The 66334-nt window shown below is 35.3% G+C and overlaps 3 protein-coding genes and 2 pseudogenes across 3 annotated transcripts; 2 read left to right on the top strand and 3 right to left on the bottom strand.

Annotated features, from left to right (window-relative positions):
• Positions 1–14096: 14096 nt before the first annotated feature.
• On the bottom strand, positions 14097–14877 carry LOC120142702 (kunitz trypsin inhibitor 5-like). Its single transcript, XM_039157217.1, has one exon. It carries the CDS (start codon positions 14857–14859, stop codon positions 14260–14262), a length of 600 nt encoding a protein of 199 aa, XP_039013148.1. The 5' UTR covers positions 14860–14877; the 3' UTR covers positions 14097–14259.
• A 3747-nt stretch (positions 14878–18624) lies between these two features.
• LOC120142914 lies at positions 18625–33930 on the top strand (annotated as a pseudogene).
• A 2754-nt stretch (positions 33931–36684) lies between these two features.
• Positions 36685–37489, bottom strand: LOC120142686 (kunitz trypsin inhibitor 5-like). Its single transcript, XM_039157208.1, has one exon. It carries the CDS (start codon positions 37463–37465, stop codon positions 36848–36850), a length of 618 nt encoding a protein of 205 aa, XP_039013139.1. The 5' UTR covers positions 37466–37489; the 3' UTR covers positions 36685–36847.
• Positions 37490–53953: 16464 nt separating this feature from the next.
• LOC120142768 lies at positions 53954–54578 on the bottom strand (annotated as a pseudogene).
• A 4122-nt stretch (positions 54579–58700) lies between these two features.
• LOC120142678 (protein SCO1 homolog 1, mitochondrial-like) lies at positions 58701–61338 on the top strand. The gene is made up of 7 exons (XM_039157202.1): positions 58701–58901; positions 58978–59169; positions 59246–59336; positions 59746–59958; positions 60152–60241; positions 60352–60484; positions 61123–61338. Exons 1-7 carry the CDS (start codon positions 58749–58751, stop codon positions 61229–61231), a joined length of 981 nt encoding a protein of 326 aa, XP_039013133.1. The 5' UTR covers positions 58701–58748; the 3' UTR covers positions 61232–61338.
• Positions 61339–66334: the final 4996 nt, after the last annotated feature.

Raw genomic sequence — 66334 nt, 5'->3', positions numbered from 1 at the left:
AAAAAATTACCTTTTAAGAAAGGGATATATAATCTAGGAGAAATTAAACAAACGAGTTTGAAACTTTAAGGTGAGAAAGACTGGGATTTCACAACGAGACGCAACGCTTTGTTCATACGAAAGATCTTCTCCCTTATTGGTGCTCTCTCTCTCTCCTCAGAGAATGACAGAAGAGAAGGGAAAATATCGGTGGGTTTTTGAGAGTTTGAAGTGCTAGTGAGAGAGATGGGCAATTTGCCAAAACACTGTGAGAGGATCCTTGGGCTGAGTACTTGGTTTAGATACGACTGAGAGGGGCGTTTTATAGTATAGATATGGTGGTTCCCGGGCCGGCCATCATGTTCACAGTGTTAACGTGTTGTTGACGATGATATTTGGCATTGATACGTAATTTACTCGTTTCGTTTCCAGTTCATTTATTGGAACGTTTGTTTGACTCTTACTTTTATAGAAACAATCGCATTGAACGTAATTTTTTATTAATATAAGACAATATCTTTAATGCTTACATTTCTGTTATTTTTAATACTTAAACTCGGGAAAAAAATTTATCATCAAAATTATTTAATTCTTTAAAAAAATAGTTATATTAATAGAATAATAAATTGATTGATTTTTTTCAATTAAATTAAAAGTAAATTATCAAATAAAGAGAAAAGGAGTGGTTGGTTAGTGTGAAGTCTCTTTCCGTTCGTACGTAGGACGGGGAGCTCTTCATGGGTCCATTTCTTATGGACGGAAACCACGAGTTTCTTCTGGTTGGTGTCCAAAAATGCACACAAACGTGCCAGTGCTACCATCATTTTCCGCTTGCTAAAATTGTGGGTAAAATGAAAAAAAATATTATTATAAATGAAAATAAAGTGAAATATTTTTTTATTAAATTAAAATATTATAGAGTAGTATTGTGTTTAAATATTTTTAATTATTAATAATGAACGTTTAATCACTCCTACTGTAAACATTCGTGTTCGAACTTAAACTAACATTATTCATTTAACCGATGAAGTAATTTAGTTTGTATAAAATGAAATGATATTAATTCTAAATTATTTAATAATTTAGATTAGAATATGATTTATATTAAGTTAGCCAAAAACTTCTTGTATCGTTATTATTTAAAGAATGCAAGGTTTATTTTGGTGTTATTATATTAAAATATCACATTAATTTTTTTTTTAAAACCTCTAACCAAATTAGTTAAAAAAATATCTCCAAATTCACATAGGATGTCCTCGCGTTATGAAATAAGCGGTTTAACGACGGAAAGTTAAGAATCAGAGACAGAGTAAGGGGTTTTTATCTGAAGAATCCGTTTTCCATCTGAGAAGTAAACATTAAGCCAGCAGAACAGAACTGAAATTTCAATTTGAAGAAAAGAGGTACGTTATTGAAACTCTAATTTGCAAATTATTCAATTAAGTTTTTGGGATTTAGTGATTATGTTTTTTTAGTAAACCAAACAAAATGTAATTTTATAGGCTGTAGGGTAAAAAAATTAGGTTGTACATGATAACCGACTGTACTGAACCGTTATTGATATAAACGGTCATGAGAAGCATTTACGTTACATTTACATAACAATTTATAACAAAAAGTGTTGTTGAAATTTGTTTTGTATTGTAATAATTGAATGTAAAGGAAAAAGAAGAAGAAGATGGAATCAGTAGATAAATGAGAGGAAAATAACCTCAGTGACCAAAAATGCCTTATAATATACGATTTTAACTAACTTTTTTTGGATTTGCCAAAATGACCAACTAAATCGCAACGCGATTTCCGGTATCGCAAATCAGTTTCCAGATTCGCAACGCGAACTTCGACTTTCGCAATGCGAACTTCGACTATCGCAATGCGACTTGGACTATCGCAATGCGAATAGTAAGTCGCAATGCGATAGTCGACTATCGCAATGCGAACTTGGACTATCGCAACGCGAACTTCGACTATCGCAATGCGAACTTGGACTATCGCAATGCTATCTTTAAAGAATGCCGCCGCCCGTCTCGTCTCGGGTCGTGGTCGTGGTAATACGTGTCTTCGACACGTTCGCGCGAATACTATCTTTTTAGAGAAAATTCTTAAGAAACAAATGCAATACCACCAGTCGTTGCGATTTTGGACTATCGCAACGAATTTGGAATAAATCGCAACGCGAATTTGGACTATCGCAATGCGAATATGTAAATCGCAATGCGATAGTCGAAGTTCGCGTTGCGATAGTCGAAGTTCGCATTTCGCAATGCGATAGTCCAAGTTTGCATTACGATAGTCCAAGTTCGCATTGCGATAGTAGACTATCGCATTGCGATTTACATATTCGCATTGCGATAGTCCAAGTTCGCATTGCGATCGAAGTTTGCATTGCGATAGTCGAAGTTCGCGTTGCGAATCTGGAAACTGATTTGCGATACCGGAGATCGCGTTGCGAATTATCGATCACATTGCGATTTAGTTGGTCATTTTGGCAAATCCAAAAAAAGTTGGTTAAAATCGTATATTATAAAGCATTTTTGGTCAATGAGGTTATTTTCTCTAAAATGAATGAAATGAGAGGTTTTGACATGGCAATTGTGCCTTGAGTAGAAATAACCCTCAAACCATTAGTTAAAAAAATATCTCTAAACTATTCACGTAGGATGTCTTCGCGTTATGCAAAAGCGAGGTCAATCTCGCGTTTTACAAAAAGCGGATTTTAAGAAAATAATCAGATAAAATGAAATGGAATGGAGTCGGGAAAAAACAAGACATTACCTTATAATCATGTTTATTTATTTATGTTTTAACGAGGGAAATAAAATTTTAAACAATATATGTATAAACCTTTAGTATAATGAAAAAATATCCGATAAAACATGTTACGTATAAAATTGTAGGTTGTGCCTTCTTTTGTTTACCAACATGTTTAAACAACTCAAACGGTTTTTAACATTTTATAAAATAATTTAGCTTCATGCTCCCAAAAACAAGAACCATAACAAGTGTAGAGATTGTCCCTATTGGTTTTTTGGCAAAATCCCACATTGGTTGTATAAGGAGGGGAATTTTTGTTATAAATAGAGCCCTCCTCCCCCTTAGTTTAGTATCCACCAATAAGCCTTATTCACTTAATGGCTATATGTTCTCTTCTCTCTTGTAATATTTCCTCTATAGTGAAATATATTTTAGTAGTGTTTGAGGAGGTAGACATAATTTGGCCAACTCGTTAAATTTTGGTGTTCTCTTTATGTCTATTTATAGCTATTGTGGTATAGTTGTTGTTAATTATTGTCCTATTAAATTACTTGTCTTGGTAGTTATGTCAAGGAAAGGGATTTTAAGAGGGACCATTGTGACCCTCCTCTTTCCTGAGAATCTAGCTTGGGGTGATTTTTAATACAATCATTTTCACTCTAGTCACCTAGATAATAGTTTTCAAGGTGATTTTGCCATTATTGGTGGAATTAACCCGAATTCCACAATAGTCCCTTGGTTGCCAACTTGTTCGACTGAGTTACGAGGAAATACTTATCACAGTTGCATCTGATTAGTTTTTGACCTCAAATCTCGATATTGTTGCGACACCATGACATTAACCCCACAAACCTTTGAATCTCTGAATACATACCTTCTAATAATATTTTCTTTTAATTGACGGGAATGAAAGCTTTCAACACTCTAGTCTCTTACTTCTTCAATCCCAAAACATGCTTGAAACATGCCATACATATAAGGCTTTAATATTGTCATTATCGGATGCTTCCTTCAACCAATGCAGATCAGACCCCGAGTTCTTCCCACTAAAATAAGCATACATGCCTCTTCTGTATAAGGCTTCAGGATTATAGCTTCATATCTTCTTTGAAAACTTTCTCAGCTGTAGTCCATGGAATTATACTAATATTTTATCGAAACGTTACGATAAACATACTCCTCCTTCTTCGAAGCTTCATGAAAAGCCTTACAATTCAACTGAATATTACAGAAATCAACGATAGAATTAGACAAAACATGCACAACAATTTCCATTAACACTTCCACTGGAATCGATTCCACAATAGAACATAATTTTTCCCATTATTTTGAAAGAGATAAATACTTCATTACAAACCTTAAACCTAAGCACAAATTTATAATAGTCGTGTAACGAACCCTTTAAGTAAACTAATTTCATTGGGACCTCGCATTTTTATTACCATTAATTCAGCCTGAAAAGAAACGTCTTGTAACGTTTTTTCAGCTTTTCACCACAAATGAAATCCAAGTTGACGCTTCGATTCACCCAACATTTCCCCACATGTATCAAACGGTTTAATTCCCGGACATCCCACGACTAATTAATTTTTATTTATTTTTCATATTTTAAATGGTTTCAAATGTCTATAGAAAATTATAGATATATTCTATCAAAGTATCAATATTACCGTCTTCTTTCTTATGTCGAACGATATTAAATAAAACTATTATGATATTTAGCTTTTTTATTATCAATTATAATATGTAAATATTGATCGATATTACTATATACAAGTTTGATGGTTGTGGGTAACTCCATGGCTCCATCGGCTAAAACTTCATAATAGTTTAGGCGCAAGCGCTTTTATTTTTTAAAATGATCATATTTTATATTGCAACATGCTTTCTTTGGGGGCCATGACATTTTGGGCACAATCGATTCTATTAATACACAAGTTGACATTACAGGTCGCAACCTATTTCCTTTGGAACCCTGATATTCTGGGACTCAACCGTATCTATTTACCAAATAATACTTTGTGCTCTTAACCTATTTGATTGTCATAGGTAATTCTAAGGCTTCATCGGCTAACAATTTCATAATACTTTAGGCGCAATCGCTTTTATTTTTTTTATAATGGCAATATTCCAGATTGCAACATGCTTCTAGAACTTAATTTATTTAAATCTATCACGTTTTTTGAAAACATGTTCTGTTACCCCGGCTGACAAATACTCTGGTTCCGAGTTAAAATATTATAGGTCGCGTTTTTAACCTATAACCCTTTCTACCGATTAGTCGTTAATTAACCTTATTTTAGGCGCCACACACCATAGGCCCCCAGATCCCTAAATATTTTCGAATCAACCTTTTTTTACTTTTTTCTCAACTATATTTTTTTCTTAATTCATTTAAAATCACAAAAAAATCCTTTAAAAGTGTTGATGATTCAAACTAAATGATATTTCTTTAAAATAAAACAAAGTTTAATGTACTAATTTATGAATAAAAATAATAGATTTGGAAGAATTTATTATAAAACAGTTTAATCTGATTTGATTTTAATTTAATTAAAATGCTTGCAATTATTAAATACTAATTTTTTTTAGAGAAATAATTTATTTCAAAATAATTGAGTTAAGCGTTGTACCCATGTTTGACTGTTGACGACCAACAAGCTCAAATGTTTTTCAAAGCGAGAATAATTAGGTAGAGCACTATATACCTTTCTAGTTGACCTTTCTTCATTAAACCCTTCAAATTAAAACTCCATCAAAATTTAGGCAACCGACCAAGTCGGCAGGAATGAGTTAAACATGACATTGACCATGCGGCCATGCCCAGCACGGTTTTTTTTTACCAAAAATTGAACTGAACCGAAATAAATAGGTTTTCAATATTTAAACCGAAATCGAATAGTTAAAAAACTGAAAAAATCGAAATCGATTTTTTCGGTTCGGTTCGGTTTTTTTAACGGTTCGAGTTTTTCGGTTCGGTTCGGTTTATCGGTTTTTCAATAAAAAATCACTTGAAACTATAATTTTTTTTTACAAAAATTGCCTATTCGGTTCAATATGGAATAAATGGGTTCCATATGGAAAACCCGAACCGAACTGAATCAAAAAAATAAAGCTTTTAAACCGAACCGAAAACCGAACCGTTTAAAGCTAAACCGAACCGAACCGTTTTACTCGGTTCGTGTCGATTTTTCGGTTTTCTCGGTTTCGTTGCTCAACCTTACCCAGCACGAGTAGGAAGTCAATTAATTTACCATTGATTACTTGGTAAGATTAAATTAAATTTAGAATATGAGGTTTAATATTAAAAAAATAAATTATATAAAACTAACAACTAGTTGACATAGCGGAATGAGACACTAGATTCTTTAAGTAAGATTAAGGGGTCGATTCATGGTGATTGCGAATGTAGTAAATTGGGTTGGAAGGATTGTTGTTGCTTCTGTAGTACTCGATCTGGATTAGTCGATCAATAAATCGGATACCGGTGGTTATACCAAAAAAGTATACTACATAAAAATAAATCTTACACCATATGTACGTCAAATAATAATTCTATATACAAATAAATTTAGGATGAGCATTTCACTCGGATCTGATATGTTCTGACTGACTTAATCTGACCTGATCGAGTTTTTTATTGTTGAAAATGTAAGTTTGGGTCGGATTGAATCCTTTTAAAAAGTCTGTTCAGATTGAGTTAGGTTCAAGTGAAAAATTTAATTCGATCCGATAGAATACTATAATAATAATCTCTTTTATATGGATAATCAAAATAATATCTCTTTTTTGTATTATTTTATTCGATTAGATCCGTATTTTGCCTAATAAAACTATATATGTATATGTCGGATTGGATGCGGAATTTGATTTAAAAAATTTAGTAAAAATTAGATTAAAGCAACATGGATAGTTGATTGTTTCAAAGTAAGACTTTTACAATCCTTATACTTGATCAACACCAATCACATGCATTGACCGGAAAAGAAAATCTATGACTTTCAACCAAGAATTTCTTTTACTAGAATGAATCATATTTAAGAATTGTTCGTCCAGCTCAGTTGTTAAAGCGCAAGGCTCTTAACCTTGTGGTCGTGGGATCAAGTCTCACGGGGGCAATTCATAATTCTGACTGCCGGATGTTTCCCACGGAAGCTGCTCTCAACCTAGCGTTGGGGCAGCCTACTTTCATACCTCCTCTTATCTCTATTACATATGAAAATAGGGTCAGCCAATTTTTTTTAATCATATTTAAGCAGTGAAATGTTGACTTATGTTCATTTACATCAGATACAAAACAACTCTCCACTATTATCTGTTGAAGCTTCAACTCAGAATTTTCCAAGCTGATCATATGACTTGTAGACGGTTTCAGCCGTTGTTTGGTAATGGCCCGATCAAAGATCATTCGAGTTTTAGGTCTCGTAAGCTCGAAAGTGATACACTAACATGGAGCAAGAAGAAATAATCTCAAAAGATATAATTGAATTCCCCCGTTTGTGTCACATTATATCCGCAACCACTTCTGATTTTCCATTGCCTTGGCAAGTTTATCTGCTAACGGTGCGACCGCTTTGCAGCTCTTCGGTGCGCCTGCTGCTCGGAAATTATGAAGACATTTTATTCATTCAACAAATGACAGCTTCATTTCATGGGAATCCTTTATTACCTCCAGCTTTTCCCATTCTGCCAGTTTATTTCTTGCATGTGCTGCTGCGGATGAGGCATCCTTCAATATCAGATAATGGAGTCTGCTCGGAAAGCTATCACCGTAAACAAGACGAATCGGTAAAAGCAAAAGGTGTCGAGATTGATTACCCCGGTTTTTCTATATTTTGCAATGATTTCTTGAGCTGTACGAACTCGGGGAATCGTCTGGTGCACCGGGCAATCTTCTCTGCCTGTTACTTTTCCTGCAAGTAGAGTTAATATTCAGCAATTTCATATTAGAATCTCAGGAATAAAGAAAAGCTGAGTTAGAAAGTCAGGTTTACCTCCTTTTGTTTTAACAGCTTCATGCCACGACAAGCTAGTCACAGGTGGAGTTTCATCTATTTCGATGTCATCCGGTGCCAAACGGAGAGATTTTTTGTCAGAGAAAATCCAATAATTAAGAAAGTGTGTTCGATGTAACAGTGGACCGAACCTATGTCAAGTTCAATATCTTCCTGCTTAATAATAGTCTGGCTTGTGTCTATGAATGGAGCCTATAAAATTTTTCTCCCTATATGAGTAAAATCAGAATCGGCTAGTATTGAAAATATGGACCGTAAAATCACACCGTTAGCACTGATTGAGAATAATAAATTTAAAGAAAAAAATTCAAAATCCTTAACTGTGTCGTGGTAGAGCTACTGCCTTAAAAACGAATTCGCCCAGATACGTGTAATCGCTCCAATAGGCGGATCGTCACCCGAAACCAGAGTGGACTACCGATGGTATTGCTCCTTAGATCGCCTGAAATCTCTTAGTAGCTGTGAGAGCTTTTGAGATAATTGTTTGAGAGTGAATTGGGTGAGTTGAGAAGCTTGAATAGCCTCTCTATTATAGGCTTCACGTAAGGGGCAACATGATCCAATGTGCATCAAATTTATTTCTGATTTAATTATTGGATTTAAACTTTGTCGTAACAGCTGAATTAAACAAATGAACTTGGCCTCAAAACAATCCAGCTGAATTAAACAAATGAACTTGGCCTCAAAACAATCCAAAATTCATAGTTAATTTCCAGCCGTTTGTAACTCTTGATAATATTACTGTACTCTGTAACAGGCATAATAATCAGCTGTTAATTCCCTTTGAACAGAGATGTAAAGCAGTCCAGATACATCCAACGTTACACAAGTTTAAATTTAAGAAATTAGTTTAAATTTCAGAAATCAAAACGACGTCTAATTAATCTCAACTGTTACACTCTGAAATTTAAATCAAACACGACCTATAAATATCAGACTAAAAATTCTTTCCCAATTTTATTTGTTCTTTCAAAGAAAAATGCCTTACAAATTTCTCTAAAAAGATAGAATTCACACATACGTGTTAAAGACACATATTGTCACTTGCCACGAACCTCGTCCATAAACACAAGCCGAGCCAAGCCGGACAATGACAACACATAAGAAAACCTCTTGTCCTCTATCACTCAACAAGAAGTGCAGAATGTAATCGTTAAATACCCAATACCAATGGATTTCCCACTCAATGGGGATAAGCATTACCAACAAAGATGTATTCACTTTTCCTCCTTTAAAAACTTAACTACCACCAAAAGTCCCCGGTGCGATCCCCTGCGTTAATACGGTAAAACGATAAGCAGTTTTGTTTGTCAGAAACATAACCTAGAAAAATATTCCAGTGACCTATTCTTCTTCTGATTTGAAGAGATATGAATGGCAGAGCACCGGAAGCCGCTGCAAGCACCCGATCATGTAGACAAGGCAGAGATTCCAGGATCCTAGAAACAACACAAGTTCTCTGAATGATTTCTTTTCATTAAATTTGAAACTTTCTCAACAGCATTGGTTTATTAGATGATGGTGTAGTACCTGAAATCATTTGAATCAGCCAAGAGAGAGATGAAGGCCACTTCGCATCCGCTCATCTATTTATACTGAACATCAGGCATATCTTCCATCTTTCTTGAAAGTGGTGGTCCAACAGCAAGGTTTCGTATGATTCATCATATGAAATGTTTTATCTTTCCCCTATAGAAATGAAATCTCATTAGCATACAAATGGAGGCACAAACTGTTAGACAAAATGCTTAATCCGAGGCATAAAATAATAATAATAATAAAGAATATTATTATATAATCGAATGAAGCAAAATAAATAAAGAATTAAAGTAAAGAAATGAAATTGTTTACTCGTATCTTGACATGAAATCGGATGAGCGGAGTTAGATAGATAGAAGAAGAATTTTGTTGAGGCATGTATGAATAGTTTCATTAAGACATATTCGTTCTCTCCTCGGTGCTTTGAGTAACGTTGAACGTCGGTCTCCCAAGATACAACAACAAACGATCACAACAGTAAGCACAACCGTTGTGATCAATCGAACACATCTTATCTTTCTCTTACACCAGACATAATGAACTTTGGAAGGAATTTCTAAGAGTTTTCCTATTCCAATGTTGAGAATTGTTTCTAAGATTGATCATTAACTAACCTATTTATAGAGGAGAGGAAATTAATCAAAAGGTTATGACCTTTTGATGAAGAGATTTGTTGAAAAGCTAATAGGTATAATTGAATGGATGCAACTTTATATCAAATAATAAGTCTATTCACCAATTGACATAACTTATTATTAAAAGGGATCAATTTTATTCAATTATTATTAATTTTTCCAACAATACCCCACATGAATGAAATTGATGATTTCAAATACTTACTTGATGTGGTGATAGATTCTACATTCGATATTTGCATAGGATAGGTATACATCCCCTTTGAACTTTCCCTTGTAAAAATAGTTTACCTTACTGGCTGTCCAGAAGATGTGATATCCTTGAGTTGTCTTGTCGTTTGTGTAAGCGATGACATACCTCACACAAATATCTCCCTGACAAGAATTTGATTCTCATGTTCATATAGCCGTGGACATCTCCTGGTTCTACAAGAGCTTAGAGAACTATGCCCCAATAATCTCCTTGAAGCGGCTCCACTTCACTCTCACATAAGTGACTTATGTTGTTCGGCTCACCGAAATACATAGTGGTCATTAAAAGCATTGCTTAACCTTTTCTACATTTTAGTCATTGTTTTTATCATATGAATGGACTTGGGGATAAGAACCCCCCATAGTAACCTCACAAGGTCTATGCAAGTAGGTTGTTCCATTGAACTTAGATCTTGAGATCTTTAGTCAATTAAGTTGGGTTTTCCTTCACATAGCGCCTTAAATATTAATGAGCATTAGTCACATTCCTTTCGATGTTTTATTAACTTGATCTTGATTCAACCCTTTGGTTAACGGATTTGAAATGTTATCTTTTGATCTTACAAAATCAATAGAGATAACTCCAATTGAGACCAGTTGTCTAATGATATTATGTCACGACACATGTGTCTCAACTTACCATTATACATTACATTACGTGCTTTACCAAATGTTACTTGTCACAATATATGCATATTTTGGGCACACACTTTAACCATTCAGGAATATGCTTCAAAATTATTTGTAGTCATTTCCTTTGAAAGATATCTCTACACTTTCAAGTAGTTGTAAGAAGGTTTTCTACCTTTCCCTAATTCATATGGTGTCTTATCCGTTTTCTTGTGGGACACCTTAAATAAAGGTAATTAACTGATAAGACATCTCCCTCCCCACATGTCCTGTGACAATTCAAAATATCTCATGACGTTCATCATGTCATGTTCGATTCTTCTGCTTTGTATTCATGACTCAATAACATCCATAATTCTTTAGTTGTCTTATGGATATTATACACTAAAGTGTATTCAAGATGTATTTTGAAGCTTTAACAATATTAAATGCGATAATAAAGTTTACAACACCCTCTCTAATATTATGAGGATCATAATGCATATATTTGAACATATTCAACACGATCAAATATAACATCCATCATTGTCATGTTTTGAAATTCTATCCATAGAATTTAACATGCTTCACAATATGAATCATGGTCATCGATATTGTTAAATTTTATTTGATGTCATAGTAGGAATCAACATTTCATATCATGAATAGATTCTTTTGCCATCCAATTTTATAACAACAAAATTTAATTAGAATTTAAAATTCTAAAGCTGTAACAATGTTGTTGCTTTCAAATGATTTCTGTTAAGCACATGAGGCAGTATCTGTAGATAGAAAACTTGGACTTATGGTTGTTAGTCTCGAAATGGTGGCTCTTTAGTAGTTATTGTCGTTAGTATTGCGTAGTCATTTTTTTTAGAGTTTTGTTGGGGTTTTTAGGTGATTGCTTTCGGTTTTCGAGATCAACTTATTTTTGTTAGATTGGATAAGGGGGCCTGGATCAATTGTTGTTCGTTTTGGAGCTGTTGGATGTACAGATTGGAGTTTTGATCGATCTTCTTGTGGCTTGTTAGCTCCCTTGATTTCCATGTTCTTGGTTGAAGTTAGAGGTTGTTCTATTATTAAGCTGTTATTGTTGAGTTGTGCTTTTGGCGCCTTTTTGTAGGAGGTTTGTGTTGTTTTTACATCATATGGTTAGTCGTGTCTTTGTAGTCTCTTGTATATCTGGCAGTGTCTTGCTTCCTCAGGAGCTAGTTTCTAGCTTCCTGCTCTTTACACCTCATGGTTCACTCTTTTTCCTCCAAATAGGTTTAGGGAGATTTTTTAATGAGGTTCATGGGGTGGTGTACCTTGTATCTTTATCAATACAAAGTACCCATTTTTCAAAAAAAAAAAACAGTAAACCGAATAGATTCTTTTGGATGGTAGAATTAAAATCCAGAAACTAATGGAGGACCCCACATTGTTTTGATTTGCCAATTGTCCTTTGAAGGGGCTTACTTTTCTTGATTCCTTGGTATGGTTGTTGCAATTAATGGAGTGAACAATGGGTTATCGAACTTGAATTGCAGACTGACTAGGAAATCCCTTGACTAGAAAACATTTGCACAGATCCCTTCCTGATTGAGTGGTCTTCAGGCTCATCAGAGCGGGATCACAATAGATCACACTTTTCCTCATGGTTAATTTGCATTTGATCAAATCCCAAAGTGGAAACTCATATCAATTGAAGCAACCTCCTTCCTTTATGTGATCAAACTCCGAGAAGGGCATCAATATCAAACATTTATTTCCTCAAGTAAATTCCTATAACACCAACAAATAAACAGATTAATGAATTTTTAATATGGCTTAAACTCCAATAGATATGCAACTTTCTCCAAAATTAAGATGGCATTATAAAACAAGTCATGAGCACATTACCATAGTTTGGAAATCTGCGCCATTGTACATTCGATCTCCAATACGCGAATTTCACTTTAGAATCAAGGTGAGTTTTTGGAGTCAACAAGAAGACTCGTTTGCATTCGAAACGACAAATTGCTTGAGAAATTTCACTTTGATGTGGTTCCTCCTAATGACATGCAATTCGTTTTTTTTGGAACATACAAATTGATTCGAACTCACAAATAATATCCGACATTTGTTACTTCGTTCGTTAAATTCAAAGAATCTTGTTTCGAATAAAAAAATATGTCTTAAGATTGTTAGACAAAATGATTAATCCGAGACATAAAATAATAATAATAATTAACAAATATTATTATATAATCGAACGAAACAAAATAAATAAAGAATTAAAGTAAAAAATGAAACTGTTTACTCGTATTTTGACATGAAATCGGATGAGCAGAGTTAGATAAACAGAAGAAGAATTTTGTTGAGGTTTGTATGAACATATTCCTTAAGACAGGTTCGTCCTCTCTTCGGTGGTTTGAGTAACGTTGGACGTCGATCTCCCAGGATACAATAAAAAACGATCACAACAGTAAGCACAACCGTAGTGATCAGTCGAACACAATCTTAAATTTGAAGCATGCTTATCTAACACATTCAAAGGATCAATATGATTTCTTAATCCTAAAAGGAAGAACAAAAACCAAATTGATAATGCTTAGCAGTTAAAGCTTGAAACTCACAAAGTCCCAATAGCCAATAGGCGCTGTATAGGATCAAAAGCAAGAATGATGAAGTAGAAGGGATCCCATAGTGGATAGCAACTGGCAAATCCAAATCTTCTGGTTTCAAATCCCCACGCTGCACATTTTGCTGAAACCAAAGAAACTCCATAAGATGATTAGTTGATTACTAACAAAAAAATGGGAACTCTAAAACTAAAACTAAAAGCAAGAAATTTCGTTTCTTTTGGACGTGGGGATGCTGAACCGCTTTCTGAAGCGTGCGTTTAGCGAACGTGGTAAATCCGAATAGAGGTGAAGCTTTATCCTTTTCTGTTTCAAAGTTTCTGGGGATGTTGTTTTGGAACAAAGACTAGCTTTTTCTTTTTGGTTTACTTAGTTTCAGTGATTAACCCTATGAAAGACGTAATAATGGAGACTTTGTCAAGCTCTAGTCGTGAAATAATATAGTAGCTACTGTTGTTGGTCCACTTGTCGTGATCTCCTGGGTATCATTCTTCTGCAGTCCAAACTCGTGAAAAATAATGACTTTGTTAGACAGTTGTCAGGATATGATTGTTGAACACATGTGATCGCAGGCAATTGCAGATAAAATCGATGCATGATACAGGAAACTCTTCTAACAACTTCGAAGTTTGGATTCGTTGGCAGCTTGTCTTATGTTAAATACTTTTAGATTTATAGTTACTTTCAAGATCTATCTGCAGATGTAGATGTAATCAAATTATATGTTTTTTTTATATATAATAATACTTCCCAAGATTTACATTATTGCGATCTTATTGGCATCATATAAATAAATATTACATAAAATTGAAAAGCTAAAAGGTGTGGGGTAGTAAATCCAAGGGAAATAAGGTCTCGATGTGCACGACTACATCAAGCCCTCCTAAACATAACCTTCAATGGCTCATCAGCAAGCACCAAGCGCCTAATCCCATCATCATCAATAAAAACACCCAAGTCCCCACATACAGGTCTGCAGGTATCGCACACCCCGGGGCAGAAAGCAAGCTTATAATCATCTTCAAATCTCTCGATCTTAAACCTGTTGTTCAGAGTTTCACGCCCGCTGGTCGCCACCACGAACTTCTGTAAAGATTCGTCGAAGGCAAGTACCCATTGAGTGCTTTGGACACAAATCGAAGAAGCGTTGAATATGACGTTGAAATCGGTGGATACACGTACAATACCGCCTTGTTGCTCGACGTTCACAGGTGAAAAATATAGTGGGAGACCGCTCGACACTTCCAGCTGCTCTTGAACGACGACGAGCGGGCAACCGGTGTTGGGGTCAGCGTTGGTGGCACTGCCGAGAGTGAGCCCGCCTCCTCTACCGCGGATGACCGGTAAAACATAGTAATCGGTGCCGGTCCGGAGCTCTTGACCCGACACGTCAAGCACTGCATCGGGTTGATCAGCGGCTATTGTTGAGCTGAAGAGAAGGAAAGTAAGTGCCGAAAATAATGTAGCCTTCATTGTGTTTGTTATGCCTTGCTTCTGTTGATTCGTGCCTTGATGTTCAGTGATGGCTTGGTATTTATAGAGCTAGTGGTATGTGGGTAACTTAGAGGCATGATCAATGATCTTCAAGAAGTTAGGCAAGGAGTTGCCTTTTGTAGACCAAATAATTTCGAGTTAACTATGATTAAAATATTCGAATTAATTGAGTTGATTTGAATAAAAAATTTGAGTTAATTAATTAGATGATTCATTATTTTTTTTTTTTGAATTAAATCGAATGTATGAATTTTCAGTCCGCTTAAATCAAACTTCCAAATCGAAATAGATTTTACTCACTTCTATATAAATCAGGTTAACTAAAAACCATTTTATTATGTTGTCGAACGGATATGCTTGTTACGTGAAGCCAGCAAATTGCTTGCAGCAAATGAGAAGAGAAAAGTCATGGGATATTGGCAATATTCAAAAAATGAAGGTCGCCAACTAAATGTTTTCATTTATCAAATTGTGTATGAAGAAAGGTTTTAAAATCTTCACCTCTAAACTTTGTAAAATTTTCAAAGTCATTGCATCTTATCCTTTGTATGCATGGTTTCTTGAATGCATTGTTCTCATTTAATTGATAAATACAATGAAAATGGTAGCCATATATATATATATATATATATATTATCCACATTAGGTCGGCATGTACCAACAAATAATATTCAATTTGACTTTAGATATGAACAAATTTCGGTCCAATTTCTGCATATTTAGTTTCATATTCAAAGTACGGATAGAAACCACCAACGGTTGGTTCAAGTAGTAGGTAGCTTGATATCGTTTAAGCATGTCTCGAGTTCGAGTTCTTATGTATGCAGAAAATCTCGCTGGGAGATTCACCCACCAAAATTAGGTTTGTGACCCCGGTTGGTTCGGATTAATCAAGGCAAAGCCTTCAGTTCCAGGAGGACAAAAAAAAAGTACGGAACGAACTCTCAATCAATGATTAAAATAAAAATAAAATAGGGCAAAATACACAACTAATCCCCGACTATAGAGTACCACTTCAGGTTTTATAATGAACAATTTGTGTGTAATTACTCTATTTATATTATCATTCAAACGTTTGAATATATTTTAACTAATCTACTTTGCGAGTATTATTATTTAATGTTTGAGGGTTGAATTGGATGTGTTAGCGGAAAGACTTCGATTCTTTTCTAGTAAAATAAGGCACCTGATTGTATGTGTCGTCGGAAAGATTTGATCATTTGGAGTATAAATTCGATTTGACCTAAATTGATCTGATATAAGATAAGGATTTAATTTAAAAATTATAAAAAGAAAAAACAGTAGCGAAACATAAGCAGAGCTAGTGAGGTTATGGTCCCCTAAAATTTTAAAAAATATAATTTAGACCTTTTAAATTTTAAAAAAAATAATTTGGTAAATTCATATTTAACTTTAAATTTTTTAAATGTTCTTAATTAAATTCCCTCTCATAATTTTAAAAAAAATTCTTATTAAGCCTCTCAAAATTTCAAAAATTTTAGTTAGACCTTAATATTTTTTTTTGGAAAAAATATAAATTAAACCCTTCAAATTTTTGAAAATTTTAATTTAAACTTACAAATATTTTAAAGTTTTAATTTAACCCCCAAACTTTATCACCAAGTTCTGCTACCAAGAAGAAGTATTATAACATCCATAAATTTATACAAAAAATACACTATTACTCTCGGATCGGATAGGAGGTTTTTCATATTTCGTCCAAATTCGATATGAACCCGATCTTACCTTATATAAAATCTAACCCATACCCAAATAATTTTTAAAAAAATTGATACTATCAAATCGAATCAAATTGAAATCCGTCAATTTTGGAGTAAATTATCACCCTACCACCATTGCCCTTTTGATTTTCTCCACCATCGATTTCATGGGGGTGAAAGAGCTTTCATTTGCATACACATTGCTCAACAACGTCTGAGGAAGAGAATATTTAGATTAATCTTTAGATTAATGGTTAAAATGCAAGATCAGTGAACTCCACAGTGAAGTATCTATTGCAGCCGCAGATCTAACGTTTTTACTGCCTATATTCACCTTAGTTTTTCATCTTATTGATGCTACGGATTTAAATAACGGTTACTATCGAAATAGCATCCGTTATATAACGAAAAAAAATATTGTCTGAAACAATTATTTCTCACCTACGATACCCACGTGACCGTAATAATGCCCGTCACAGCCGTAATTACAATAAACGCAACGTAATTAAAAACACCATCGTAATCATAATTTAAAATCTTAACTAATGGTGTTTATCCTAAAATTTTATTTATGCTATAAATTTTTTTGTTATCAATGTATATATATATACCTTAAAAAATATTTCTAGATCTGAAATTGTTGTATCCCACGATGAAACGAAACATAAACTAATGAACAAACAAAAAATGACTGCGTCCCTTTTCCATATATGCACAAATAGAATCGTCTATTTATACAAAATGGTAAAGCCCCCTCTATGATAATCGATCATAGATATTGGCCTGATGAATCTGCATCATGCATGCGATGCTGTTTAGTTTGGTTAAGCTGTTAACTAAGGTTGTTAGTCAGTTGTTAAAAGCAGTTGACAAGTCTGTTAGTCTGTTAAGCATATGCTTGCTCCTTGGAGCTGTATATAAACAATAGCTTCCTTGTATCTCGGAAAAAGTTGTCAACTGCTTTTAACAACTGACTAACAACCTTAGTTAACAGCTTAACCAAACTAAACAGCATCGCATGCATGATGCAGATTCATCAGGCCAATAATAGAAAAAAATAGAAAAAAAAATAAGAGTAAACTATGCATTTAGTACTTAAATTATTAGTTTTGATTCATTTTAATATCTAAACTTTCAGTTTTTTCAAAATTGTACATAATGTTTAGTTTTCGTTTTATTTTATTTCATGCCGTTAAAAATTTAACGTGTTTAGTACCTAAACTATAAGTTTTGGTCCGTTTTAGTACCTAAACTTTCAGTTTTTTTTTCAAAATTTAACAATAAATTTTGAACCAGAGTACTAAAATAAAACAAAAACTAAAGTTTTTAACAGCGAGATACTAAAATGAAACAAAAACTAAACTTTAGGTATGATTTTGAAAAATTGAAAGTTTCGGTATCAAAACGGACCAAAACTGATAGTTTAGATACTAAACACCTAATTTACCCAAAACTGAATAAATAGAAAATTGAAGGATATTTTAATCCTTACCAACTTTGTATATTTGACATTAGCCTTACCCATAAAAGCATCAACAATAATCTTATTGAGGCCATCAAGGAGTACCTGCGAAGAGGTTGGAAGTGGAAGCTACCACATAAACACAAATTTATAGCAGATTAAATGGACAAGTGGGGCTGAAGTATTACTTTTTCTGTGAACAACAGGTAGATCTTTCAACCAGAATGGATCGAGGGGGTGTTGGGGTGCGGTTGCACCCGTAAAATTTTCAAATTCTTTTATATTTTATATTTTATTTGTATTTTATATTGACTATCTAATTTGGTACCCCAAATTTTATAACTCCGTACCCCTTAAAAATTTAATATAATTTTCATACTCCTTAAAATTTTTAATATAATTTTTTAAGTTCATATTGCATAAATTTATGCGTTCATCCCTACTTTCGACTACGACATGAACCACCACAGGGGCTCATTAAGCTACAAATTAGACAAGGACATTGCTCATTGTGTACCGTAAAGCAACTTCTCATGTTTTTCTTAGCCTTTCTCTTTGAACATGAGCTTTGTAGCATCATCATCTCCTTCAGCAGTCATGATGAAATCATGCAGAGGAAAGCTACATCTTCCTATTGTCACGGTTACACTCTGCAGCTTTGCATTCCTAGCTCTCTTATATACTGAAAGGCTAAGCTTCATCTCTTCGAATTCTCTTCTCAAGGCTCGATCCTGTGCTAGAAGAAGTGCTGCTGTAAAATCTAGTAAGTGATCCAACAGTTTTATAACACACCGGAGATACAGTTGCTCGAACCCTAGACGAGAACAATACTCCTTTTCATATAACTTCCTGATTAATTTACAGGGAAAATGGTGGAAACCCCTGAACTCGACGACAAGTTCAAGTTCGACCTGGAAGAATGTGATTAGGGATTTAAATAGCGTTCGCGGCCGCGTCGCGTTTATTGTGGTTTCGGACATAACGGATGCCATCACGGTTACTGCGGGTGCCGCGGTCATGAATTATTTTAAATTTCGCACAACTTATCATAAAACATAATAATTATAACTATAATTATAAGGAGTAATTTTTAATGATTTTTAGAATGTTTTCTAAGCTAAAATGACATATATATATAATATAGTTTAACTATATAGAAGACTTTAAAATATCGGTAATAGGATAAGATAATTAATTCATAATAACATGCTGAACACATTATTATTTAAATTACTGAAATTATGACTAAATTAAAAAAAATTAAAGTTTACATTCTAAACTATAGATTAAATTATAAATTTTAAAAAGTGGAAGGATGACAAATTAATATATTCCTTAAAGATATATTTTATAACTTACTTTAAAAAAATGGGCCCAAAATGTTTTGTTTTAAGCCTAATAAACCATAAAATATTTTAATCCTAAACTCTATCCCCTCCCCCGCACGTTCTCTCCTTTCTTCCTCATTTCTTCCACTCTCTTATCTCAACACTCAACATGCGTGTATCAAAAACAGGTAAAAAACTTCAAAACCATAACATGCTCTAGCCTAAATCCATAGCGTGAATGCTTTTCTCTTTTTCTTCAACAATCTTAAGCTTCAACGAAGATTCCTTTCTCCGATTACAGTGAATTCCACTCCGACGAGACCCACAAAACATGTTTGTTCTTCCTTTTTACTTTTTCATTTTCTTTTTCCTTTTGAATCTCAACATGCATGTATAATAATGTGAATTTGAAAAGAAAGAAAAAAAAAATAGGCTTGGGGATGATGAACACAAAAAAAATCATCTTTCCTTAATTTTTATTTTTGCAGTAACCGTTGGAATAACGGTGATTGTGTCCCATTATCGACGCAATCGTCCGTTTCCCGTTAAATTTCAGGCACAATCGACCGCGATCGATGTGAATCCGTGACCTACCGTAAAAACCATGTATAACGGTTACAGACGGTGGCGCGACCGTAATATTGCGGCCTCTGTAACATTTTCGGAACGCTATTTGATACCCTGAATATGATATTACTAGGGGGAACTGGGTGTTCAACCCTTCTATCAGGCCTTTGTACATCGATAAGAGTTGCCCGTACGTGGAGAGGCATTTTTCTTGTGAGAAAAATTGCCAGCTTGAGTTTGATTACCGTCATTGGGAGTGGCAGCCGGACGACTGTTACTTGCCTAAGTAAGAAACATTTTATTCCTTTCATTTGAGTTGATTGCATTCTATATAACATATTCAAATTAGTCCAAAATTTTTATAAAATTTTAATTAAATTTTTTAAAATAATATTATATTAATAATTTTATTTGTCAATTCTAAAATTATTAGAATATTAAATATCAGTTCAGGTCTAACATATACAATAGGACTCAAAGTTAACAATTTCTTGTTGCAGGGTTGAGATAAAATTAAAAAATAAATACTCTCGGATCACTCTATTATTAATTCAATTATAATTGAGTTATTTTTAAAAGGTTATAATTTAATCACTCAATTAAAATATTATTGTAAACAAGTCATTAATCGTTAAATATTAGATGAAATAGCGATATTATTTGGTAAATTGAAAGAAAAAAAAGAGTAAACTGAAAGAGTTTTCAAATATGAGGTGTTATTTATGGTAGGATTGTATTCAGTTCAGTTCGGTTTGATTTTCACTAAAATATGAATCGAGTCGCACTTTGTGGGTTTTTAAAAATTGAAACCAAAAATTGAATGGCATAAAAACCGCAGTTTTTGGTTTTGTTTGATTTTGCGGTTTTTGAATTTTCACTATTTTTCAAACTCAACCTTAAAAAAACAAATTTAAAGCTTATATTGAGTGCAAATATATAAATTTAAATTTATAAAAAAATATTATTAGTTTTAAGATTTTATTTTTGTCCTATAATAAATTCAAAATGAATTTATTTTGGATATTTATTTTTTTATTCTTTAATTCAGTTTAATTCGATTCAGATGATTTTCATATGGAAAAACCGAAATCGAACCGAATTGTATATTTATTTTTCAAACCAAACTGCAAATTAAAAAATCTGAACCGAATTGAACCGCATTATTCAATTCGGATCGATTTTTAAGTTTTATCGGTTTCGTTGCTCAGTCCTAATTTATTGGATTGTTTTGAATTATGACTAAATTGATAGAATGTATATGGATTAAAAATGTTATTATACAAAGTAATTACAAGATAATATATGTTCAGAATATTTCTCAACCTATTGACAACGTGCACACACCTCCTCCTGTAGACTTAAATTCCCAAACTAGTTGTAAATTCCCAAACACTAGTCCTCAAAGAATAGCACCATTCTCTTTTAAACTATCTGATCTAATCTTATAAAGTTAATATTTTCTATTTTCTTTAATTTGAATTCAGATTGAATCAGATCAAGTATTACGAACTATATATTCGAACCGGATAAGATTTGGGTTTAGAGTGAAAAATAATATATATATATATATAAAATGTGTGTGTGTGTGTGTGACTTAACCGTACCCTGTGAATACCTTTTCTTCTTCAGGAATACAATGCAACAATTTTCACTGGGCTCCATTTCTAGTTCAATCCAATACGGATATCAATATCAAGGAAGCGAAGAAGAGAATAATCAAAGTAGATTCAGTTTCAAATACCTCCAAAGACTGGGAGGGAGCTGATATACTTGCCTTCAATACTTACGTTTGGTGGATGTATGGCATTAGAGTCAAATCATTGTAAGTTCTCCTTTCGTCTATCCTTGTATCCTCCCGAATTAAGCTCTATCGAAACTCGATGCTCAAAATTTAATTTAATCTGAATTGAACATTATTATTTAAATTTGAATCCGACTCGATTAAAATTTCTTTACACGATTTATATATTTAAAATTGAATTTGAATTGGAGTTCGTAATTTCTGATATTACCTTTTGTTTTAAGAACAGGTGGGGTTCGTTCGCCAATGGTGAAGAGGGTTACGCACAGCTGGACACACCGGTTGCCTACAAAATCGGTCTGAAGACATGAGCTAACGGCGATTTGACCAAACTGGCACGCCTTTAACGAATATTTATCTTTTTGGCACCGTTTAATATATATTTCCCGAAGTGGCACCCTTTCGGTTGAGCTGACGAAAGGCGCGTCCCCGGGGACGCGCTTTACCCGTGTTTTCGCTGAGTTGAATGCCACGTGTGGAAGGCGCATCCCCGGGGACGCGCCTTCACTGACTCGACTGCCACGTGTGGAAAGCGCATCCCCGGGGACGCGCCTTCCATTAAATACCATAAATGCACCCATCCGTTTTCCCTAACTACCCCCTCCTCCCCTATATAAACCCCCTCAACCCTCCCTCATTCTTCACACCAAAATCATATTCTCCTCTGTTATATAACTCAAATTCTCCAACTATTTGAGTTTTAAATTTGTTATTAATGGTAAGAAATTTATTTTTATGTTAGTATTTTTTAAATAGTTATTATATTTTATATTAATATTTATGTAAATATTATTTTTTATTAAAATAATATTTATAATTATTATTTTTTAGAATTATTAATTTTTGTGTGCTAATTATATTGTTTTGTCTACAGTTATAATGGAAAACGAAATGCTGTTGTGATTGGATATTTCTCCAGACATTTTAGCGATATGGTAATATTTTTTATAATTAATGTTAATATTTAAATTTATTTTTATTTTAAAGTTATTATGAATTTATATTATTTTTATTTTATAATGTATATTATTTAGGATACTGATCGTATTTTAGAGACTTTTATTAAAAATCCACGTATACCGACACCAGAACGTATTTTGCCATATTTGGCTTCTGCCGGGTTCGGGTATATTGCAACAATTATTGGCGGTTGCAAACTCGAACCTGTCCTAATTTCTGCACTGATTGAGAGGTGGAGGCCCGAGACACACACTTTTCACCTTCCATGTGGAGAGGCCACAATTACATTGGAGGATGTCTTATGCATCTGGGGCTTCCCGTCGACGGAAATATGATGTGTGGTATGGCGGATGGTGATTGGCAGTCAATGTGCATTGATTATCTTGGAGTTGCTCCGCCAGAGTTTAATGGAGGTAGAATAGCTTTATCTTGGTTGAAAGCTAATTTTGAGGTTTTAAATGAAAATGCTTCAGAGGATCAAGCAAAGGCATGTGCTCGGGCATATATTCTACGAATAATTGGAGGAATATTGATGCCCGACAAATCTCGCAACCAGGTGCATTGTATGTGGTTGCGTCATCTGATCGATTTTGATGAAGCTGGAAGATATAGTAGGGCAATGATATATCTAGTGTCCCCGAGGGACATGAGTGACATAATAAGGCAATGATAACATATTCTCTGACAAAATAATGGAAGGCGCGCCCCCGGGAACGCGCCTTCAAGTCCTCTGAGAAATAATAGGTACTGATATATCTAGTGTCCCCGAGGGACATGAGTGACATAATAGGGCAATGATAACATATTCTCTGACAAAATAATGGAAGGCGCGCCCCCGGGAACGCGCCTTCAAGTCCCCTGAGAAATAATAGGTACTGATATGAATAGTGTCCCCGAGGGACATGAGTGACATAATAGGGCAATGATAACATATTCTCTGACAAAATAATGGAAGGCGCGCCCCCGAGAACGCGCCTTCATGTGAATAGTACTCTGATTATAGACACTATTATATGCAACGTATTATAAACTTTCAAAACAAACTTCAGTTCACAAGCTTTCAAATTCTCAAATTCCCAAACTCTAAATTCTCAAATTCTCTGAAAATGAGTCGTCTTTCTGCTGTTGTTTTGTATGATGGAGAAATTAAGGAAGCTGAAGAGGGGGTTGTTTTTGAGTCAGATCATTATATCCCCTTAACCTTGAAGAGAAACATCACAATTGAGGAGTTAATCACAAAAATTTCGTTAAAGATTCGTGTAGCAGGCCAGAGAAGACTATCTTCACTTCAGTACAGATTTTCTACTGAACTTTTTCCGCTCACGTATACATCATTTCAGCTTTCAAACGATGATGATGTTTCTATGATGGTTGATGCTCATATGGGGAGTTCACAATCTCTTATTGAAATGTATGCCACTTTTATTGAGGTTTGTGCAACTCGTGGTCTCTCATATTCCTCTCACTTTGGCATTGCATATCAAGCTGATCAAGTTGATAGCCCGACACAACTGATCTTTAATGATTTCACATCATTAATGGCGGATCCAATGCCAGATACCATGCCATCAAGTTCAATAGGAAGGCATTCATCTGTAACTGCTTATGATCTCAACCCACGTGGCTTCACCAATAATCCATATGGCAACATCTCTTCTACTTCAAGGGGCAGACATTCATCTGCCAATGTTTTCGACTTACATATGGAAATGCCAACGAGACGACAGTCTATTCACATCCCACATGATACAATGGCCTCAAGTTCAAGGGGAGGACACGCAAGCGGGAACTTATTTGACCTCAACATTGGATTATCGGAGGAACCCTCATCTCCACCAGAAGAACCTCTTCGGGAGCCAGGTGCAGATGGTGCTGAAACAGGATTATTCGTTGAACCTGACTCACCACAGTTTAACGTACATTCTGATGATGACGAGGATGACGTTCCGATAAATACAACACCAGCCGAACTTCCTGCACATATGTATGAGGCTGATTATGATGCAATGTATGAGCCTGAATTTCCAGATCTTCCTGATGTTGGCAACTATGGACTTCAATCATTAGTCAATGACATCAATTTACATATTGGAATAGAGTTCGCATCGAATGAGGAAGCAATGATGGAAATAAAGAGTTATAATATTCGTAACTCAGTTAAGTCCCGAGTTGATCGATCTAACACGGAGAAATATGTCTGCTACTGCGTCCAACGTGACAACGGATGTCAATGGATGATCCGTGTATCAAAGAGGAAGAACAACTTATGGGAACTAACCAGATACAACGGTCCTCATACATGTTGTGCAACAGGTATAAACCAGGATCATCCCAACTTGGACTCCAACATTATTTGTCAAGCAATCATGCCCATTATGAAGCAAAACTCTCATATAGCTGTTGCAGTGTTGATTTCTGCTATACAGTCACAATATGGGTACACTGTCTCATATAAAAAAGCGTGGTTGGCAAAACAGAATGCCATTTGCAAACTTCATGGCGAATGGGATTCCTCTTACAACGAGATGCCCAGTTGGTTTCATGTTGTGCAAAGACTTAATCCCGGGACAATTGTTGAGTTCGAAACTCAACATTATTACGTGAATGATCGAATGGTTCACGATCGCTGCCAATTTTACCGTGTCTTTGGACTTACCCTCAGTGTATTAATGCAGTCAAGTACTGTAAACCAGTTGTCCAAATTGATGGTACTTTCTTGTATGGTACTGAGTCTTGGGCTTTTTTCCTTAAAAATTTACGTTTACATGTTGTCACCAGGGAACGAGTATGCATTATTTCAGACCGATGAGCTGGGATAAAAGCAACAATGGACTCTTTGGGTACAATATATAGACCTCCACATGTTCAACATCGTTATTGTGTCCGTCATATTGCTGCAAACTATTACGGAAAATACAAGAAGAACGATGGGCGTCAGTTAGTCGTGCGGATGGGTATGTTACTTTTTCCCAATTTTTCTATCAATTTCTTATTACTTATTTATACTTCATATTAACTATTACATATTCCTAATGGCTTAGGTTACGAACTCTTACCTCAAAGGTTTGAGTCGATGCTACAAGAGCTGTTTGGCAAAAATAAGAAGGGGTGCGAGTACATTATAGACATCAGCAAAGAAATGTGGACAAATGCATATGACGGGGGTATCGCTATGGTCATATGACAACAAACTTGGCTGAAGCAATAAATTCAACCTTAAAGGGGGCGCGTCATTTACCAGTCACGGCGTTGGTTAAAACGACTTATTTTCGTTTGGGTCAACTCTTTGCAAAGCTCGATGGACAAGCTCTTACTTGGATGCAAAACGAACATATTTACCACCCAAGACTAGTAGTTGATTTACAGAAAAAAGTGGCTGCATCAAATGGGATGTTAGTTACAAAGTTTTCTCGCACCCGTGAATTGTTTCGTGTAACCGAAATGCCACGTCCGCTGTAAGGGATTGGAGCTAACTCTTTCAGAGTTAATCTGTAAGAGAGGTGGTGCGATTGTGGTTTCTTTCAAGCACTCAAATATCCATGCTCTCATGTCATTGCTGCTTGCTCACATTCGGATTTGGACTACAAAAATTATGTTGATCCCGTATACCAACTTTCACAAGTATTCAAGGTATATGAATTTGAGTTTCCGCCCATAGGAAACGAAAGAGACCCAAATGAGATTCAAACTTGGCTTATAATTGTACCAGATCCATTGCTATTGAGGGACTCAGGTCGTCCAAAATCTACTAGAATACATTGTGATATGGATATTCGGGAGAAGTCAACAGAACAAAAACGATGTGGGCATTGTAGAAACATCGGGCACAATAGAAAAAAAATATCCAGCTCTGTTATCATTATATAACCGTTAACTCTTATGTAATTAATATTGTATTTAAATGAATGTTTTTGTTTCTAATAATTTAATGTTATTGCATTTATATAATTTGTTAATGTATGTACACCTAAATACTTTTTTTAACTTTTAAATACATAAATATTTTTAATATATTTATTTAATATAATAATTAATATTATTAGTTATAATTTTTTTTTAAAATATAATAATAATTCCACCTTCTAAGTAGAGAAAAATATTAAATTAAACAAATTAAAAGTTATTAAAAAATTTATGTATACGATGACACATTTCATGTTCTAATTGGAGGATTAAATTTATTAAATTAAATTTTCAATAAGACTAATTTCATAAAATATGTAAGTCTTGAAGATTAAATATGTAATTATACTAATTTATTAACTTATACATCAATATTTTCGTTAAATATTGATAAGAGATGACTAGATTGATACCATTTAAATAATTAACTGATAAAATTAATAGATCGATAATCAAAATCAAAAATAATAATATAACCATATGTGTAATATTATAATTTCATACATTTTTCCTATAACTACAATAAAGTCAAAACTGGTTTTCATATATTGTTCTATCATATTAATGTAGATAATTCACTCCACCTTTAACACACATTAACAAAATACATTTGATAATTCTTACATTATAATCGAAACACTTTACATAATATATTATCAATTTATAATAATAATAAAAATAAATATTTATTATTAAACAAAATACGTGGCAGTCGAGCTGACCAGCTCAACCGAAAGAGTGCCACTTCGGAAAATATATATTAAACGGTGCCAAAAAGGTAAATATTCGTTAAAGGCGTGTCAGTTTAGTCAAATCGCCGACTCAAACATAAATCCCAAGAAGACACGTGTGTTCTCCACGACCATGTCACCTATTCATTCAAAGTATCGTTCTATTTCTCAGATATCCTTCTTTTCCTTCAAAATTATGGTTTTGATCCTTCTAATTCGCTTAAAAGTTAATTAATTTAGGCTGAGATAATTGCACAAGATGTTTCTAAACAATAACCACATTCTAAATTAACTCTTGAACTTTAAAACAGTTTATTTTGGCCTCTAAACTATGATCCTCATCCTAAATTAATCCCTCTACAACATTCTATATCAATCTTCAAACTATCAATATCATTTCATTTTGATTATTATGTTAAAATGTTGTTAACTTTATTGGTTTTTTTTTAAAAATAATATATTTTAGAGGTCCCGAGAATTTAAAATGTGATATTCTAAAGAATATTCTCAAATTAGTTACAAATTAATTAATTTTTTAGGTCGCAGGTTTAATTATCATGTCCTTAAAAAATAAATAGAGTTAATAAGAATTTAAAAAAATTGAAATTTAGCGACTGATTTAAAATGAGATCATAGTTCAAGAATTAATATAGAACATTTTACAATTTAAAGACTTTAAAATGAGAGTCATGGTTTGGAGAGTGATGTATAACATTTTAAAGTTAAAAAATAATTAAAATTGAGAATCAATTATGTATTTTGTCAAAAATACATAAAATGAGAACCTTATATAGATTTTGGCCACCGTAATTTGATCCAACTACTTTTATAATCTTATTAGTTAATCCAAATAATTTAACACCGATAATTATTACATTTAAAACGCTAAGATGAATTTTTTATATATAAAAAGTAATCCATTCTACCACCCAAAAAAAGTATTATAGTAACTCAAATAGCTAATGTTGTTAGTTATTTGGAAAAATCAATAGATGATCAAATTATATGAAATTAAAATAGAGAATGAGATTCCAAATTTAAACATAGTAGGGGACCAAAATCATAATTTGACCTTTCATTCTAATGCCAATTGTTTCATCCAAATGTGAGAAGAAGAAAGCTTTATTGTGCAGGAGCGAAGAGTGGGGGAGGGAAGATGGGCTGAAATGCTTCAACGAGTCATAGCCATTGAAGAAGAAGAAGAATTTCTGGGGAAACTTCGCCGCAGACAAGGAGATGATGAGCGTTGTAGATAAAGTGATGAAGAAAATGAAAGTTCCAGTTTCGGTTCTAAATGTAACGCAGCTCTCAATGTACCGAGTCGATGCACATTCATCCATTTATACGGAGACTGTTAAAAGTCAAAGCAATCAAATGGGGGCAGAATGGGGCGGCTGAATTTGGTTCAAAATTAGGTAGTTGAAATGGTTGAAAATTAAATGAAAAAATTACAAACTTTAGTCACTAAACTTTAAGGTATTTATAAGATTAGTTCTTAAGCTTCAACTATAAATACCCTAGCTCATTTAGCTTCAAAATCATCCCAAAGCATTTTAGCTTTCTTCCAATACTAGAGAATTTAGAGAGTTTCTTGAGAGTTGTTTTTTCCATTTTATCAAGAGAGAATTATCATTGTTTTCTCCTTGGTAGATCGAGAAAAGTTGTAATTCCTATTTCTCATAGTGAAATTATTCTACCGTTGCTCGTGGATTTTACCCTATATTATTTAGGGGTTTATACGTAAATTTTGTATCTTTTATCTTCAATTTTATTTTCTCAACTTATTAGTTGCGTTTTTCCACTATCTGATAGCCGTCTTCCGCAACAATTGGTATCAGAGCCAGATTAGAGTGTGTAATATATACTTATTATCTTTGTGGTTGCTACCAAAAGGTGGATCCTCCAACATAAGAAAGTAAGAAGTTATTACCCATTCTTTGAAGGTTCTAGAGAACTATTCATGATAGTGAAATAGTGGGAGCTATCTGTAAAAGAAGCTATGACAATGAAATTTGATATTGAAAAATTCAATGGGAGAAATTTCTCATTGTGGAAATTGAAGATGAAGGTCATCCTGAGGAAAGACGGTTGTCTAGCAGCTATCAGTGAAAGGCCGATGGATTTCACAGATGACAACAAATGGATCGAAATGGACGGGAATGTTATGGCAAACTTTCATCTAGCATTAGCAGATGAAGTATTGTCAAACATCGAGGAGAAGAAGACAACTAAGGAGATATTGGATCATCTCACCAAACTGTACGAGGCCACATCGCTGCACAATAAAATTTTCCTTAAGAGGAAATTGTACACTCTCTGCATGCCAGAATCTACTTTAGTGACGGAGCACTTAAACACACTGAACACTTTATTTTCTCAGCCTACATCTTTAAGATGTACAATAGGAGAACAAGAACATGTTGAACTTCTACTTCAAAGTCTACCGGATTCGTATAATCAACTCATCATCAACATGACAAACAGTAATGTCACCAGTCTAGTCTTCGATGACGTTGCAACTGTTGTTCTACAAGAAGAAAATCGGCGCAAGAACAAGGAAGATAGACAAGTAAATCTGCAACAAGCAGAAGCGTTAACAATGAGGAGAGGGAGATCAACAGAACGTGGCCAAAGCAGCAGTCACAAACATGGTAGATCAAAGTCGAGAAGCAAAAAGAATTTAAAGTGCTACAACTGTGGAAAGAGGGGTCACTTGAAGAATGATTATTGGAGTTTAAATAAAAACTCCAATCCATAAGGCAATACCACAAACACTTCAGATGATGGAGATTCTCTATGTTGTGAAGCATTAACCACCGTAGAAGGCAGAAAAAGATTTGCAGATATATGACTCATTGATTCGAGAGCAACATATCACATGACCTCAAGAAGAGAATAGTTCCATCATTATGAACCTGTCTTAGGAGGATCTGTGTATAGTTGCAATGATCATGCCTTAGAGATCATTGGCATGAGAACCATCAAATTGAAGATGTATGATGGAACAATTAAAGTTGTTCGAGATGTGCGGCACGTGAAAGGCCTAAAATTTTTTTTATTATCCTACGGATTGTTGGATAATAATGCAAGCAAGATTGAAACACAGAAAGGAATCATGAAGGTGTTCCATGGAGCGTTTGTGGTGCTGAAAGGCGAAAAGATAGCAACAAACTTGTATATGCTGAAGGGAGAGACTTTGTTAGAAGCAGAAGCCTCTGTTGCCTCATGTAGTTCAGATTCTGCAATGCTATAGCATCATAAACTTGGACACATGTCAGAACAAGGAATAAAAGTCCTTGTGGAGCAAAAGCTACTTCCAGGTTTAACAAAGATAACACTTCCTTTGTGTGAGTATTACATAACAAGTAAGCAGCACATGTTGAAAATCAACAAATCAAATTCTAGAGGCAAAAGTGTTCTAGAATTGGTTCACTCTAACGTGTGGAAAGCACCAGTTACATCCCTAGGTGGAGCAAAATACTTTGTCTCATTTATTGATGACTACTCCAGGAGATGTTGGGTGTACCCTATTAAGAAGAAGTCGGACGTATTTGCAAGTTTCAAAAACTTCAAGGCGCGGGTGGAACTTGATTCTGGAAATAAGATCAAGTGTTTCAGAACAGATAATGGAGGAGAATAAACAAGTGAAGAATTTGATGACTTTTGCAGGAAAGAAGGCATCAAAAGACAGTTCACAGTAACGAACACTCCTCAACAAAATAGAGTGGCAGAGCGGATGAACAGAACCTTGTTAGAAAGAACAAGAGCAGTGTTGAGGGATACATGCCTAGAAAAATCATTCTGGGCTGAAGCAGTCAATACCGCCTGTTATTTGATGAATCGAGCTCCATCAACTTCAATAGAGCTAAAGACACCAATGGAGATGCGGACTGGTAAACCAGTTGATTATTTAAACCTCCATGTATTTGGAAGTATAGTGTACGTGATGTACAACTCCCAAGAAATTTCAAAGCTGGATCCAAAATCCAGGAAATGCAAATTCTTGGGGTATACTGATGGAGTAAAGGGGTATCGCTTGTGGGATCCCACTGTTCGCAAAGTGATCATCAGTAGGGATGTTATCTTTGTAGAAGAAAAACTACAAAGAAAATAAGACGATAATAGTGCTAAAAAGTCAAAGACTACACAGATACATGTGGAAAAAGAGGTTGAACAAGGAGATTCTTCTGAAGCAGAACCAGCACATGATGAACAAGAACCAGAGAGTTCTGAAGCTCCAACAACTCGTCAATCATATCGTGTGAGAAGACGCCCCAATTGACACTCAGATTATGTTATAGAAGGAAATATTGCACACTGCCTTTTAACATAGGACAGTGAGCCATCAACATACCAGGAGGTAATAAACAGTTCAGAATCTTCACTGTGGATTATGGCAAGGAAGAAGAAATCGAAGCCCTTCATAAAAATAATACATGGGACCTTGTGCCACTACCACAAGGAAGGAAGCCAATTGTTAACAAATAGGTCTTCAAAATCAAGCGAAATGGTGACGATCAAGTGGAGAGGTATCGTGCAAGACTGGTGGTTAAAGGATATGCTCAAAAAGAATGTATTGATTTCAATGAAATCTTTTCTCCTGTGGTTCGACTAATAACAGTTCGAGTAGTTTTGGCAATCTGTGCTACATTGAACTTACATCTAGAGCAGCTAGATGTTAAAAAATCTTTTCTTCATGGAAATCTTGAAGAAGAGATTTATATTCTCCAGCCTGAAGGTTTTGAAGAAAAAGAAAAGAAGAACTTGGTTTGCAGGTTAAACAAGTCTTTGTACGGTCTAAAGCAGGCGCCGAGGTGTTGGTATAAGAGATTTGATTCCTTCATTATGTGCCTTGGATACAACAGACTTAATGCAGACTCTTGTGCTTATTTCCAGAGGTCTGGTGATAACGATTTTGTTATATTGCTGTTGTATGTGGATGACATGTTGGTTGCAGGACCCAACAAAGATCATATTAAGAATTGAAGGCACAATTGGCTATGGAATTTGAAATGAAAGACTTGGGATCAACAAACAATATTTAGGGATGCAAATTCACTGAGACAGAAGTAATAGGAAGATTTGGCTTTCACAAAAGAATTACTTGAAGAAGATCTTGTCACGATTCAACATGCAAGATTGTAAGCCAATTTCTATCCCTCTTCCTATTAACTTCAAATTATCCTCCAGTATGAGTCCTAGCAGTGAAAAAGAGAGGATGGAGATGTCTCGAGTACCGTATGCATCGGCAGTGGGAAGTTTAATGTTCGCTATGATATGCACAAGACCAAACATTGCACAAGCAGTGGGAGTGGTTAGTCGGTACATGGCGAATCCAGACAAAGAGCATTGGAATACAGTAATGAAGATCCTGAGATACATCAAAGGGACTTCAAATGTTGCATTATGTTACGGAGGATCAAATTTACTAATCAATGGGTATGTAGATTCTGACTATCCAGGGGATTTGGATAAAAGCAAATTACTACAAGATATGTGTTCAAAATTGTTGTGGAGCTGTAAGATGGGTTTCAAAATTGCAGTCAGTTATGGTTACGTCAACAGCAGAAGCAGAATATGTAGCAGCTACACAAGCCAGTAAAGAAATAATTTGGTTGAAGATGTTATTGGAGGAGCTTGGGCACAATCAAGAGTATGTCTCTCTGTTTTGTGACAGTCAAAGCGCCTTGCATTTAACAAGGAATCCAACATTTCATTCAAGAACAAAACAAATACGAGTACAATACCACTTCATTCGTGAAAAGGTGGAAGAAGTGACAGTAGATATGCGGAAAATCCATACCAAAGAGAACATAGCAGATTTCTTGACAAAGGCGATAAATGCTGATAAGTTTACTTGGTGTCGATCCTCTTGTGACCTGTCAGAGACGTAAGCAACATGATGGTACAAGGTAGAAAGAATGGTGTGAAGATATGATTGTTTCAATCAAATCTTCAAGTTGGAGATTGTTAAAGGTCAAAGCAAGCAAATGGGGCGGCTGAATTTGGTCCATGTTGCCTGCAAATTTGGTTCAAAATTAGGTAGCTGAAATGGTTGAAAATTAAATGGAAAAATTACAACTTTAGTCACTAAACTTTAAGGTATTTATAAGATTAGTCCTTAAGCTTCAACTATAAATATTCTAGCTCATTTAGCTTCAAAACTATCCCAAAGCATTCTAGCTTTCTTCCAATACTAGAGAATTTAGAGAGTTTCTTGAGAGTTGTTTTCTCTTTTTTATCAAGAGAGAATTATCATTGTTTTCTCCTTGGTAGATCGAGAAAAGTTGTAATTCATATTTTCTCATAGTGAAATTCTTCTGGTCGTGGTTTTTACCCTATATTATTTAGGGGTTTTCCACGTAAATTTTGTGTATCTTTTATCTTCAATTTTTATTTTCTCAAATTATCAGTTGCGTTTTTGATCTATCCGATAGTCGTCTTCCGCAAAAGAGACGGGGGAAAGCTTTTGACGCCTGAGAAAAGAGCAGATCCAAAGAAACATGTCGATTGCATCCATTGGTGCCTGCTGGGAGTTCCAGATACTTGGAATCGATTACTCTTTGCCCATTTGTAGCCAAAACAAGGTCAAAAACAAAACAGGCTTGTTCTGTGTTTCATTTGTATCTGCAAGTTGTATTCTTTAGCCAGTTAAGAAATTTTGCATGCAAACTTTGCCTCAGATGAAAAAAGGAAGAAGGGAAATGAGACATATGAAGCAAAGAGGATTGCGGGGAATTAAGGAGTGAGCCCCCAACCCATGCATAAAACAACTGATTTTTCACCACAATGGTTTAATCATCCCTCAAGTCCCTTAATTTTCATAAAAATAAACAAATATCCCATTCCTTCCAAATGGGCTTAAATGCCCAACTAAATAAAACTCTATTTTTTAGCCCAACTAAACAAAAACAACTAAATATAGTGCTATAATTAGAATTTCTTATAGTTTAGTGTTCAAAATAAAAAAAAATGGTCAAAGTTCAGTCACTGATGTTCTTGTGGCCTGTTAGCTCCCTTGATTTCCATGTTCTTGGTTGAAGTTAGAGGTTGTTCTATTATTAAGATGTTATTGTTGAGTTGTGCTTTTGGCGCCTTTTTGTAGGAGGTTTGTGTTGTTTTTACATCATCTGGTTAGTCGTGTCTTTGTAGTCTCTTGTATATCTGGCAGTGTTTTGCTTCCTCAGGAGCTAGTTTCTAGCTTCCTGCTCTTTACACCTCATGGTTCACTCTTTTTCCTCCAAATAGGTTTAGGGAGGTTTTTTAATAAGGTTCATGGGGTGGTGTACCTTGTATCTTTATCAATACAAAGTACCCATTTTTCAACAAAAAAAAAACAGTAAACCTTGATTCAAAAAAAAAAAAAACAGTAAACCGAACAGATTCTTTTGGATGGTAGAATTAAAATCCAGAAACTAATGGAGGACCCCACATTGTTTTGATTTGCCAATTGTCCTTTGAAGGGGCTTACTTTTCTTGATTCCTTGGTATGGTTGTTGCAATTAATGGAGTGAACAATGGGTTATCGAACTTGAATTGCAGACTGACTAGGAAATCCCTTGACTAGAAAACATTTGCACAGATCCCTTCCTGATTGAGTGGTCTTCAGGCTCATCAGAGCGGGATCACAATAGATCACACTTTTCCTCATGTTTAATTTGCATTTGATCAAATCCCAAAGTGGAAACTCATATCAATTGAAGCAACCTCCTTCCTTTATGTGATCAAACTCCGAGAAGGGCATCAATATCAAACATTTATTTCCTCAAGTAAATTCCTATAACACCAACAAATAAACAGATTAATGAATTTTTAATATGGCTTAAACTCCAATAGATATGCAACTTTCTCCAAAATTAAGATGGCATTATAAAACAAGTCATGAGCACATTACCATAGTTTGGAAATCTGCGCCATTGTACATTCGATCTCCAATACGCGAATTTCACTTTAGAATCAAGGTGAGTTTTTGGAGTCAACAAGAAGACTCGTTTGCATTCGAAACGACAAATTGCTTGAGAAATTTCACTTTGATGTGGTTCCTCCTAATGACATGCAATTTGTTTTTTTTTGGAACATACAAATTGATTCGAACTCACAAATAATCTCTGATATTTGTTACTTCGTTCGTTAAATTCAAAGAATCTTGTTTCGAATAAAAAAATATGTCTTAAGATTGTTAGACAAAATGATTAATCCGATACATAAAATAAATAATAATAATAATAATAATAATAATAATAAATATTACTATATAATTGAATGAAACAAAATAAATAAAGAATTAAAGTAAAAAAATGGATCTGTTTACTCGTATTTTGACATGAAATCAGATGAGCGAAGTTAGATAAACACAAGAGGAATTTTGTTGAGGCTTGTATGAAGACAGATTCGTCCTCTCCTCAGTGGTTTGAGTAACATTGGAAGTCGATCTCCCAGGATACAATAACAAATGATCACAACAGTAAGCATAACCGTAGTGATCAATCGAACATAATCTTAAATTTGAAACATGCTTATCTAACACATTCAAAGGATCAATATGATTTCTTAATCCTAAAAGGAAGAACAAAAACCAAATTGATAATGCTTAGCAGTTAAAGCTTGAAACTCACAAAGTCCCAATAGCCAATAGGCGCTGTATAGGATCAAAAGCAAGAACTGATGAAGTAGAAGGGATCCCATAGTGGATAGCAACTCGCAAATCCAAATCTTCTGGTTTCAAATCCCCACGCTGCACATTTTGCTGAAACCAAAGAAACTCCCATAAGATGATTAGTTGATTACTAACAAAAATAATGGGAACTCTAAAACTAAAACTAAAAGCAAGAAATTTCGTTTCTTTTGGACGTGGGGATGCTGAACCGCTTTCCGAAGCGTGCGTTTAGCGAACATGGTAAATCCGAATAGAGGTGAAGCTTTATCCTTTTCTGTTTCAAAGTTTATGGGGATGTTTGTTTTGGAACAAAGACTAGCTTTTTTCTTTTTGGTTTGCTTAGTTTCAGTGATTAACCCTATGAAAGACGTAATAATGGAGACTTTGTCAAGCTCTAGTCATGAAATAATATAGTAGCTACTGTTGTTGGTCCGCTTGTCGTGATCTCCTGGGTATTATTCTTTTGCAGTTCAAGCTCGTGAAAAATAATGAATTTGTTAGACAGTTGTCAGGATATGATTTGAACACGTGATCGCAGGCAATTTCAGATAAAATCGATGCATGATATAAGAAACTCTTCTAACAACTTTCGAAGTTTGGATTCGTTGGCAGCTTGTCTTATGTTAAATACTTTTAGATTTATGGTTACTTTCAAGATCTATCAGCAGATGTAGATGTAATCAAATTATATATTTTTTACATATAATAGTACTTCCCAAGATTTACATTATTGCGATCTTATTGGCATCATATACATAAATATTACATAAAATTGAAAAGCTAAAAGGTGTGGGGTAGTAAATCCAAGGGAAATAAGGTCTCGATGTGCACGACTACTTCAAGCCCTCCTAAACATAACCTTCAATGGCTCATCGGCAAGCACCAAGCGCCTAACCCCATCATCATCAATAAAAACACCCAAGTCCCCACATACAGGTCTGCAGATATCGCACACCCCGGGGCAGAAAGCAAGCTTATAATCATCTTCAAATCTCTCGATCTTAAACCAGTTGTTCAGAGTTTCAGGCCCCGGGTTGCCCGGAACACCGCCGGTAGCCACCACGAACTTCTGTAAAGATTCGTCGAAGGCAAGTTCCCATAGAGTGCTTTGGACACAAATCGAAGAAGCGTTGAATATGACGTTGAAATCGGTGGATACACGTACAATACCGCCTTGTTGCTCGACGTTCACAGGTGAAAAATATAGTGGGAGACCGCTCGACACTTCCAGCTGCTCTTGAACGACGACGAGCGGGCAACCGGTGTTGGGGTCAGCGTTGGTGGCGCTGCCGAGAGTGAGCCCGCCTCCTCTACCGCGGATGACCGGTAAAACGTAGTAATCGGTGCCGGTCAGGAGCTCTTGACCTGACACGTCGAGCACTGCATTGGGTTGATCAGCGACTATTGTTGAGCTGAAGAGAAGGAAAGCAAGTGCTGAAAATAATGCAGCCTTCATTGTTTTTTTTATGCCTTGCTTCTGTTGATTCGTGCCTTGATGTTCAATGATGGCCAGGTATTTATAGAGCTAGTGGCACGTGGGTAACTTAGTGTTGAAAATTATAAAGGCACATGGGCTGCTAATTCATTAGGAGCCGGCTACCTTGAAAAAAAATGAGAAAGTGTATTTTTTTAGTCCTTTGCACTTTAGGGTATTTATAAAATTAGTCTCTAAGTTTCAACTATAAATACCTTAGCTCATTTAGCTTCAAAATCATCCCAAAAATCATTTATTTCTCCCAATACTAGAGAGCTTTCTTGTGAGTAGTGAGTGTTTTGTACACACCTGTAAAATTTTTCTCTTAGTAAAAGATCTGCAGCAGTCCGGAGACGTAAGCAAAATTGGCTGAACTCCGTTATCAATTTCGGGTATTATTTTTCCGCTTTTATTTCACATTCTCACTAATCTGGTTACAGGGAAATTACTTGTACTCGGTTTATTTCCTAACAACTGGTATCATGAGCTTTTGGTTGTGAATTTTGCCAATTTTTCTGTGAGGTTACTATTCACGTGAATAGTGAATTTCGTGAATAGTGAAATTTTGTCGGCGATACGAATTTGTCGACGGAGGTGTTCAAATACACGGCGGTTCGCAGAAATTGTCAAAAACGATTCAAAGAAGCCTGATTCGAGTGGGAGCGATGGCTGCAGACGAAGGGAAGGTGAAAATTGAAAAGTTCGATGGTGCGGACTTTGGCTTTTGAAAGATGCAGATTGAAGATTTTCTGTACCAGAAAAATCTATATCAACCTCTTTCAAGAAAGCAACCAGAGGGCATGAAGAATGAAGACTGTGCTCTTCTCGACAGACAAGCCCTCGGAGTTATCCGACTGACGTTATCCCGCAATGTTGCTTTCAACATAGCAAAGGAAAAGACCACGGCGGGACTTATGACGGCTCTTTCCAGTATGTATGAGAAGCCATCAGCCTCAAACAAAGTTCATTTGATGAGGCGATTATTCAATTTGTGGATGACGGAAGGGGCATCGGTGGCACAACACCTAAATGAACTCAACACAATCACAACCCAGTTGAGTTCAGTGGAAATTGAATTCGATGATGAAGTTCGAGCTTTAATTCTCTTATCATCTCTACCAGACAGTTGGAATGCTACTGTTACAGCAGTTAGCAGTTCGTCGGGAAACATCAAATTAAAATTCGACGATGTTCGGGATCTGGTACTGAGCGAAGAAATTCGACGGAGAGAATCGGGTGAAGCATCAACCTCCTCAGCCTTGCACACGGAGTCTAGAGGGAGAACTTCAGAAAGAAATTCAAATTGTGGCAGATCCAAATCCAGACGGGGAAAATCAAGAACAGTAAATAAAGATTTTACCTGTTATAATTGCGGCAATAAGGGTCACTTCAAAAGAGATTGTCGAGCACCGAAGAAAAATACTGGTGCACAGGAATCTACCAACGTGACAGAGGAGACATGTTCATCTTAGATTCAGGGGCATCTTTCCACTCCACCCCATGCCAAGAAATCATGGAGAACTATGTCAGTGGTGATTTTAGGAAGGTTCATCTTGCTGATGATGAAACCTTGAAGATCGTCGAAAAATGAGATATCAGACTAAAGCTGCCAAGCCAGACTACCTGGAAGCTGACAGGAGTGAGACATATTCCTGGCCTCAAAAGAAATCTGATTTCTATTGGACAGCTTGATGGAGAAGGATATAGTACAACCTTTTCAGGCTGTGAATGGAAGATTACCAAAGGAGCACTCGTCATTGCTCGTGGTAAGAAGACTGGTACTCTCTATGTAACCTCAAATTTAGAGAATATCATTGCAGTAGCAGATGCTGATGGAAAATCAAACCTATGGCACCAAAGGCTTGGCCATATGAGCGAGAAAGGGATGAAGACACTTTTGTCAAAAGGGAAGCTGCCGGATCTAAAGAATGTAGATGTCGGACTATGCGAGGATTGCATCTTTGGCAAACAAAAGAAAGTCAGTTTTGCAAAGATTGGCAAGACACCCAAGGCAGAAATGTTAGAATTGATTCATACTGATGTATGGGGACCATCCCCAGTTCCATCTCTTGTAGGCTCACTATATTATGTCAGCTTCATCGATGATTCAACAAGGAAGGTGTGGGTTTATTTTCTGAAGAAGAAATCAGAAGTCTTTGATACCTTCAGAAAATGGAAGGCCATGGTGGAAAATGAGACTGGTTTGAAAGTCAAGCAGTTGAGGTCTGACAATGGAGGAGAGTACAGAGACAGTAGATTCAGAGATTTCTGAGCAAACAATGGGATCAAGATGGAGACAACAGTTCCCAAGACACCGCAACATAATGGTGTAGCAGAGCGCATGAACAGAAATCTGAATGAACGTGCCAGAAGTATGAGGATACATGCCGGCTTACCCAAATTTCTATGGGCTGAAGCAATCAACACTGCAACTTACTTGATCAACCGTGGGCCCTCAGTTCCTTTGGATGGTAGAATACCAGAGGAAGTTTGGAGCAAGAAAGAAATAAACCTTTCACACTTAAGAGTGTTTGGTTGTATTTCTTATGTACATATAAACTCTGCTGAAAGAAGTAAACTTGATGCCAAGTCCAACAAATGCGTCTTTGTTGGTTACGGTGGTGATGAGTTCGGTTACCGGTTTTGGGACTACGAAATTCGAAAGATCATCAGAAGCAGAGACGTCATTTTCAATGAAAATGTGATGTACAAAGACAGGTCAACCGCAGAATCAAGTAATACCAAAGCTGAAATAAAGGAATTTGCTGAGTTCGAGGAGATTTCTGGAAATGATGTTCAGATCAGTCCTGAAGCAGTTCAAGAGGAAGAACCAGGCACACCAGAACTGAGACGCTCCTCCAGAATTCCTAAACCAACCCAACGGTATTCACCTTCTTTGCACTACTTGTTGCTGACTGACAATGGTGAACCAGAGTGCTATGATGAAGCGATGCAGGTGGATGATTCAATCAAGTGGGAGTCTTCCATGAAAGATGATATGGACTCGTTTATGTCAAATCAGACGTGGGAATTAGCTGAATTACCACCAGGCAAGAGAGAGCTCCATAACAAGTGGATTTACAGGATCAAAGAAGAGCACGATGGGAGCAAACGCTACAAAGCAAGATTGGTAGTCAAAGGTTTTCAGCAAAAAGAAGGTATTGACTACAATGAAATTTTCTCTCCAGTCGTAAAACTGTCTACAATCAGACTGGTGTTGAAAATTGTAGCTGCAGAGAATTTACATCTTGAGCAGTTAGATGTAAAGACAGCTTTCCTTCATGGTGATTTGGAGGAAGAAATCTATATGAGGCAGCCAGAAGGTTTCATAGAGGCAAGCAAGAAAAACCTGTTATGCAGGTTGAAGAAGAGCTTGTATGGTTTAAAACAAGCTCCTAGACAGTGGTACAAGGAGTTCGATAGCTTCATGGGTAGCATTGGTTTTACCAGATGTCAAGCATATCATTGTTGCTACATCAAGAGGTTCGACAACAGCTTCATTATTTTATTGTTGTACGTTGATGACATGCTCGTTGCAGGTTCAGACATGCAAGAGATTATAAACTTGAAGCAAAAATTGTCGAAGCAGTTTGCTATGAAGGATCTGGGTGCTGCAAAGCAGATTCTTGGGATGAGGATCAAGAGAGACACAAAGTCGGGGACTTTGATGTTATCACAGGCTGAGAACATCAACAAAGTACTCTCCAGGTTCAACATGCAAGATGCTAAACCAGTAAGTACACCTTTAGGTGTTCATTTCAGACTCTCCAAAGACCAATCACCAAAGACGGAGGAAGAACGTGCACACATGAAGTCTGATGTATGCCATGGTTTGTACCAGACCAGATATTGCTCATGCAGTGGGAGTTGTTAGCAGGTACATGAATAATCCGGGCAAGGTACACTGGGAAGCAGTCAAATGGATCCTCAGATATCTGCGGGGTACCACAGACAAAGCACTTTGTTTCAAAGGTGGAGATATAATACTGACAGGCTATGTAGATGCTGACTTAGCCGGAAATGTTGACATCAGAAGGAGCACTACAGGGTATGTCTATACTCTAGGAGGAACTGCAGTGAGTTGGGTTTCTCAACTACAGAAGATAGTTGCTCTCTCCACAACTGAAGCAGAATATGTCGCTGTTACGGAAGCCAGCAAGGAGATGGTGTGGCTCCAAAGTTTCTTGGAAGAGTTAGGCAAGAAATAAGAAAACAATGTTTTGTACTGCGACAGTCAAAGTGCTATTCATCTAGCAAAGAATCCGTCTTTTCATTCCATGATGAAGCACATACAATTGAGATATCATTTTATCCGGTCCCTTATGGAAGATGGGATTTTGAAACTTGAAAAGATCAGTGGAGCTCAAAATCCGGCAGATATGTTGACAAAGACGGTGACCATGGACAAACTGAAGTTGTGTTCAGCTTCAGTTGGCATGCTAGAATAACAAGACCAGAAATGCTGTTGCATCGATCGAGGTGTGAAGACAGATTAAAATCATTCTTCAAGTGGGAGATTGTTGAAAATTATAAAGGCACATGGGCTGCTAATTCATTAGCAGCCGGCTGCCTTGAAAAAAAATGGGAAAGTGCATTTTTTTAGTCCTTTGCACTTTAGGGTATTTACAAAATTAGTCCCTAAGTTTCAACTATAAATACCCTAGCTCATTTAGCTTCAAAATCATCCCAAAAATCATTTCTTTCTCCCAATACTAGAGAGCTTTCTTGTGAGTAGTGAGTGTTTTGTAAACACCTGTAAAATTTCTCTCTTAGTAAAGGATCTGCAGCAGTCCGGAGACGTAAGCAAAATTGGCTGAACTCCGTTATCAATTTCGGGTATTATTTTTCCGCTTTTATTTCGCATTCTCACTAATCTGGTTATAGAGAAATTACTTGTACTCGGTTTATTTCCTAACACTTAGAGGCATAATCAATGAGCTTCAAGAAGTTAGGCAAGAACGAGTTGCCTTTTGTAGACCAACACTCTTCAATCTCATAACTCACCTCTATATAAATAAGGTTAACTAAAAACCATTTTATTATGTTGTCGAACGGATATGCTTGTTACGTGAAGCCAGCAAATTGCTTGCAGCAAATGAGAAGAGAAAAGTCATGGGATATTGGCAATATTCAAAAATGAAGGTCGCCAACTAATTGTTTTCATTTATCAAATTGTGTATGAAGAAAGATTTTAAAATCTTCACCTCTAAACTCTGTAAAATTTTCAAAGTCATTGCATCTTATCCTTTGTATGCATGGTTTCTTGAATGCATTGTTCTCATTTAATTGATAACTACAATGAAAATGGTAGCCATATATATATATATTATCAACATTAGGTCGGCATGTACCAACAAATAATATTCAATTTGACTTTAGATATGAACAAATTTCGGTCCAATTTCTGCATATTTAGTTTCATATTCAAAGTACGGATAGAAACCACCAACGGTTGGTTCAAGTATTAGGTAGTTTGATATCGTTTAAGCATGTCTCGAGTTCGAGTTCTTATGTGTGCAGAAAATCTCGCTGGGAGACTCATCCACCAAAATTAGGTTTGCGACCCCGGTTGGTTCGGATTAATCAAGGCAAAGCTTTTAGAGTCAGGAGGACAAAAAAAAAGTACGGAACGAACTCTCAATCAATATTTTAATCAATAATTAAAATAAAAATAAAATAGGGCAAAATACACAACTAATCCCGACTATAGGGTACCACTTCAGGTTTTATAATGAACCATTTGTGTGTAATTACTCTATTTTATATTATCATTCAAACGTTTGAATATATTTTAACTAATCTACTTTGGGAGTATTATTATTTAAATGTTTGAGGGTTGAATTGGATGTGTTAGCGGAAAGACTTCGATTCTTTTCTAGTAAAATAACAAACTTGATTGTATGTGTTACCAAAAAGATTTGATTATTTAGAGTATAAATTCGATTTGATCTAAATTAATCTGATATAAAATAAGAATTTAATTAAAATTTATAAAAAGAAAAAGTAGTAGCGAAACATAAGCAGAGCTAGTGGGGTCATGGTTCCCAAAATTTAAAAAATTAATATTTAGACCCTTTAAATTTTCAACAATTTAATTTGGTCCACCAAATTTTTTCAAAAATTCATATTTAACTTTAATTTTTTTAATGTTCTTAATTAAATCCCTTCCCATAATATTAAAAAAATTCTTATTAAGCCTCTCAAAATATCAAAAATTTTAGTTAGACCCTAATATTTTTTGGAAAAAATAAATAAACACTTCAAAATTTTTGAAAATTTTAATTTAAACTTACAAATATTTTAAAGTTTTAAGTTAACCCCCAAACTTTATCATCAAGTTCCGCTACTAAGAAGAAGTATTATAACCTCCATAAATTTATACGAAAAAATACACTATTACTCTAAAATTGGGTAGGAGGTTTTTCACATTTGGTCCAAACTCGATATGAACCCGATCTTACCTTATATAAAATTTGACCCAAACCCAAATAATTAAAAAAAATTGATCCTATAGAATCGAATCAAATTAAAATCCGTCGATTTTGGATTAAATTACCACCCTACCACCATTTCCCTTTTCATTTTCTCCGCCATCGAATTCATGGGGTGAAAGAGCTTTCTTTTGCATACACACTGCTCAACAAAGTTTGAGGAAGAGAATATTTAGATTAATCTTTAGATTAATGGTTAAAATGCAAGATCAGTGAACTCCACAGTAAAGTATCTATTTGCAGCCGCAGATCTAACGTTTTTACTGCCATCCTAGAATTTGTATTTATTCACGTTAGTTTTTCATCTTATTGTTGGTACGGATTTAAATACGGTTACTATCGAAATAGAAGCCGTTATATAGTCAAAAAAATATCGTCTGAAACAATTATTTCACACCTACGATACCCACGTGACCGTAATAATACCCGTCACGGCTGCAATTGCAATAAACGCAATGTAATTAAAAACACGATCGTAATCATAATTTAAAATCTTAACTAATGGTATTTATCCTGAAATTTTATTTATGCTCGTCTACTATAATTTTTTTTGGTTATCAAAATATATATATACACCTTAAAAAGTATTTCTAGATCTGAAATTGGTGTATCCCACGATGAAACGAAACATAAACTAATGAACAAACAAAAACTGACTGCGTCCCTTTTCCATATATGCACAAATAGAATCGTCTATTTATACAAAATGGTAAAGCCCCCTCTATGATAATCGATCATAGAAATAAATAGAAAAAAACAAGAGTAAACTATGCATTTAGTACTTAAATTATCAGTTTTGATTCATTTTAATATCTAAGTTTTCATTTTTTTTTTCAAAATCATACATAATGTTTAGTTTTCGTTTCATTTTATTTCCTGCTGTTAAAAATTTAATGTGTTTAGTACCTAAACTATCAGTTTTGATCCGTTTTAGTACATAAACTTTCAGTTTTTTTTTTCAAAATTTAACAATAAATTTTGAACCAGAGTACTAAAATAAAACAAAAACTAAAGTTTTTAATGACGAGATACTAAAATGAAACAAAAACTAAACTTTAGGTATGATTTTGAAAAAATTGAAAGTTTCGGTATCAAAACGGACCTAAATTAATAGTTTAGATACTAAACACGTAATTTACCCAAAACTAAATAAGTAGAAAATTGAAGGATATTTTAATCCTTACCAACTTTGTATATTTGACATTAGCCTTACCCAGAAAAGCATCAACAATAATCTTGTCGAGGCTGAAGTATCGGATTGAATGGACAAATGGGGCTGAAGTATTACTCTTTCTGTGAACAACAGGCAGAGCTTTCAATCGGGGATAGATAGAAGGGTGCTGGGTGCGGTTGCACCCGTAAAATTTTCAAGTTCTCTTATATTTTATTTTTTTATTTGTATTTTATATTGATTATCTAACTTGGTACCCCAAAATTTTATAACTTTAAACCTCTTAAAATTTTTAATATAACTTTTTAAGTTCATACTCCTTACATAAATTTTTACATCCATCTCTATTTTCGACTACGACATGAACCACCACAGGGGCTCATTAAGCTACAAATTAGACAAGGATATTGCTCATTGTGTACCGTAAAGCTACCTCTCATGTTTTTCTCAGCCTTTCTCTTTGAACATGAGCTTTGTAGCATCATCATCTCCTCCAGCAGTCATGATGAAATCAGACAGAGGAAAGCTACATCTTTCTATTTGTCACGGTTACACTCTGCAGCTTTGCATTCCTTGCTCTCTTATATACGGAAAGGCTAAGCTTCATCTCTTCGAATTCTCTTCTCAAGGCTCGATCCTGTGCTAGAAAAAGTGCTGCTGTAAAATCTAGGAAGTGATCCAACAGTTTTATAACACACCAGAGATACAGTTATTCGAACCCGAGAACAATACTCCGTTTCATATAACTTCCCGATTAATTTGCAGAGAAAATGGTGGAAAACGCTGAACTCGACGACAGGTTCGAGTTCGACCCGGAAGAATATGATATTACTAGGGGGAAATGGGTGTTCAACCCTTCTATCAAGCCTTTGTACACCGATAGGAGTTGCCCGTACGTGGAGAGGCAATTTTCTTGTGAGAAAAATGGCCAGCTTGAGTTTGATTAGGGTCATTGGGAGTAGCAGCCGGACGACTGTTACTTGCCTAAGTAAGCAACTGTTAGGAAATAAACCGAGTACGAGTAATTTCCCTATAACCAGATTAGTGAGAATGCGAAATAAAAGCGGAAAAATAATACCCGAAATTGATAACGGAGTTCAGCCAATTGTGCTTACGTCTCCGGGCTGCTGCAGATCTTTTACTAAGAGAAAATTTACAGGTGTTTACACAATACACTTGAGAGAGAACTAGAATATTTTGGGATGATTTTGAAGCTAAATGAGCTAGGGTATTTATAGTTGAAACTTAGGGACTAATCTTTGTAAATACCCTAAAGTTTAATGATTCAATTTTGTAATTAACCCTATTACAAAATATTAAAAAAATAAGCAACCCCCCACTTGATTTTAGAAGCAGTCGTCGGCTGCTTTTGGCCTTCTTTGACCAATAATCTCCCACTTGAAGATTGATTTCAATCTGTCTTCACACCTCGATCGATGCAGCAGCATTTCTAGTCTTGTTATTCTAGCATGCCAACTGAAGTTGAACACAACTTCAGTTTGTCCGTGGTCACCGTCTTTGTCAATATATCTGCCGGATTTTGAGCTCCACTGATCTTTTCAAGTTTTAAAATCCCATCTTCCAGAAGAGACCGGATAAAATGATATCTCAATTGTATGTGCTTCGTCCTGGAATGAAAAGACGGATTCTTTGCTAGATGGATAGCACTTTGACTGTCGCAATACAAGACATTGTTTTCTTGTTTCTTGCCTAACTCTTCCAAGAAACTTTGGAGCCAAACCATTTCCTTGCTGGCTTCCGTAACAGCGACATATTCTGCTTCAGTTATGGAGAGAGCAACTATCTTCTGTAGTTGAGAAACCCAACTCACTGCGGTTCCTCCTAGAGTATAGACATACCCTGTAATACTTCTTCTAATGTCGACATTTCCAGCTAAGTCAGCATCTACATAGCCTGTCAATATCGTATATCCACCTTTAAAACAAAGTGCTTTGTTTGTGGTACCCCGCATATATCTGAGGATCCATTTGACTGCTTCCCAGTGTATCTTGCCCATATTATTCATGTACCTGCTAACAACTCCCACTGCATGAGCAATATCTGGTCTGGTACAAACCATGGCATACATCAGACTTCCAATTGCTGAGGCATACGGCACCTTCACCATGTGTGCACGTTCTTCCTTCGTCTTTGGTGATTGGTCTTTGGAGAGTCTGAAATGAACACCTAACGGTGTACTTACTGGTTTAGCATCTTGCATGTTGAACCTGGAGAGTACTTTGTTGATGTACTCAGCCTGTGATAACATCAAAGTCCCCGACTTTGTGTCTCTTTTGATCCTCATCCCAAGAATCTGCTTTGCAGCGCCCAGATCCTTCATAGCAAACCGCTTCGACAATTTTTGCTTCAAGTTTATAATCTCTTGCATATCTGAGCCTGCAACGAGCATGTCATCAACGTACAATAATAAAATAATGAAGCTGTTGTCGAACCTCTTGATGTAGCAACAATGATCTGTTTGGCATCTGGTAAAACCACTACTACTCATGAAACTATCAAACTTCTTGTACCACTGTCTAGGAGCTTATTTTAAACAATACAAGCTCTTCTTTAACCTGCATACCAGGTTTTTCTTGTCTGCCTCTATGAAACCTTCTGGTTTCCTCATATAGATTTCTTCCTCCAAATCACCATGAAGGAAAGTTGTCTTTACATCTAACTGCTCAAGATGTAAATTCTCTGCAGCTACAATTTTCAACACCAGTCTGATTGTAGACAGTTTTACGAATGGAGAGAAAATTTCATTGTAGTCAATACCTTCTTTTTGCTGAAAACCTTTGACTACCAATCTTGCTTTGTAGCGTTTGCTCCCATCGTACACTTCTTTGATCCTGTAAATCCACTTGTTATGGAGCTCTCTCTTGCCTGGTGGTAATTCAGCTACTTCCCACGTCTGATTTGACATAAGCGAGTCCATCTCATCTTTCATTGAAGACTCCCACTTGACTGAATCCTCCACCTGCATTGCTTCATCATATCACTCTGGTTCACCATTGTCAGTCAGCAACAAGTAGTGTAAAGAAGGCGAATACCGTTGGGTTGGTTTAGGAATTCTGGAGGAGCATCTCAGTTCTGGTGTGCCTGGTTCTTCCTCTTGAACTGCTTCAGGACAAATTTGAACATCATTTCCAGAAATCTCCTCGAACTCATCAAATTCCTTTGTTTCAGCTTCGGTATTACTTGATTCTGCGGTTGACCTGTCTTTGTACATCACATTTTCATTGAAAATGACATCTCTGCTTCTGATGATCTTTCGATTTTCGTAGTCCCAAAACCGGTAACCGAACTCATCACCACTGTAACCAACAAAGACGCATTTGTTGGACTTGGGATCAAGTTTACTTCTTTCAGCAGAGTTTATGTGTACATAAGAAATACAACCAAACACTCTTAAGTGTGAAAGGTTTATTTCTTTCTTGCTCCAAGCCTCCTCTGGTATTCCGCCATCCAAAGGAACTGAGGGTCCACGGTTGATCAGGTAAGCTGCAGTGTTGATAGCTTCAGCCCATAGAAATTTGGGCAATACGGCATGTATCCTCATGCTTCTGGCACGTTCATTCAGAGTTATGTTCATGCGCTCTGCTACGTCATTCTGCTGCGGTGTTATGGGAACTGTTGTCTCCATCTTGATCCCATTGTTTGCGCAGAAATCTCTGAATCTACTGTCTCTGTACTCTCCTCCATTGTCAGACCTCAACCGCTTGACTTTCAAACCAGTCTCATTTTCCACCACGGCCTTCCATTTTCTGAAGGTATCAAAGACTTCTGATTTCTTCTTCAGAAAATAAACCCACACCTTCCTTGTTGAATCATCGATGAAGGTGACATAATATAGTGAGCCTGCAAGAGATGGAATTGGGGATGGTCCCCATACATCAGTATGAACCAACTCTAACCTTTCTTCCTTGGGTGTCTTGCCAATCTTTGCAAAACTGACTTTCTTTTGTTTGCCAAAGATGCAATCCTCGCATAGTCCGACATCTACATTCTTTAGATCCGACAGCTTCCCTTTTGACAAAAGTATCTTCATTCCTTTCTCGCTCATATGGCCAAGCCTTTGGTGCCATAGGTTTGATTTTCCATCAGCATCTGCTACTGCAATGATATTCTCTAAATTTGAGGTTACATAGAGAGTACCAGTCTTCTTACCACGAGCAATGACGAGTGCTCCTTTGGTAATCTTCCATTCACAGCCTGAAAATGTTGTGCTATATCCTTCTCCATCAAGCTGTCCAACAGAAATCAGATTTCTTTTGAGGCCAGGAATATGTCTCACTCCTGTCAGCTTCCAGGTGGTCTGGTTTGGCAGCTTTAGTCGGATGTCTCCTTTTCCGACGATCTTTAAGGTTTCATCATCAGCAAGATGAACCTTCCCAAAATCACCACTGACATAGTTCTCCATGATTTCTTTGCATGGGGTAGAGTGGAAAGATGTCCCTGAATCCAAGATCCATGATTCAATCGGACTGTTGACGCTTAGAATCATGGCATCACTTGTCTCATCTGTCACGTTGGTAGATTCCTGTGCGCCAGTATTTTTCTTCGGTGCTCGGCAATCTCTTTTGAAGTGACCCTTCTTGCCGCAATTATAACAGGTAAAATCTTTATTTACTGTTCTTGATTTTCCCCGTCTGGATTTAGATCTGCCATAATTTGAATTTCTTTCTGAAGTTCTCCCTCTAGACTCCGTGTGCAAGGCTGAGGAGGTTGATGCTTCACCCGATTCTCTCCGTCGAATTTCTTCGCTCAGTACCAGATCCCGAACATCGTCGAATTTTAATTTGCTGTTTCCTGATGAACTGCTGACTGCTGTAACAGTAGCATTCCAACTGTCTGGTAGAGATGATAAGAGAATTAAAGCTTAAACTTCATCATCGAATTCAATTTCCACTGAACTCAACTGGGTTGTGATTGTGTTGAGTTCATTTAGGTGTTGTGCCACCGATGCCCCTTCCGTCATCCGCAAATTGAATAATCGCCTCATCAAATGAACTTTGTTTGAGGCTGATGGCTTCTCATACATACTGGAGAAAGCCGCCATAAGACCCGCCGTGGTCTTTTCCTTTGCTATGTTGAAAGCAACATTGCGGGATAACGTCAGTCGGATAACTCCGAGGGCTTGTCTGTCGAGAAGAGCTCAGTCTTCATTCTTCATGCCCTCTGGTTGCTTTCCTGAAAGAGGTTGATATAGATTTTTCTGGTACAGAAAATCTTCAATCTGCATCTTCCAAAAGCCAAAGTCCGCACCATCAAACTTTTCAATTTTCACCTTCCCTTCGTCTGCAACCATTGCTCCCACTCGAATCTGGCTTCGTTTGGATCGTTTCTGACAATTTCTGCGAACCGCCGTGTATTAGAACACCTCCATCGACAAACTCGTATCGTCGACCGAATTTCACTATTCACGAAATTCACTATTTATGTGAATAGTAATGAATAGTAACCTCGCAGAAAATTGACAAAATTCACAACCAAAAGCTCTGATTACCAGTTGTTAGGAAATAAACCGAGTACGAGTAATTTCCCTATAACCAGATTAGTGAGAATGCGAAATAAAAGCGGAAAAATAATACCCGAAATTGATAACGGAGTTCAACCAGTTGTGCTTACGTCTCCGGGCTGCTGCAGATCTTTTACTAAGAGAAAATTTACAGGTGTTTACACAACACACTTGAGAGAGAACTAGAAGATTTTGGGATGATTTTGAAGCTAAATGAGCTAGGGTATTTATAGTTGAAACTTAGGGACTAATCTTTGTAAATACCCTAAAGTTCAATGATTCAATTTTGTAATTAACCCTATTACAAAATATTAAAAAAAATAAGCAGCCCCCCACTTGATTTTGGAAGCAGCCGCCGGCTGCTTTTGGCCTTCTTTGACCAACAACAACATTTTGTTCCTTTCATTTGAGTTGATTGCATTCTATATAACATATTCAAATTAGTCCAAAATTTTTAAAAGTTTTAATTGAATTTTTTAAAATAATATTATATTAATAATTTCCTTTGTCAATTCTAAAATTATTAGAATATTAAATATCAGTTCAGGTCTAACATATACAATAGGAATCAAAGTTAACAATTTCTTGTTGCAGGGTTGAGATAAAAAAAATACTCTCGGAAAGAGCAAGCAGTCCAAGAGAAGAAAAAAAGAGTAAATTGAAAGAGTTTTTAAATATGAAGTGTTATTTATGGTAGGGTTGTATTCAGTTCGGTTTTGTTTGATTTTCACTAAAATATGAATCGAATCGCATTTTGTATGTTTTTAAAAATTGAAACCGAAATTGAATGGCATAAAAATTACAATTTTAGGTTATGTTCGATTTTGTGGTTTTTGAATTTTCACTATTTTTCAAACTCAACTTTAAAAAAAGAAAAAAAGTAATTTTAAAGCTTTTATCAAATGCAAATATATTATAAATTCAAAATGAATTTATTTTGGATATTTATTTTTTTATTCTTTAAATCAGTTTGATTCGGTTCATATGATTTTCATATGAAAAAACTGAAATCGAACCGAATTGTATATTTATTTTTCAAACCAAACTGCAAATTAAAAAATCCGAACCGAACTGAACCACATTATTCAGTTCAGATCAATTTTTAAGTTTTCTCGGTTTCGTTGCTCAGTCCTAATTTAGTGGATTGTTTTGAATTATGACTAAATTTATAGAATGTATATGGATTAAAAATGTTATTATACAAAGTAATAACAAGATAACATATGTTCAAAATATTTCTCAGCCTATTGACAACGCGCACATACCTCCTGTAGACGTAAATGCCCAAATAGGAGTCCTCAAAGAATAACGCCATTCTCTTTTAAACTATCTGATCTAATCTTATAAAGTTAATATTTTCTATTTTCTTTAATTTGAATTCAGATTGTATCAGATCAAGTATTACTAACTATATAAGTTTAGAGTGAAAAATAATATATATATATTTATATGACTTAACCGTACCCTGTGAACACCTTTTCTTCTTCAGGAATACAATGCAAAATTGAGTTTGTTAAGATAACAAGTGTCTGTTAGTTTGTTAGGAGTAGTTGATAGGTTGTTAGGAGTTAGTTAGAATTAGTTGGATTTCAATTCTTTGTAAATAGCTGAACAATGTATTATATATTGAAGGCTAGTTGGATAATAAAATATATGAGGCATTATTTTTAACATGGTATCAGTTCCAGGCTTTTCCTTATTGGGTTTCTCTGCTTGGCCCACCTCTAAACCGGATAGTGTGGCTCATTCTCATTCCCGCAGTAGTACTATTCTCCCTCGTTCTTTCCCCAAATCAATTTCTTAGGGTTTTCCTTTGACGTTCTCCACTGCAAATGCCTCCGATGAATGAATCAGCCATGGTTGATTCGAACATACAAATTGATTCGAACTCACAAATAATATCCGATATTTGTTACTTCGTTCGTTAAATTCAAAGAATCTTGTTTCGAATAAAAAAATATGTCTTAAGATTGTTAGACAAAATTATTAATCCGAGACATAAAATAATAATAATAATTAACAAATATTATTATATAATCGAACGAAACAAAATAAATAAAGAATTAAAGTAAAAAAATGGAACTGTTTACTCGTATTTTGACATGAAATCGGATGAGTGGAGTTAGATAAACAGAAGAAGAATTTTGTTGAGGTTTGTATGAATATATTCCTTAAGACAGGTTCGTCCTCTTTTCGGTAGTTTGAGTAATGTTGGACGTCGATCTCCCATGATACAATAAAAAACGATCACAACAGTAAGCACAACCATAGTGATCAGTCGAACACAATCTTAAATTTGAAGCATGCTTATCTAACACATTCAAAGGATTAATATGATTTCTTAATCCTAAAAGGAAGAACAAAAACCAAATTGATAATGTTAAAGCTTGAAACTCACAAAGTCCCAATAGCCAATAGGCGCTGTATAGGATCAAAAGCAAGAACTGATGAAGTAGAAGGGATCCCATAGTAGATAGCACCTCGCAAATCCAAATCTTCTGGTTTCAAATCCCCACGCTGCACATTTTGCTGAAACCAAAGAAACTCCCATAAGATGATTAGTTGATTACTAACAAAAAAATGGGAACTCTAAAACTAAACTAAAAGAAGAAATTTCGTTTCTCTTGGACGTGGGGATGGTGAACCGCTTTCTGAAGCGTGCGTTTAGCGAACGTGGTAATCCGAATAGAGGTGAAGCTTTACCTTTTCTGTTTCAAAGTTCTGGGGATGTTTTGTTTTGGAACAAAGACTAGCTTTTTTCCTTTTGGTTTGCTTAGTTTCAGTGATTAACCCTATGAAAGACGTGATAATGGAGACTTTGTCAAGCTCTAGTCATGAAATAATATAGGAGCTTGTTTTTATCGTAAAAAGCTACTGCTGTTGGTCCGCTTGTCGTGATCTCCTGGGTATTTTTCTTTTGCAGTTCAAACTCGTGAAAAATAATGACTTTGTTAGACAGTTGTCAGGATATGATTTGAACACGTGATCGCAGGCAATTTCAGATAAAACCGATGCATGATATAAGAAACTCTTCTAACAACTTTCGAAGTTGGATTCGTTGGCAGCTTGTCTTATGTTAAATACTTTTAGATTTATGGTTACTTTCAAGATCTATCAGCAGATGTAGATGTAATCAATTATATTTTTTACATATAAGTACTTCCCAAGATTTACATTATTGCGATCTTATTGGCATCATATACATAAATATTACATAAAATTGAAAAGCTAAAAGGTGTGGGGTAGTAAATCCAAGGGAAATAAGGTCTCGATGGTGCACGACTACTTCAAGCCCTCCTAAACATAACCTTCAATGGCTCATCGGCAAGCACCAAGCGCCGAATCCATCATCATCAATAAAAACACCCAAGTCCCCACATACAGGTCTGCAGATATCGCACACCCCGGGGCAGAAAGCAAGCTTATATCATCTTCAAATCTCTCAATCTTAAACCAGTTGTTCAGAGTTTCACGACCCGGGTTACCGGAACACCGCCGGTAGCCACGAACTTCTGTAAAGATTCGTCGAAGGCAAGTTCCCATAGAGTGCTTTGGAAACAAATCGAAGAAGCGTTGAATATGACGTTGAAATCGGTGGATACACGTACAATACCGCCTTGTTGCTCGACGTTCACAGGTGAAAAATATAGTGGGAGACCGCTCACACTTCCCCTGCTCTTGAACGACGACGAGCGGGCAACCGGTGTCGGTGTCAGCGTTGGTGCGCTGTCGAGAGTGAGCCCGCCTCCTCTACCGCGGATGACCGGTAAACGTAGTAATCGGTGCCGGTTCGGAGCTCTTGACCGACACGTCGAGCACTGCATCGGGTTGATCAGCGGCTATTGTTGAGCTGAAGAGAAGGAAAGTAAGTGCCGAAAATAATGCAGCCTTCATTGTGTTTGTTATGCCTTGCTTCTGTTGATTCGTACCTTGATGTTCAATGATGGCTAGGTATTTATAGAGCTAGTGGCATGTGGGTAACTTAGAGGCAATCAATGATCTTCAAGAAGTTAGGCAAGGAGTTGCCTTTTGTAGACCAAAAAAAACTATGATTAAATAATTGAATTAATCTGAGTTGATTTGAATAAAAAATTCTGAGTTAATTAATTTGATTATTCATATTTTATTTGATTTTTTTAATTAAATCGAATGTATGAAATTTCAGTCCGCTAATTAAACTTCCAAATCGAATTAGATTTTACTCACTTCTATATAAATCAGGTTTAACTAAAAACCATTTTATTATGTTCAAACGGATAGCTTGTTACGTGAAGCTAGCAATTGCTTGCAGCAAATGAGAAGAGAAAAGTCATGGGATATTGGCAATATTCAAAAATGAAGGTCGCCAACTAATGTTTTCATTTATCAAATTGTGTATGAAGAAAGGTTTTAAATCTTCACCTAAACTTTGTAAAATTTTCAAAGTCATTGCATCTTATCCTTTGCATGCATGGTTTCTTGAATGCATTGTTCTCGTTTAATTGATAACTACAACGAAATAGCTATATATATATATCCACATTAGGTCGGCATGTACCAACAATATTCAATTTGACTTTAGACAAGAACAAATTTTCGTCCAATTTCGCATATTTAGTTTCATATGCAAAATACGGATAGAAACCATCAACGGTTGGTTAAATAGTAAATAGTTTGATATCGCTTAATCAGATCTCGAGTTCGAGTTCTTATTATGTAGAAAATATTGCTGGGAGACTCACCCACCAAAACTTTGCAACCCGGGTTGGTTCGGATTAGTCAAGGTAAAGCCTTGGGAACGGGAGGGCAACAAAAAAAAGTACAGAACGAACTCTCAATCAATGATTAAAATTTAAAAAAAATTAGAGCAAAGACACAATTAAGTCCCCCAACTATAGGGTACTATTTTATTGAGTCCAACGACTATTAAAGTCGAGGAACTTAACAAAGTTACATTCTATAGTTTAAGAATCATTTTGTAACTTTTAATAGTCGAGAGACTTAATAAAATATCTTATAGTGGGTTACCCTTTGTGTACCTTATCCCAAAGTTATTGTTATCTCATCTTGGTCGTGTTTAAATTCTCATCATTAATCTTCGTATCTTACATGAATTCCCGAATCGAAGGAAAAATGAAAATTAAGGTAACACTTTAGGAGATTAAAAGATTAATTTGCCTTTATAATTGCTTTCTGACGTGCTTTGTATTGATTACTCAAGAGACGAGAAACACTCTATCCATGGAGTTGTATACAAAATTCTACCACTTCAGGTTTTATAATGAACAATTTGTTTGTAATACTCTATTTTATATTATCATTCAAACGTTTGAATATATTTTAACTAATATACTTTGGGAGTTTTATTTAAAGTTTGAGGGTTGAATTGGATGTGTTTGCGGAAAGACTTCGATTCTTTTCTAGTAAAACAACACTTGATTGTATGTGTTACCAGAAAGATTTGATTATATAAATTCGATTTAACCTAAATTGATATGATATAAGATAAGGATTTAATTAAAAAAATTAAAAAAAGAAAAAGCAGAGCTAGTAGGGTTATGGTCCCCCAAAATTTAAAAATTATAATTTAGACCCTTTAAATTTTCAAGAAATTTAATTTGGTAAATTCGTATTTAACTTTAATTTAATGATCTTAATTAAATCCCCTCTCAATTTAAAAAAAAATCTTATTATGCCTCTCAAAATTCCAAAAATTTTAGTTAGACCCTAATATTTTTTGGAAAAATATAAATTAAGCCCTTCAAATTTTGAAAATTTTAATTTAAATTTACAAATATTTTAAAGTTTAGGGTTGACCTTCAACTTATCATCAAGTTCCGCTACTGAAGAGAGTGCAGCTGCAAAGAAGAGGAAGAACTGCTGAACAAATGAAAGAAATCTCGAAGAACATGGAGGTCAGTGCAATCATTTAAGTTGATATTATATGTGGCTACCTTTTGTGGATGTTTTATTGTTTCTAAACAGCATTTTGTTTTCCTTGCAGTCTAAAACTGGTGATGTGATCAACAACCCTCGGATTTTTTACAGAGGTCTCCCTTCTCGCTGTTTGATCATCACTGCGTATGGTTCTGCTGCAGGTAGGTGCTTTTTTTTTCCCCTTTCAATCGGATTACGTAGGAAATATGTCCTTACATGCAACTATGCATGTCATCATCTATATTTAGTGATATGACAAGCTGGTTGTAGTGTTGCCATATCGACTCGTTGAGACTTTGATCGTGGCATTTGTAGTTTTGCTTGTGCGTTTGGCGTCGATTTCGGAGATGTTTATTCATCATTTTGCCCTTCATGATACCAGTTTGTGATTTTATCTCATAGTAATTCATAATGGCAGAAACCTTTTCGAGGTCAATTCATTATCAAAGAAACAGGCAGAGAGGAGGAAGCAGTGATCATCTTGCCCTTTGGAGGCATCTGATGAATGATATTCCATGCAAAATATGGAAAAGAACAGAGTTTGATTCCCACAACTAAGATACGAAATAACTCAAATTTATCCCAATAACTGAAATTGCTGTATAATTATAAAATCTATAACATGAAAGTTAATAATATAAGATTTTATAGTATTTTAATCAAAATTTTCTCTTTGAGATTGATCGATACTGTCACTATTTCAATTAGGGATGAGAACGGGTTAGATTGGTTTTTTGGTTAAAATATGACATGATACAAGAAACATATCAATTACATTCGAATTAGATTGTAGCATTATATTCGACTTGATTCAACTTGATATAAATATAAAAAAATATTTTTATTTAATAAAATAGAGATCTAATTGAAAATATATAAAAATAGTTATTATAATTACTTTTAATGAAAAAATTATATTATTATTCCGGGTTGAGTCATAAATATTCACTCTAAATTCAGATCTAATCTATTTAGTTCTTTGAAAAAAATGATTCGCCCTAAATTTAATTTGTAAATAAAAATTTGATTATATAAATTAAATTATAATCAATCAAATTTGGATTAAATTATCATTCTAAATATGTTCGACTTGCATTTTAGTTTTAGATTGTACAACGTTCTAATAGAGCCCATTTTTCTCAATTTAGCCCAAAAAATAATAACCAAATTTTTTTTAAGTTATTCGAGTTGACGAGTCTTATTTACAATTTGATTTGACTTTAATTTTTCGAGTTTAGTTTATAAAACTCGAGTCAAGTTTATAAAATTCGAGCAAAGTCAAGTTGAATTTTTGAATTTATGTTTAAATTTAATTATAAATATTATATATTATGATATTTTTATTCAAATTTAAATATTTTTATAACCATATATAATACATAGATATTTCTTTCATATGTTTATGTGATATATATATATATATATATATATATATATATATATATTATACAAGTTGAGGGACTCGACTCAAATTTTAAAATTAATTTATTAATTATTAAAAAAATCAATTTACTGTTCGAGTTGTATTTTATAAATACAATTCAAAACTAATTTGAAATTTTTTCGAGTCAACTTTATGAAATTACATTTCGAAGTTAATTCGAATATTTTTTTTCTCAAATCGAACTAAACCAAAAAATCATTTTTTTTAAGTTGAGCTTTGCTCACACCGATACCAGGTCGAATCTCAACCATCGAATTTGCAAAGGGATTAATATTCTATTCATAGATGAATTATACCAAATTCTCAGTTTCATACATATTGTTGAAAAATTCTCGATTTCATACATGATATTTTCTGTTGTTAACAGATTCATCTACTTCTGTCACGGAAGATGACGTAGAACCCTACGATCACGATATCTGCCATTTTAGTGACTAATTCTTTTTTTAAAGTGCTAAATGTAAGTTATAGGGTTCACGTCACCTTCCTGATGGATGTAGGTGAATCCGTTAACAGTAAAAATTATCATGTATGAAATCAAAAATTTTAAACAGTACGTATAAAACTGAGAATTTGATATGGTTTATGAATGGAAGATGTATTTAACCCATTTGCAAAACCCTTCTCGATTCAACAGTAGGGTTTATCAAAAAGCAATAAGCCAAAAAAAAAAAGTTTGAAGAGTGAAAAAACAAAGGAAATAGAATCCATTCCATTCAGCCATGGCTACCGCGATTTGGAGAAACGCAAGTCGTTTACGGAACCTTCATCGGTGTGTTTATGCCCGCAATCTGAGCCAATTCAGATCCCCTATTCCATCGTCAACAACAATCGCCGATTCTCTCCACGGCCCATCTATCCCTTCCTTGCGACCAGTTCGTTTTCCTCCTCATTTTTCGCTTGTTAAAATTCTTTCAATGTATGATGAGTTTTCTTTTTGGTGGTTCACAGGCTACTCCTGTTGGAGCTGAATTCAAATCCTTGGGAAATTATCAAAGATATTTATCTAATACCACCACAACTCCTAATGAAAATCAAGAGAAATCATCTTCATCGTCGAAAACCGATTCTGAAGGGACGCAAAACACTGGAGGTTCGCAACAGAGCAATGGCGGTAGTGCTGGCAAACCTGTTCGCGGCGCGGTACTTCATTTTTTTCATTTTCCTTTTTGGCTTGGAATTAGAATTCGGATCTATTTGATTGAATTGGAATTTGCAGCCTGTTTCATGGTTGAGTTTTCTGTTGCTGCTTGCCACTGGAATTGGTATTATCCTTTACTACGACAATCTAAAGAAACGACATATTGAAGGTACACTTCTATGGTGAGTTGGATTTTTGTAACTTGCAATTTTAGGAATAGTAATGTGTTTTCAAGGCTTTATATATTAGAGTAGTAGAAAACTGTAGCCAGAAAGAGTTGTTCTGATTCAGCTTGATGATGAATGAAATGCCTCTGATTTTGAATTAGTCATCACTAGCAAGGATTTAAACAGCGGCCCGCTGTCAGAACAGCGGCCATTATATAGCAGTAAAGGTGCCATCCAAAACCGTTATTGCACAACCGCGATGCCCGCAATGTCACCCGCTATTGCTGCAATCGCTATAAATGCAACCAAAAAGGCGACCGCAACCGCAATTTAAATCCATGATCTCTAGTATCATATTGCCTTTTCTTTCCTGCATATTTTGGTTGAAGACTCGAGGCTTTGCTGCTGCAGAAATAAGTAATGCTTCAAAGGCTGTTAAAGAAGGGCCAGCTGCTGGAAAAGCAGCCATCGGGGGGCCATTCAGTCTTATAAATGATGAAGGCAAACGTGTTACTGAAAAGGACTTTATGGGGAAGTGGAGTTTGGTATATTTTGGCTTCACTCACTGCCCAGATATCTGTCCAGATGAACTGCAAAAGCTGGCTGCTGCTATCGACAAAATAAGTATGTTGCTCGTAGTTTCATTTGGCCGGAAAATAAAATTATGAATTGTAATTTCGTTTAGTTAAAAATTTGCTTATAACCATAGAGATTAAAGCAATTATGAAATTATCAGACTAGAAACAACTCTTCTGATCGGTGACATTATAATAACGTTAATTTCTATTTGGTTTCTTCTTTTGATTTCACTTCTCAGAGGAAAAGGCGGGAATAGAAATTGAGCCTGTATTTATCTCTGTTGATCCTGAAAGAGATACCGTTGAGCAAGTACGTGAATACGTGAAAGGTACTTATAGTAATATTAGAAAGTATGATATTTTGGACCTGATACATATGCAAATTATATAATTTGGTTCATCGGAAATTTTATCTCTAATTATTTCTCCACTGTTGCAGAGTTTCATCCAAAATTAGTAGGGTTAACTGGTAGCACTGACGAGATAAAAAAAGTTGCTCGTGCATATCGAGTTTATTATATGAAGACAGCTGAGGAAGATTCAGACTACCTTGTTGATCATTCCATAGTCATGTAAGTATTAGCTTTGTTTTATTTGACTTGCATTTTTTGTTCGTATCGGCATGATGTTGACTGGCACAGTCCTGCGACCTGTAGAATGATAGGACATCGGTGTATGTAGACATTGATGTAGATAAAATAGCAAATCTCTAAACGGAAAAATATTACATTTTACAGGGTAGAGTTGTTTGATTAGGTAATGAGATGAGAGAAGGTTATCAGTTTTTCCTACCGAAGACTTAATTGTCTTGGCAAGGGAAAATTACTAAATATTGAACCATTTTATCACCATCGAACCGAGATGCTCTAGCACTGCTTCGTAAGATCAGTGTGTCTACCGATTTCACCATAGCAGTGACTCTCGAAGGGAGCAATGCCGGTAATGTGAACTCGTGTGATACTGCTGTAAAGTTCCTAAACCTATCAACTTGCAACGTTAGTTTATTGGTGAAATTACTAATGAACATTGAACCATTTTGTTGCCTACCGTTGGCATCTCATTCATGCACTGCTTGTAGGAAGGCTATGTGAGCTTGTTTCTTGTTCTCACATGAATACTCGTAATATAATTTGAATTTCAGTCTTAATGCTGAGCTCCATGTAAAGTTCAAACTCCTATTGACATCGGTCTTTTGTTCTTTCTTATGCAGGTACTTGATGGATCCTAATATGGAATTCGTAAAGTTTTTCGGGAAGAATAATGATGTTGATTCACTGACAGACGGTGTGATCAAAGAGATAAAACAGCACAAAAAATAGAGGTACCTTTCGAGCCAAAGTTGTTTACTGGGTTCGGAATTCGGATTATCCGCTGGCACGGAGAGTAACAATTTTTTCTTACTTTCTCACGAGATGAATACATGATTAATGTTTATGCTAAAAGAATTGTGTTAAAAAGTCTAAATTAGTCCCAGCGCTGGGAAGCTATTGTGTTGCAATTGTACTTGAAAATAAGTGCTTATATGCATGAATGGAATTGATTTTGATAGGAAATGATATTATCTTGCGTCACTTATTGATTGAATGCATGAACTAAAACATATGCTTGTTAATTTTGTACGTAATAGTTTTCTTGTTTTCCCATTCTTTCTTAATTTAAAGGTTAAATTACACCAATAGTCACTGTTGTTTTGTGTCATTTCCTGGATAACACACGTCTGATGTGGCTGGATCCCATTTTAACAAAGGTTCATACGAGAATTTAGTGAAAACCGACTGGTTTCTTATGTTGCAAACCCTATTCCTTTTTTCCTAAACAATTTCTTATCTCACACAAAAAGTTATTCGTTTATTCTCTTTTAATTTATGGATTTTTTTTCAAGTTTATGTCAGCAATCTCAAGCTCTGGGTGTTCTCTACAATGATGAAATTTAAGTGAAAAAAATATACATCCCAGAAAACTATTCCACATACTGTCATTGAAATACATCACAAACAGTGTTTGTGAGTGACGTATATCAAATAGAAGGCTTAATATAAAAAATAAGGGATCAAACATATCGTTTTTTTCAAATATATACTTAAATTATTTTTGACTTATCTATATGTCTAACGTTACAAATATTACCCATTTAGTGTCCGGGTCGTAAATGGTGTTAATTTCTCTGTTAAGTGATAGGAGTCACAACCCGGTAAATTTAAAAAAAATTAAAAATTATATATATATATTTAAAAAGAGCACAAATTTTGAAATAAACTTAAAACTTTGAAAACATTCATTTCAACCCTTAAACCCACACCGGTTGCCGCCTTTTGCCGTAAACAAAGCTCCACCTGACCTCCCCTACCCTCGGCGACCAAAATCCCCATGAAATCGTGATCAATCAACGGTCGATCGACAACGAATCAATGTTTTATACCCGAGAACCCTGGGATGAAAATCGCAATCTCACGCGATTTCGATGGTCAATCGACGGAAACTACAATGACATATGAGTACGAGGATAGTAGAGACTATGTAGGTGGCGGTGGTCATGGTCAAAAAGGCGGCAACAGTGGATTAAGGTTAGGATTTAGGATTTTGGAGTTGTTTTATAATATAAGAAAAGTTAGTATTTTTTATAAATATCATAATATTTTTTAATATTTTAAAAAAATAAATGTCAAAATCACCAGATTGTGACACGTGTCACTTAATGGGAGAAATTAACGTCGTTGACTGCTCCGGCACCTAAATGGGTAACGTTTGAAATATTAGGCACCGAGATAAGTCAAAAAATAGTTTAGGCACCTATTTGGGAAAACTGATATAGTTTGAGCACTTATTTTGGTATTAAGCGTAAATAGAAAAATAGATATCCATAAAAGCTGGGTTTTTAAAAGCGCACCTTAGGCGCAAACGCAAAGAGACAATGAAGAGAACGTCCACCTTGGTCAGAACTAGTCTTTTTACAGGAAGCATTGTGAGGCGCACGCCTATGGGCTTTAGGCGTCGGGCGAGGGGCTCAGCGCCTTGGCTCTTCTACGATTAAAACAAGTATTTCCCAATTTGTTGGAGAAGGGGTGGTGATTAGTGTTTATTTTGTGTTACTTTTCGTGTTTCAATGTTATTTGTTTGTCCATGTTTACTACTGAATTGGATATTTTTACATGCTTTTTGTGCACGACGATCATTGCTGGAAAATGTACTACAAAGGCATGAAAACTGCACTTTTTATTCTGGAACCAAGTCTGGAATAGTGGGCATGAAACACTGACTCACTGCCACGTCAGCAGCTTCCAGAAGTGCTTAGTCAGCAGGCTTATAGAAGATGAGCCAGACGACTAGCATTTCAAGCACATTCAAATTCAAGATTTAGGTTTTATCTTTTAGAATTAAATTCAAATTATTTTTCAGAATTATCTTTTGTAATTTAATTTGGATTATCTTTAGTATTTCTATGGTTTTAGAAGGCTATAAATACCCAACTCGGGTAAGCCTTTTTCATCATTCATTCAATCTTTGTTATTTTCTTTTAAGCTTTGTTTTTAAAAAGCTAAGTATGACTTTGGTCATGCTTAGCTAATTTTCTTCTAAGCCGAGGGCTAAGCGATGACTCAATTTTAACGTGAGAATTGAAAAGCACCTAAGTAACTTCGAATACATTTCTCAATTTCTTTTACACTTATTTCAAATCCAACCAATTTTTCAAAATCAAATATAGTCGATGGTTGGAATGTTGTTGCAATTAAACATATGGGAGGAAGGATTGGCTAACTGATAGCAAATGAACTTCCTGGGAACACAACTAGCAGACTGTTGCTAAGTGGGAATTGAGATCGGAAACGATTTGTATGGAAACAACTATCCGAGTCAGTTTTTATACGTTTAAACGGTTCTTGATCTACAACAATTAATGTTGATTAGATCAATTTCTAAATCTCAGATCTAAGAGTGGCAATTGGGTATTCTCTATAAAAGTTACTCGCAAGGATTTGTCCTTGTAGACAAAGTAACCACGTGAATCCCGAAGGGTAAATCTATTTCGATGATCCGAAGAATTTGAGTCAGAGCAAAAATCTAAGGTTGATTTAATCAATTGATTTTTGAACTTCCTTTATCTACCTTTCTTTTATTTCCTTTAAATCTTCTTTTATTTCCTTGTTTTTATTCTTTAACTACAAAACCCCCCAATTTATTTTTTTCTAAATTCATGCCAAGGTCAGAATCAAAAGCCAAGAATTTCATCGGCTTCTTTAGTCTCTGTGGGATCGATCATTACTTCTCATATACTATATTTAATTTCCTTTATTTTTTTCGAGAAGAAAGAATTTATTTTAACATGCAAAATGACACATGTCAAATTGATGTCGTTACTGGGGACTAACGACAATTACTGATTATTTTTCTTTAGTTTTTTATTTATTACCAGAAATAACCCAGAAGAATTACTATATTTTGACCCAAAGATCGAATCAAGAGCACGAAGACTCCACGCACAAGCGCTTCGAGAAAAAGAAAAATACAAGAAGAACAAGGGTATAGTTAAAAAACGATCCAGATTTATAAACAGAGTCCAAAATTGACTCCTACACCAAATCAAACAACGAAGACCAGATCCTGATTGCAAAAGAACAAACGATCCGGGAGATTCCACTTTGTATAGCCTTTCCACAAGGAGAAGTTCCATTTCAATTGAAGAGCAACCTTATTCATCTCCTACATACTTTCTACTATCTTCCTAATGAAAATCTGCACAAGAACTTGACAAAATTCCAAATGGTTTGCTCTAGCATGAAATCACAGGGAGTTTCCAAAGATCAAATAAAATTGAGAGCATTTCCTTTTTTCCTTAGTCGATTCGGCTAAGGAGTGGATATTTTATTTACCTCCAAACTCAATTAATTATCGGGCTGACATGTGTTGAATTTTTGTTGATAGGTACTTTCCGGTGGCCAAAAGAAGCAAGTTACGAAGGAGCATTCTTTTAATCTGACAGAAGCCAGAAGAAAATATTTACTATTATAGGGAAATATTCAAAAAGCTTTGCGCGAGCTGTCCGCAACACGAATTAAGCGAATAAACATTATTGTAATATTTTTATGAAGGATTGTCGCATTAGAAATGAAGATGATTGATGCCACAAGCGGAAGAGCCTTAGTTAATATGACACCAACAACTACAAGATAATTAATTTCTACCATGACAGTCAATTCTCAATAGTTTTCAAGTGAACCCAGCCGACGGGTTCACAAGATAAGTACATTTTCCATTGGAAATAAATTACACAAGTTAACTGAAGTTGTTATCTCTTATTGCAGGGAAATCTGAAGTAACAAGAGTTTGTGGGATATGCACGATTCCAGATCATCCGACGGACTGTTGCCTGATGCTACAAGAAAACGTGCAAGTCAACATCATAGGGAGCTTTCCAAACCTCCTCAAAGACCTTACAATTCATATGGGAATACTTATAATCCGAGATGGCAGGACCATCTGAACTTCAATTACACACAAAATTTAAAGCCGAATTATCAACCGAGACACCTCTACAACCACAAATGCAAAAGACATCATTGGAGGCGATGGTGGAGAAGTTGGTAATTTACTAGAAAGAATTTATTGCTTCCCAGAAAAAATTCCAAGGGAGAACTAAAGCGAAACTGCAAGAGCCAGATAAACAACTAAGCCAATTAGCCTAAAATATGGGAAGATTAGAATTGCATGGAAGACTAACTTCTAAAAATGGAGTTAAATTCGCAAGAGAATGTTAGTGTTATTACCCTATGAAGTGGAATTGTTATCATGCCGAAAGACCCCAAGAAGGATGTCGCATGTTCCAAAAAAGAGGAGAAAACGCCCAATTCCGACGATTCAGGTACATCATCTTCGCCTATTTCTCATTTTTTTTCTTTCTAACAAAGTCATTTCTCTTCCTTCTCCTCCTACCCACAAAGTTGCGCCACCCTTCCCATCAAGATTGATGAGGTGTGAAAAAAAGCCGAAGAAAAAGAAATTATAGAAGTATTCCATAAAGTACAAGTTAACGTATCTCTACTTGAAGTAATCCGACAAGTTCCAAGGTATGCTCGATATTTGAAGGAACTTTGTACTACAAAGAGAAATTTGCACGGCCACGAAAAGGTAAAGTTGGGAGAACATGTTTTAGCAGTTTTGACCCGGAAACTGCTACAAAAAATGAAGGATCAAGGTATGTTCGACATACCTTGTAAAATAGGTAATTTTTCAATTAAGCATGCAATGTGAGATTTAGGAGCTTCGATTAATGTTATGTCACTTTCTATTTATAAGATGATTACTAACGAGCCTTTGAAGGAAAAACAAGTGACTATACAGTTGGCGGATCGCTCAAGCATTCACCTAGTGGGAGTGCTCGAAAACATTTTGGTAGGAGTTGACATTCTTAATTTTCCTGTCGATTT

The sequence above is a fragment of the Hibiscus syriacus genome, unplaced genomic scaffold (genome assembly GCF_006381635.1).
Source record: "Hibiscus syriacus cultivar Baekdansim isolate YM2019G1 unplaced genomic scaffold, ASM638163v2 tig00110831_pilon, whole genome shotgun sequence".
Lineage (NCBI taxonomy): Eukaryota > Viridiplantae > Streptophyta > Magnoliopsida > Malvales > Malvaceae > Hibiscus > Hibiscus syriacus.
This window is presented reverse-complemented; position numbering and strand designations above follow the sequence as displayed.

Excerpts from the sequence above, each read along its gene's own strand:
- LOC120142686 (XM_039157208.1), bottom strand. The coding sequence starts at position 37,465 with ATGAAGGCTGCATTATTTTCAGCACTTGCTTTCCTTCTCTTCAGCTCA.
- LOC120142678 (XM_039157202.1), top strand. The coding sequence starts at position 58,749 with ATGGCTACCGCGATTTGGAGAAACGCAAGTCGTTTACGGAACCTTCAT. Across the intron at positions 59,170-59,245 it reads GCAAACCTGTTCGCGGCGCG|CCTGTTTCATGGTTGAGTTT; the intron begins GTACTTCATTTT and ends TGGAATTTGCAG. Across the intron at positions 59,959-60,151 it reads TGCTGCTATCGACAAAATAA|AGGAAAAGGCGGGAATAGAA; the intron begins GTATGTTGCTCG and ends TTCACTTCTCAG.
- LOC120142702 (XM_039157217.1), bottom strand. The coding sequence starts at position 14,859 with ATGAAGGCTACATTATTTTCGGCACTTACTTTCCTTCTCTTCAGCTCA.